Source organism: Dipodomys spectabilis, unplaced genomic scaffold (assembly GCF_019054845.1).
Source record: "Dipodomys spectabilis isolate Male_0828 unplaced genomic scaffold, ASM1905484v1 ptg000018l, whole genome shotgun sequence".
NCBI lineage: Eukaryota > Metazoa > Chordata > Mammalia > Rodentia > Heteromyidae > Dipodomys > Dipodomys spectabilis.
The window spans coordinates 15,639,617-15,708,607 of NW_024870695.1; the positions used below are offsets into that span (position 1 = coordinate 15,639,617).

The 68,991-nt window shown below is 49.0% G+C and overlaps 3 protein-coding genes across 18 annotated transcripts; 1 reads left to right on the top strand and 2 right to left on the bottom strand.

The window, feature by feature from the left end:
* Positions 1-1,511: 1,511 nt before the first annotated feature.
* Positions 1,512-4,972, bottom strand: Gngt2 (G protein subunit gamma transducin 2). Of its 8 annotated transcripts, none has more exons than XM_042672740.1 (5): positions 4,843-4,972; positions 3,470-3,559; positions 3,098-3,223; positions 2,172-2,276; positions 1,512-1,752 (listed from the first exon to the last, which is right to left on the bottom strand). In XM_042672740.1, the coding sequence occupies exons 4-5, from the start codon at positions 2,253-2,255 to the stop codon at positions 1,627-1,629; spliced, it is 210 nt and encodes a 69-aa protein (XP_042528674.1). In that variant the 5' UTR covers positions 2,256-2,276; positions 3,098-3,223; positions 3,470-3,559; positions 4,843-4,972; the 3' UTR covers positions 1,512-1,626. The 8 variants fall into 8 exon arrangements, with proteins under 8 accessions (XP_042528674.1, XP_042528644.1, XP_042528629.1 ...); XM_042672710.1 differs by having other exon boundaries at positions 2,172-2,271; positions 3,103-3,223; positions 4,799-4,972; XM_042672695.1 differs by having other exon boundaries at positions 4,799-4,972.
* Positions 4,973-5,122: 150 nt separating this feature from the next.
* Positions 5,123-28,946, top strand: Abi3 (ABI family member 3). 5 transcript variants are annotated; one of them, XR_006146455.1, is made up of 10 exons: positions 5,123-5,239; positions 10,958-11,125; positions 12,445-12,621; positions 14,149-14,234; positions 14,442-14,537; positions 14,707-14,831; positions 15,531-15,683; positions 16,030-16,278; positions 21,714-21,719; positions 28,932-28,946. XR_006146455.1 is itself a non-coding variant. In XM_042672627.1 (8 exons), the coding sequence occupies exons 1-8, from the start codon at positions 5,123-5,125 to the stop codon at positions 16,191-16,193; spliced, it is 1,086 nt and encodes a 361-aa protein (XP_042528561.1). In that variant the 3' UTR covers positions 16,194-16,499. The 5 variants fall into 5 exon arrangements, 4 of the variants coding, with proteins under 4 accessions (XP_042528561.1, XP_042528570.1, XP_042528574.1 ...); XM_042672627.1 differs by lacking the exons at positions 21,714-21,719; positions 28,932-28,946 and having other exon boundaries at positions 16,030-16,499; XM_042672636.1 differs by lacking the exons at positions 21,714-21,719; positions 28,932-28,946 and having other exon boundaries at positions 14,710-14,831; positions 16,030-16,499.
* Phospho1 (phosphoethanolamine/phosphocholine phosphatase 1) lies at positions 17,564-24,907 on the bottom strand. 5 transcript variants are annotated; one of them, XM_042672683.1, is made up of 4 exons: positions 24,875-24,907; positions 22,474-22,541; positions 20,125-20,236; positions 17,564-18,481 (listed from the first exon to the last, which is right to left on the bottom strand). In XM_042672683.1, the coding sequence occupies exons 3-4, from the start codon at positions 20,167-20,169 to the stop codon at positions 17,723-17,725; spliced, it is 804 nt and encodes a 267-aa protein (XP_042528617.1). In that variant the 5' UTR covers positions 20,170-20,236; positions 22,474-22,541; positions 24,875-24,907; the 3' UTR covers positions 17,564-17,722. The 5 variants fall into 5 exon arrangements, with proteins under 5 accessions (XP_042528617.1, XP_042528592.1, XP_042528587.1 ...); XM_042672658.1 differs by lacking the exon at positions 24,875-24,907 and adding an exon at positions 24,035-24,173; XM_042672653.1 differs by lacking the exon at positions 24,875-24,907 and adding an exon at positions 23,925-24,173.
* Positions 28,947-68,991: the final 40,045 nt, after the last annotated feature.

The window sequence follows — 68,991 nt, forward strand, 5'->3', positions numbered from 1 at the left end:
TCAGCCAGGAAGTGTAGCTCAGGTGGTAGAGCACCAGCCAAACAAGCAAGCTGAGTCAGTCTGAGTTCAAAGTCCCTGAGTTCAAACCCCTGTACTGGAGAGAAAAGAAACCACCTTGGATTTTTATTCTCCAAAGAATTCTTGTTTGTTTGTTTGTGTCAGTTGTGGGGCTTGAACTCTGGGCCTGGGCACTGTCCCTCAGCTGTTCAGCTCAAGGCGAGTGCTCTACCACTTGAGCTACAGTGCCACTTCCTCCCCAAAGAATTCTTTAATCTATCTCTTCCTTGACCCCACTCACAGCCAATCCTTTCCCCCTTCCCTTCCTTTCCTTTCCCTTTCCATCCTTTCCCTTCCCTTTCCTTTTTTTTCTTGGCAGTAATGATATTTTGAGTTTAGGGGCTTGAGCTTACTGAGCAAATGCTCTATCATTTGAACTATCTCTAGTCCTTCACACTTTGTAATTTTTCAGAAAGGGTCTCATATTTTTTGTCTTACAGCTTTGTTTTCCTGGGCTGGCTTCAAGCAGTACAATCCTCAGTTCTCAGCCTCGTGAACAGCTAGGATTACAGGTGTGAGCCACCACACCCAGCTCCATTTTTGTGTGTGTGTATTTATTGGTCCTGGTGCTTGAACTCAGGGCCTGGACCCTGTCTCTCAGATTCTTTTGCTCAAGACTAGCACTCTTCCACTTAAGCCATAGCACCATTTCAGGCCTTTTCTGCTTATGTAGTACTGGGGAATAGAACCCAGGGCTTCATGCATGCTAGGCAAGCACTCTACCACTAAGCCACATTCCCAGCCCCCCAGCTACATTTTACTGACTTAATTGAAAATAGTTTCATCTCCACCAAGTAGTCCTGCTGACTCCTGCATTCTAGTGCCAAGCACATAATAGACATTCATCAATATTAAATAAACTATTAAATCATGACTTTACAAACTAATTTTTTGTCATCAGACCATCTGGGGTGATATAATGGCTAAGAAGAAGATAGCTAGCACATGAAGTGGGGGAGGCAACCCTCTAGCCCCATTTCCCTGCTGTGGAAATTCTTCCCTTCTGGCAAGGGAGCAGAGAACAAAGATGGAGATCTAGAAAGAAAGAATACTTTGTTGTTGTTATTGGTTTGGGGGCTTGAACTAAGAGCTTGGGTGCAGTCCCTGAGCTCTTTCACTCAAGGCTATTGTCACTATTGTACCACTTCCAGGTTTCTGTGGTACATTAGAGAAAAGAGTCTCGTGGACTTTCTTGCCTGGCATTGATTGAACTGTGATCCTCAGATCTCAGCCTCCTGAGTAGCTAGGATTATAGGCATGAACCATCAGTGCCCAGTCAAGAGAATACTTCTTAGGCTTGTCCGCTAGGTATTTCAGGCTCTTCCCTCCCTGCAACCCATATGCCACCTGGTAAGCTTTCAAAGCTCCCCTGGAGTGTTTCAAGTGGGGTCTGTGGTGATCCCGCAGATGGGGAGATGGATGGAGGAAAGAACTTAAAGTGGATTGTGAATAGATACACAGGCTTTCATTGGCATCTTTACTCATTGCAATAAGAGAAGATCCTGGGTATCCCAGGATTTGATCCTGGCTGATGAAGGACCGATATTCAGGGCTAAGGGCTCTGGGCCATCAGCTAATCCGACAGGTGCCTTTCTCCTTGAAAGGATTCTTGTCCTCCGGGATGCCTTTGAGAAGAGGGTCATTCCCTGCTTGGGCCTCCACATAATCCTTGATTTCCTTTCCTGTCTTGGAAATCTGCAAGAACACAAAAATCTGTTCACAGCCTTTGTTTATTTCTCAGAATCTATGATTTGGCCAGTTGCAGGAAAATGAGATTCTGGGCAGAGTAGGAATGAAAGCTAAAGAAGCAGGAGAGGAAGGGGACACGCAGGCATGAGAGCTGAGACCGTTAGCCTGACACCTCAGACATGAGCTCTGACCTTTATGGGACGCTTGGCCAGCCTAGTTTGGAGATGAGTCAGAATCCACAGGGCTCTCTCTGGCTCCAAAGGTCTTTCCTGCCTCTGGGTAGGTAGAGGGGACCCCAGCGTCTTTCTGCATCTCATCCCCCTCCTAGAGGCACTGCTTGCTGCTCTAGAAAGAGCCCACCACCCCCTCCTTGCAGGATGGAAGACATGGAGAACAGGAGACAGGGGAAGGAAGAGGAGGCTTACCGGAGCTCGGGGGCTCTTCACCTCCTTCTTCAATTGTTCCACCTCCATCTTCAGTAGCTCTTTCTCCCTGAGATCCTGGGCCATTCTGCCCTGGAAACACCTGGTCCCAGAAGGACCCCAAACCATCAGCTCTTCCCGCTCCTACCACACTACCATCCTTCTGTCCCTCCCTTCCTTCCTCCCTCCCTCCCTCCCTCCCTTCCTCCCTTTCTTTCCTTCCTTCCTTCCTGGTCCTGGGGCTTGAACTGTGGGCCTGGGCATTGTCCCTTAGCATTTTTGCTCAAGGCTGGCACTCTACCGTTTGAGCCACAGCTCCACTTTCAGCTTTTTAGTGGTGAATTGGAGTTAAGAGTCTCATGGACTTTTCTGCCAGGTTGGCTTTCAACTATGACCATCAAATCTCAGCCTCCTGCGTTGCTCAGATTCCAGGCTTGAGCCACCAGCCTTGGGCCATATCCTTACTTACATCGTCTTCCCTGCTACATCTGTCATTTCAGGTCCCCTGTCTTCGCTCTATCTCTACCTTGTGCTCTAGGCTCAGGAGGAGAGGAGGTGCCCTGGTGTGATGGGGTAGGCACCATCTTTGCCAAGGTTTAGGGACTTCTCTAAGGAGGAAACAGGAAGAAACAAAAAGGGGAAGGGTTGCTTGCTTTTTTTTTTTTTTATTTCCCAGTCCTGGGGCTTACACTCAGGGCCTGGGCACTGTCCCAGAGATTCTTTTGCTCAAGGTTAGCATTCTGAGCCATAGTGCCACTTCCAGCTTTTTCTATTTGTGTGGTACTGAGGAATCAAACCCAGGGCTTAATGCATGCTAGGCAAGCATTCTACCACTCAGCCACATTCCCAGCCAAGGCTTGCTTTCTTGGAAGGCAATTCCGCATAATGACCCAGATAGACATTTTCTTTGTTGTATGGTAGAGGAGAATGTCACCTGGTCTACCCTCAGGGGCTCTGGAACTGGCCAGACTCTAGCTCTGACCCCAACTCTCTTACTTCCTGGCTGGGTTGTACTGGACAAGTCATTCACCCTTCTTGAGGCTTAGTTTCCCCATCTGCAAAATGAGAATAACAGTGGTATCTACCTCACACAATTATTATGAAAATTAAGAAAGTGATGCATATGAAATAGTCTAAAATACTGCCCTTCACATATAATGAACCCAGCACATTTTTTGTTATTATTGCTGAGAGTAATATTGTTATTATTGTCTTTTGGGGGTAACCAGGAAGGCCTGGCTAACCTCAGTAATACTAAGACTAGTCTAGGTCCCCACCCAGGGCACCCTCAACCCTCTCACCTGCCAAGGAAGAGCACGCAGTCCAACTCGCTTGCCTAGGACCCAGGCAAGATGGTGTGTGAGCCTCCTAGCTCCTTGTCAGCTGGAAATCTTCGGATAAAGCAGATGGTCTGTAAACCCCAATCTCTGAAGCTAAGCTGATCACAGGCTCATGATTGTAAGCCCAGCTACCTCCTGAGCCTTGGAGCCCTTGCCACCTCCAACAAAGACCCACACTCTCCCCCAAAGACAGAAAGAAGGAAATGGACCTCCCCCTCACCCCCCCCCATCCCTGCCCTGCAGCAGTCCCTCCCTTTAGTGACCCACCTCCAGATTGCTATTTCCCCAGGTCCCCCTGCAGCCCCCACACTCCCCTCAACTGTCTTCCTCCACCTCTGAGCCTGCCCCAGGCTGTTCTTTCCCAGGAACAAGTTTCAGATGGGCATCTAATTGCCCTTTCTGAGTCTTTGGCCTCTCCCATTGGATCCCCACAATTTTGCCTTACAAGAATCTCTTGGCTCACTCTCCAAGCACTCATAAACTAATGTTCTGGCTGACACTGGCCCAATAACCCAGGGTCCTCTCAAGGAGCCGGTGCTGAGAGACCACTGCGGTCAGCGCGGGCCTCTCTTGGGATCATGAGACTGGAGGCAGGGCAGGAGGAGGCCTTAAGCTCATCCCTTGCTTCAGGACTAAGTCCCATTCTCAGCTGTGAGCTGGAAGAATTGGAAATCAAGACAAGATCCCACAAATCCTCAACTTCAACCCTCCTGTTCATTTATGAACTTTGAAGCCCAGGCCACTTTAGCTGGGTTCTGTGTTCTGTTCACCACTGCTGCCTAAAAACAGCCATTGAGCCTGGAATTTGAACCTGGTAACATCCCAAATCCAAGTCCTTCCTACTGTTCCATCTCAGTCCTCACATTAATTGGCTCAGTTTCATTTTGTCCTGCCTCTGCCAGACACAGGCTCTGTAGAACAGCCCTGCATCACACCTGATGCTTCACAGGCTTGCTAAGAACCTTTCTAGGGAATCTCTGGAAACTATCTCTGGACACTACCTTCCTAGTTTTTAACCCTGATTCTTCTTGCTGCTGGCCGGGCTGTTTTTCACTGTTGCTTTGCTAATCCTTAGTGCTCTCAGAATGACTGATCTCTATATCCTACCCACTCTCCACTCCCCTCTCCCGCCCCCCCCTCCCGTGACTCATCCCCGAGCTTCCCAAGGAAGCCCCCACCCTCTGTCCTTTCCTCCCCTCTTCCATGAGTGGAAAATCTACACCCCCCCCCACCACCACCATAGCAGGCCAACCCCTTCCTCCCAGTCTCTCCCCCCACCCCCCTACCAACCAGTTTCCTCTCCAGGATCAGGGAGCAATCACAGCCGCCCCGACCTTGGCTTCCTCTGCTGGGTGGGATTGGGGGCTGGGCCCCCAAACAGGCCACTGGCTTCCCCCTTCCTCTAGGCAGAGGACAGAGAGGCACAGGCCCAGGGAGCAGGGACTTCCTCCTGTCTCAGAATGAGCATGCTTGCCCTTTGCAAGCAGGTTTGGGTCTCTCACGAAGAGGAAACCAAAAGCAGTAAGAGGGAGGGGAGGCAGGGCAACCAATCAAGGGCAGGGTGAGGCTCAAAACCAGAGGCTCCCCTGGGGGAGCCCAACGCGGCTGGGGGCCATGGCGGAGCTACAGCAGTTGCAAGAGTTTGAGATTCCCACGGGCCGGGAGGCTCTGCTGGGCAACCACAGGGCCTTGCTGAGGGTGGCTGACTACTGTGAAGACAACTATGCAAAAGTAAGTGGAGAGGGCACAGGCCAGGACATGATGGGGGGTGGGGAGAGGGGTGCTGGACCCTTGTGCTGCTGAGCCTTAGGCAGGGCCAGGGAGGCCACCTGACAGGTGCTTAGCTGAAAAACCCTCCCACTCCAGGCTTTGATTTCATCCTGGTCCCCCAAACTTAGCCCGGATCCCATATTACCCAAGTGCTGGCAAAGCCCATTCTCCACCGGAGTCTCAGAGGACCCAGCCAGGCAGCATCCTCTATCCAGCCTGGTCTCTAGCGTCAGCCAGGCTCATCTCTCACAGAGCATTTCACTCCAGAGACTCAAAGTGCCTGGACACCATTACATTTTCAGGCTGGATTTAGGAGAGATTTCAGAAGAACTTCCCATGGTTGTAAACTCAAGACAGGAAAAGGAAAGGAGTTTGTTGGTTGGTACTTAAGGATGGATAGAGAGAAGTCACAGCCTATCGGACTACAGAGAAAGGGTCTGGCGGAGGGGCAGGGGATTTATGACATGATTCCTGGGAGCAGGTGGCTGGGAAAAGAAAAGGAGAGTGGCATTGGAGAACAGTTGTTGTTGTTGTTATTGTTGCGTGTGATTTAAACTTTGTGTTTGTCCCAGAACTGTCCCAGAATCTGTCTGTCCTGGGACAGATTCCTGAATCAGGGCCTGGGAGCAGGGAAGTAAATGACCAGAGACCCCTGTGCTTTCATGAATCCCACAACTGCCTCATGAAACAACTATTGTGTCTCCTATTTTGTGGATATGAAAACCATAGCTCAGATGGTGAAGGGACTTGTCCAGGCTCACTCAGCTGAGAGCAGCCTGCCTCACTGCTTCCAGACCTCCTGAGATCTTTCCTCTCCTTTCTGTCTCCCAGATGTGCGATTTAAAGACACTATCTGCACTCTTTGTCTTCTTTCCTCCTCTTCCTTTCTCTCTCTTTCTCTCTCTGTCTCTGTCTGTCTGTCTGTCTGTTTTTCTCTCATGCTGGTCCTAAAGCCTGAACTCAGGGTCTTATGCTTTTGCTTTGCGTTCCTCCCACCCCCCACCCCCCGCCCCAGGCTGGCACTCTACCACTTGAGCCACAGATCCATTTTTTTTTTCCTCTCTTAAAGTGACAAACTATGCTGGGTATGGTACTTTACACTAGTAACCCTCAGCACTCAGAGGCTGAAGTAAGAGGATCATGAATTTGAGGCCATTTGACTACATAGTGAGACTCTCTCTCTAAAAGCTACAGAGAGAGAGAGAGAGAGAGACTTGAGCCAAACTTCACTTAAATTTTATTTTTGAGATAGGGTCTCACTAACTTTGCCTGGGCTGGCCTTGAACTTCTTGCCTGAACTGGCTTTGAACCGTAATACGCAGATCTCAGCTTCTTGAGTAACTAGGATTACAGCCATGAGCCACTGGCACCCAGCTCCAGCTTTCTAAAACTTCATTTTTCTTTTCTTTTCTTTTTTTTTGGGGGGGGGGGGGGTCCGGTCGTGGGGCCTGAACTCTGGGCCTGGGCACTGTCCCTCAGCTCTTCAGCTCAAGGCTAGCGCTCTACCACTTAAGCCACAGCGCCACTTCCGGCTTTTTTTTTCTTTTTGCTTATGTGGTGCTGAGGAATTGAACCCAGGGCCGCATGCATGCAAGGCAAGCGCTCTACCACTGAGCCTCCTTCCCAGCCCAAAACTTCATTTTTCTAACCAAACTAAAGACACCAGGGACCTTCTAGCATAAGAGTGTTGGGGAAAAGCGTAGCAAGTACCTTTGAGATATGGCAGATTAAAGAGCATCGATGACAACAATAATAATAATAACAAAGTGCTCTGTATTCTTGCATGGCTCCTTCCTTCCTGGCCCAGCCCTGTGAGGCCAGTGCTATTCCTACCACAGAATAAAGCTGATGTTTGGTAAAGGTAACTCACCTTACCAAGATGGTGGCAGAGCCTAGATTCAAGCCAAAATTCAGACTCCATAGCACACTTTCTAAACCTGTAGCTAGACTGAGTGTAGCTTTGGTCTGTGCGGACGCTGAATGAGCAGCCTGTAGGGGAGCTGGTGGGCTGTCTGCATGCCTGCATAGTTGGCCTACCGCTGAGAGGCATGCTCCCATGATCATGGATGGAAGCAGGCCCTTCTGTTCCTTCAAGTTTCCATACATCTCAAAGGGCTTGTGGAGGGGTCATTTCTCGTTGGCATATACAAGGTGTGTGGTCATGAAGACCTGAGTTCCATTTTCAGTTCTGCCACCTACCAACTACAAGCAAGTTTCATCTCTGATTTTTTTTGTGTGTGTGTGCTGGTACTTGGGGCTTGAACGTAGGGCTTCTCTCTCTTGTTTGACTTTTCTACTCCAGGCTTATATTCTACCACTTGAGCCACAACCCCACTTCCAGCCTTTTTTTTTTTTCTTGGCTGGTTATGGGGCTTGAATTTGGGGCCTGGGCACTGTCCCTGAGCTCTTTTTGTTCAAGGCTAGCACCTTATTACTTTGAGCCACAGCACCACTTTCTGGTAGTTAATTGGAGATAAGAGTCTCATGGACTTTGCTGCCCAGGCTGGCTTTAAACCACCAGCCTCACATCTCGGAGTCCTGAGTAGCTAGGATTACAGGCGTGAGCCACCAGTGCCTGGCTACTTCTGGCTTTTTGTTGGTTAATTGGAGATTAAAGTCTCATGGACTTTCCTGCCTGGGCTATCTTAGAACCACAATCCTCAGATCTCAGCCTCCTAAGCAGCTAGGATTATAGGCAGGAGCCACTGGCCTCTTACAACCTCTTTGATTCTTACACCTTTTCCAGAGTAGACAGGAGTTAAATGTGATAGTGTAATAAGCAGTCTGGGTCCTGGTCCTTAAGAAGGCATCCTTAAGTTAGCATCATTGGTGCTTTGTTCATCAGAGGGAGGCAGGTCTCATGAAGACAATAAAATTCTACTTTAGCCAAGTGACAAAACCACACAGGTCAGAATCCCAGGATTCCTGCTTCTTCTTGACAGAAGAAGCAACCAGACCACATAACCAGCTACCTGGCCTTACTGAGGGTCTTCTGGTCTTACCTCTCCCTCCTATCTCAACCAGGTGTCAGGAAAGGGAGAAGAAGGCAGCCTGGTGTACTACAGGGTTCTCAGTCAAGCTTGGTTGGGTTTGCAGACAGTCATTTGCATAATGAACAAGCCATCAGCCCAGATGAAGGATCCCAGATCCTCTGTTCCTCCAGACCTAACCTTGATCCAAGACCAAATCCAGAATCAGAAAACATCCAGGCATCCAGGACTGGGCCTAAGCATACACTTTTCTGGTCCAGAAGATGAGACTATTCCTTTACTTACTAAAGGAAGATCTTGAACTAGAACAAGATCTACTGTTTTTTTTCTTACTTAATCTCCTAAATTGATTTTTTTCTCCCATTCAAGGTTCTTGGTGACATATACTGATGATATGCAAAAATGGTTGGGTATATAGAAAGAGATATAACCCAACATGCAAATGAACATCTCTTTCCTGGAACAGAAAGTCAGGAAAGTCAGAGCCATGACATGGCTTTTCCAGAAGGTTCTGGCAGGCTAGGTTGGAGGCCTCCAGGTATTGCTCAGGACACCTGACAGATCCTGAGGGACACCTGAAGGCCCAGGCAAGCAGATCCCAGAGTGCAGTCTTGTCCGTAACTACACTGGTCCTGGCCTGAGTTGTCCTGGCTCTCCTCTATCCCCCCCCCCCCCCCCCCCAAAGGTACAGCCTAGAGTGCAGCAAGCTCAAGTGGGAGGAGGAAGTTGCCTGGGGAACAAAGACACCAGAGAAGTTTTGCCCCAGCCCCCACATTCTGATCTGGAACTGACAAAAATCCTCTTTTGTCTTCAGCCACTCCTTACCCACTGCTCCTTTACTAACCAGTAGTGTGACGCAGCCAGCGTCAGGAATGCAGTAGCATGATGCCCAGCAAAGATTTCAGTTTCTATTCAATCTGTTAACCAATCCTCAAACGCATATTTATTAAATGTCTTCTACATGTGGGGAGCACTGCTCTGGGCTAGGATACACAGTGAAACAGACAAACTTCCTACTCTCACAGCATTTACTTTTTTTTTTTTTTTTTTGTGAAGAGGCTAAGAATAGATGACATAGAGAAGTTAAACAGAAGCTGAATATAGTAGCTCACATCTGTAATCCGAGCTGCTCGGGAGGTGGAGGTAGGAAAATCCCAATTCAAGTCCAGCCTTGACAAATGTATGCAATTATTATTATTTTTTTTTTGTCATGGGGCTTGAACTCTGGGTCTGGGCACTGTCCCTGAGCTCTTCAGTTCAAAGCCAGCGCTCTACCACTTGAGCCACAGCACCACTTCTGGTTTTTTGGTAGTTAAGAGTCACACGGACTTTCCTGCTCGGGCTGGCTGGCTTTGATTGTCAGATCTCAGCCTCCTGAATAGCTAGGATTATAGGCGTGAGCAAATAGGCTGGGAACCTAGCAAATGGTAGAGCTTTAACCTAGTATGGGTCCCTAAGTTTAAGCACCTGTATCCTCCCCTCACCCCCACTAAAACAAGTAAATAGATAAATGTGTGATAGTGCTAAAGATTGTGAAGAAAAAAGAAATCAGGGTAATTATGATAGCAACAGAGAGGTGGGCCAGGGGGAAGCTTAGGTTAGAGAAAGGAAGACCTCGCTGAGAAGCTGAAACTTACTAGGGAAAAGGATTCTAGGAACTACCGTTAAATACAAAGGCTGGGAGGTAGAAATCATCTAGTTTGTACAGGAAGAGAACAGCTGAAGGGGGTTAAGTAAAGGGAGTGGGGGCAGGGAATGAGTGAAGAGAAAGTTAGAAGGCAGACTTGAATGGTCTGTATGTGAGGCTGCCATGTTCAGAAGCTTGGATTTTATTCTCAGCACATTGAGAATTGGACAGAATGAGTGAGGGAAGTAACCCCATTCTGGGCCACAGTTCCCTTAGGTGAATGTCCAAACACCAACCTGCAGATGAGGTTAAACGAAGCGCAGAGACTTCCGAGAACCATCCAGGATGGACTTCTTGTATTACTCTAGGAGACACCAATTTGAAGGTCTGGGGTATATTAGTTTTTAGTGTTTCCTTTTTCTGAGTATGTATGTGCTAGACCTGGGGCTTGAACTCGGGGCTTTTATGCTCAAGTATAGTGCTCTACCACTTGAACTACAACTCTACCTCTAGCTTTTTGGTAGTTTATTGAAGATAAAGTCTTACAGACTTTCCTGTCCAGGCTAGCTTTTAACCTTGATCCTCAGATTAACTAGGATTACAGATGTGAGCCACTGGCACCTGGTTGTTTTTTTATTTTTTGTTTTATTATAAGGTAATGCAAAGAGGGATTACATAAATCAGGTAGTGTGTATACTTTTTCTTGGACAATGTCACTCTGCTTTTAGCTTTTAAGAATGTTTGCAACTAGCAATACCTTCCTCTTTCCTTTCTACTGTGCATTCTATAACCCCCAAATAGCTCCTTGTTGCTCAAGTCCTCAGGAAGGCAGTAAGGGTTTTATTGGAGGAGTGGTGGCTTTGCCTTCGAGGCTACAAACTCGCTTTTCTAATGGCCCGAGTCTTCTGACTATATCATTTTTCTAGAAACCTCCTCTAAGAGGGACTGCTGCTTCCTCCCACTTCAGCTCCTGCCATTTCTAGGTCCTTTCCCATTCCACCCCAGTCAGCCAAGGCCCCAGTGGAATGTGCTGGCCTCTAACCAGGCCTGTGTGTATTTCAGGCCACAGACAAGCGGAAGGCATTGGAGGAGACCATGGCCTTCACCACCCAGGCTCTGGCCAGTGTGGCCTACCAGGTGGGCAACCTGGCTGGGCACACTCTGCGCATGTTGGACCTACAGGGGGCTGCCCTGCGGCAGGTGGAAGCCCGTGTGAGCACTCTGGGCCAGGTAAGGGGGTGGGAAGGTGTGTTGTGTTGACCCCCAACTATTTGGGCTCACTCAGTCATTTTCTGCAGCAAAATCCCCTTCATGCTATTCTCCATGTCTGCTTGCCCAACTTCACTTAAGCTCTGTGTGTATGTGTGTGTGTGTGAGAGAGAGAGAGAGAGAGACAGAGACAGAGACAGAGACACAGACACAGAGAGAGAGAGACAGAGACAGAGACAGAGAGAGAGACAGAGCGCACTGGTACTGGAGTTTGAACTCCAGACCTGGAACTGTTTCTTAGATTTTTTTTTCTCAAGGCTGGTGCTCTACCATTTGAGCCACAACTCTCTACTTCTGGCTTTTTCCTGGTCCATTAGAGATAAGAGACACAGATTTGTTTGTCTGGGAGGGCTTCAAACTATGATCCTCAGATTTCAGCCTCCAGAGTAGCTAGTAATGCTTGCTCCACTTAAACTTTTGGGGTCTTCCTGTCTCTGTGTCTTAGACAGGGGACTTGCTGCCCCATTCCATTAAGAGTTCCCTGAAGGCAGTTTAAATATATATATATATATTTTTTTTTTTCCTCTGAATGCCTCCCTGGACATATGAAAATTTTATCTGTGATTTATGATTCTTTACTAATACAGAGGATATGCAAAATGATCCTGCTTACATAGAAATAGAAACGAGGTCTTAATGAATTTCCTTCACTTAGGGTATTTGCTTGGCAGGTTACGAAGAGCCCCTTCCTTCTCATATACACACCCTCTGCCTTCCTTCCTGGATCCTTGACCGAGGGATTGCCTCTTAAAGCACACGCACAGGTCCAACTATCCACTTAGTATAATCATGCATCATCACCTGTGTGGGGGGTGTCTTTTCCTCTTACTTCATAGCACTGTAGGCTTCTCTATAGAACATTCCAAGAGGAAGTTCATTTCACTTATTTGTACCCTGAAGGGGAGAGCTGATCCAGCTATATTCAATGCCACTGCCCTGTGACCCCCACCTCTGCTCCAGAGCCTGCCACAGGTCCTTCAATCCTTTCCCAGCATCCCCAGGGACATTGTGATTTTTTTTTCCTTCTTCCTGTTCCTGCTCAGCTAATAATAACCATCATTCTCTTGCACTAGGAAGTTGCTCCAAAGTGGTTCCATCCTCCCTGCTACTCTTTCCCAATTGCTAGGTACCCAAAGGGACAAAACTCACTCTCAGGACATCTTTGCCTCCGACAGCCCCATCCTCACCCCAAAGCCTTTGTCTTCTTCCTCTCTTAAAGGGAAGGTGTTGGACACAGACTCCACCACCTCCCCACTGTCATCTCAAACCCTGTCACACAGATGGTAAACATGCATATGGAGAAGGTGGCCAGACGGGAGATTGGTACCTTAGCCACCGTCCAGCGGCTGCCTCCTGGCCAGAAGGTCATTGCTCCTGAGACTCTCCCTCCACTCACACCCTACTACAGGAGACCCCTCAACTTTGGCTGCCTGGATGACATTGGCCATGGGATCAAGGTACAGGGTGCCCCTCTTCCCCACTACTCACCTACTCTCCTGACTCAAAGGATCTGTTCTTCATATTTGCATTCTACCCTGCAACCCTTCTTTCCTCATTCCCAGAAGCCATCATCTTGAACCCTTCCCCCCTCCACCCTCAGATCTCATCCTTCTGTGATGCCCTCCCCCAAAGTTGGTCTTTACCCTATATTCAGATGATGTGATGAGTGAGATTCTGAGCACCCGTGGGTGTATGTGTGAAAGGGAAGAGAGGACGTCAGGGTGGGTATGGGAATGGTTCCCCAGCCACATGAGAACAGCAACTTCCTCTGTCTGGTGGTTTGAGGTCACTACATTGAGAGTTACCCGAGAGCTGCTGGTGGCAGGAAGGGGCAGGTTGCAGGCACACAAGAGGGATATGGTGAAGCGCATGACTCTGGCACTTTCTTCTCAGCCTGTCTCCTGGGAGATAGGCACCCCCAACTCATGTCAGTTCCCTTCTCCATACTTATACCTCCCAGATTAGATCAGTATCTATATGACCCCTTTGATGTTCTTAACGTATAGCCCCCACACTCACCAGGAAATTAGACTTCTTTCTTCAGTTACCAAGTCTCCAAACCAGTAAATTCTTTTTTTGCCGGTCGTGGGGCCTGAACTCTGGGCCTGGGCACTGTGTCCCTCAGCTCTTCAGTTCAAGGCTAGCACTCTACCACTTGAGCCACAGTGCCACTTCTGGCTTTTTCTGCTTATGTGGTGCTAAGGAATCAAACCCAGGGCCTCATGCATGCAAGGCAAGCACTCTACCACTGAGCCACCTTCCCAGCCCCAAACCAGTAAATTCTTTTGCCCAACTTACTTTGTGGGTGTGTGGTGCTATGGATGGAATTTAGGACCCTGTATTTGGTAAGCACGCAGGGTTTACCACAAAGCTACCTACCAAACCCCCAACTTAATTCTGTATGCTTCAGTTCAAGTCCTCTTGGGCTTGTCTTGACTCACATAGAACATCAGTTACAGAGGGGCCTCTTGAACATGGGGTTCGACCTATCATTCGTACAGTTCCCCCTTAAGATCCTGGGCCCTGCTTCTCTCTACCCTCAGCTGGGGGGGGGGCGGAGTCAGTTCCCTGAGGTCTCTGAAAATGACAGGTGGGGTTTCTGGAAGTCATGCTTCTCCTCCCCACTTCCCTCAGCTCAGGCTTGGGTTGAGGATTAATGAAAGTTAAGCCCCATCCAGCCATGCAAACTCTGGGGGTCTGAGCCGGTTTGGGGGAGGGGCGGGGCCGAGGGGCTCACTCAGACGCTGTGGTTGTGCAGCGGAAGTGGCCCTCAGACTGTGAGTGGGTTGTGCCCGCAGCATCTCGCCACGACACGGCTGGCTGGGAGGGGGCGGGGAGGGAGGAGAGGCGGCGGGGGCTGGGAAGTGGGAACTTGCTTTGCCCCTGTCCCCCCCTCCACCCCCCCCCCGCTAGTTCCTCTCTGGATGGGGTGGGGGACTGTCCTCCCCCACTCCAGATGCCGGCCCTCCCACCCCTCCCTCCAGGACCTGAGCACACAGCTGTCCCGGACTGGGACCCTGTCTCGCAAGAGCATCAAGGCGCCTGCCACACCTACGTCCGCCACGCTGGGGTACGGCCCCGTGGGTCACCCAAACCGCCCTTCCTGGGACTGTCCCCATCCGTCCCCGGCCTGCAGCTCTCGGTGCCCCAGCCAAGCTGGGGGCCTGGCCCCAAAGATGCCCCTCCACCAGCCGCCCCGCCTCGCCGAACCTGAGCCCTGCCCCCCGAACCGTCCCGCTCCCTCACCCCACCTCCTCCCTCCGCCCCGAACCCCCAGGAGACCACCCCGGATCCCCGAGCCCGTGCAGCTCCCCGTGGTGCCCGACGGCAAACTCTCGTCCGCCTCGTCCGCCTCTTCCCTGACCTCGGCCGGGTGAGCGCTGCAGGCCCAAGTGGCTGGGCAGCGGGGGGCAGGGGGGGGGTGGAGATGGGGGTCCCCTGGCCTGCGACCACGGACACCACTGGGGGCGGGGCGCCGCGTGTGCGGGCGGGGTCCCCGGGACACGCCGTGCCCCTCAACTTGGTTTTGCCCTGGCCTTCAGCAGCGCCGAAGGGGTCCCCCAACCCAAGGGGCAAGCCGCACCCCCAGCCCCGCCTCCGCCGCCCGTGGCCGCCGAAGTCTTCCTGCCTCCTCCACCTCTGGAAGTGCTGTCTGCGCCCCCGCCAGGTAAGGGGCGCCCCCCCCCCCGCCCCTGCGCAGGCGCGGTCGCTTTCCACCTGCGACGCCCCGCCCCCCGCCGCCCTCCTCGGGGCTCAGCTCCGCCCACCCTGGAGGGGGCGGTCCTGGGAGCCACCAAAGGTGAACTAAAGACTTGGTACCTATTCCAGCCCAGGCTGGTGCTGGCAACGTCTCAAACAACTTTTTGGGTTTTTTTTTTTTTTTTCTGGCACTGAGGCTTGAACTCTGGGCCTAGGCGCGGTCCTTGAGCTTTTTTTTTTCCCCTCAAGACTAGTGCTCTACCCCTGGAGCCTCACCTCACCTCTTCTTTTTGCTGGTTGAGTCTCAGGGGACTTTCTTGCCCCGGACTGGCTTCCAACTGTGATCCTCAGATCTCAGCCTCCCGAGTAGCTTGAATTACAGGTGTGAGCCACCCGGGCCAGGCTAACCTTCAGATCATCTTCCTGCTTAGTTAAGCAGCTGAGGCTCCGACCTTGCAGCTAATCAGCTGCCCCTCCAAGGTTTCTGAGCAGCTGCCACAGGATGGAGGTCTTGTGGGAGGACCCGGATGGGTGTGTCCTAGGGACACTGCCTGAAATCGCCCGATCCTGGGGTCTCCTCCAGCCGAGCAGGGTCCCGACCGTTATGTGGGCGTGGCCAGTGCCACAGGGGCAGACTTTTTGCATTCCTCCTACCCCCCTCCCGCAGAGCTGCCCCCGCCCCTGGACCTGCCCCCGCCCCTGGACCTGCCCCCGCCTCCGGCCCTGGAAGATGACAGCGAACTGAGTCAGCTGCCCCCGCCCCCGCCAGGCTTTGGAAGCGACGAGCCCAGCTGGGTCCCTGCTGCATACCTGGAGAAAGGTACCCGGACTTGTGGGACTAAAAGGGCACCAGATCTTGTTGCCAGGGTTCTAGACTCTGTTGTCCCTCCCCCCAACTTTTCTACCTCCCTCAGATGTATTTTCTCTTCCTGCTGCCAAGGTGAACATAGACGCCCCACTTTTTCCGGATGGAGTTCTGACTTAAGCTGACACAATATTGAATATTACCTGAGCTGGGGAGGGCCTCCAGGTTTGAAAGAAGCTTCTTCCCTGTGGCCTTCACCCTCAGAGGTTCCCTAGAGTTCAGGACTCTGGCCCCTGCATCCTGTCTGGATAAGGACAGGAGGCACACCTTACAAGGGGCACCCTTTCCTCTTGCCCCGCAGTGGTGACACTGTATCCATACACCGGTCAGAAGGACAACGAGCTCTCCTTCTCTGCGGGCACCACCATCTGTGTCACCCGCCGCTACTCGGATGGCTGGTGTGAGGGGGTCAGCTCGGAGGGCACCGGATTCTTTCCAGGAAACTATGTGGAGCCCAGCTGCTAACTGCCTTGACCGCCCAGGGCTCTCCCTGCATGAACTCAGGAACTGTCCCCACAGAGCCTTGAACCCCAGACCAAAGCCAGCTCCAGTCAAGTCTAGATGAGACCTGTCTACCTCTAGGCTTAGAGCTCAGTTCCTTCCCCTATTGCCATGGGAAGGAGGCCCTAGTGGAGACAGAAGAGGCCCAGCTACAGGTGAGAAAGAACTGAAGACCAAGGAGTTTGGTCACCTTGTCCAGAGGTCCCTACAGCATGCATGGTGGGGCTCTCTACCTGCAAGTGCCTGCTGGCAATAAAACGCTGATAATCTCCAAATGACTGTCCTGCAAGACTAAAAGGGCAGAGTGGGGGTGGGGTGTGGGGGTGGCAAGTCATCTGGTTTCTAAGGCTCTTGCTAAGTAGAGCCCTATGGAGGGTTCCAGATCTCACCATCACCACCCGTTTGCAACTATCCCCATTTGGAGCAGCCGTTGGCTGTTCCTTATCCTTCAGCCCTTTGCTTGCATTCAGTCTTGGCTCCTCAAGCTGAAGATCTCCCCCCCCCCCTACTTAAATGGAGTTTCGAAAAACAGTTATCTCACTCAGAACACGGCGCGAGAGAGCTCAGTCACTTCGTCCCTCTTCACCTCCTTTTATAGGTTTAAAAACACCAGAGGGAAGAGGACCTTGGGCTTCCCTGGCTCTGCTTAAAAACATCATGGCTTTCGGTTCCATAGGGGAGGAGAGGGGCGTGGAGGACGACTTTGGTGAAATCCCTGGTCTCTTGCTGCATAGACGAGGCTGGGGTGCGAGGGACACACTCTCACGCTCAGAGGTCCCTGGTTGGCCTTAAACGTGAGGTGGATAGTGTGCTACCTCGTCCGGATACCAGGAAACGATGGTTCCTCCTGGCTCAGGGGTATTGGTGGGATGGGCTGGGGGCCGAGGGTGAGGCAAGAACAGCAATAGGGTGGAGTTGCAGTGGCGGAAGCAAGATCTAGGAGGCCTGGAGCTGTCATCTGTCAGCCGCCGGGGAGTCTGGTGTGCGGCTTTGCAAATGTGGGGGGGAATCCTGGGTCTCTTGGAGAGAAGGCTGGGGGAGGGGAGGTTACACAGGCCAAGGCAACAGTTAAAAGCAGTGGGAGCTGTTCCTTCTCGCACCTTCCAGCAAGCCCCTTCCTCCAAGTTGGGAAGACAGGATATTTGGGAAACACTGCTACCTTTCTAGAGGCCTGCACGCCACTCCCTCGCTGGGCCAGACTCCTGGATTGATCGTTTGCAGTGGAAACGGGGAGGCGGCAGCCGAGCTGGGGTAACTGCATAGATAGGGACCGCTCCGAACCCCGCTCCCAGCCCCTTCCCCCCCCTGCCCAGCCTCCCCCGCCCCTTCCCATGGACAAAACTCCAGAAATTCCCGGAGGGACGTAGCAAAGCGAAAGGGAAGAGGGAATGGTAAAACTAGGTTTGTCTTTCCCACTCCCCCACCCCTCCCGCTGGGCCCGGGCCCTTCTCCGCGCCGGCGCCTCGAGCGCCCCCTGCAGGCGGCGGCGGTCCTTAGCACGTCTTCAGCACCTGTTGCAGATGGAGGCGCACGTCGGCGGCGGTTTCCCAGGGCACCACGCCTGCGCGGAAGGAGCTGGGCTCGGCTTTCTGCGCCTCCTGGATGAGGCGGTGCATCGGGTAGCCGCGGCGCGGGAAGGCCACGTCCCCGCCCGCCAGCAGCCCCATGGGACAGAAGTCGTTGGCGCCGTCGCCCACGTAGAAGAGGCGCTCGAAGTGCACGCCGTCGCGAGCCCGCTCGCGCAGGTAGTCGCTGAGCACCTTGTGCTTGCACATGTTGGCCGGGCAGCGCGTGCAGCTGTGGGTGTGGAAGGGCCGCAGGACCAGCTGTCCCCGGGAGTCGGGCCCCGACGGGTTGCTCAGGATGCGGCGGAAGAGGCCGTGGTGGCCGGCGGCACGCAGCGCACTCTCGACACCGAAGGTGTTGGCGTCGGAGATGAGAATCACCTCGAAGCAGGAACCCTGCTTGGCTATAAACTGCAGCAAGTCGCCCATGCCCGGCGACAGGGGGATGGCCTCATAGACGGCGCGCAGGTCCCGGGGCCGCACGCCCTGCTCACCCAGGTACTTGAACACGCGCTGCATGTACTCGTTGTAGAAGCCCTCGCGGTAGGTGGCGCGCAGGCTCTCGGGCAGCCTCTGGCCCGGAGCGGCGCGCACGATCGAGTCGTCGCTGTTTTCATCCACTATGGTCTCATCGAAGTCGAAAGTCAGGAGGAAGCGAGGCGCGCCCTGCGCCGCCATCCCGCCGTCCTGGGAGCAGGGGGGAGAGAAGCAGCAGGAGGAGGGGGCAAGCGAGAGGCGGCGCGGCAGGAGCCGGCCGAGGAGAGGCTGGTTAGCGGGCCTCGGCCAGGGGTGCTGGCCCGTCGAAGACCTGAGGAGGACCCAAGGGCTGGTTACGCTGGAGGAGCAAGCAGTTCTCCGCCCCCTCCCCAGTCCCTCCCACCCCCCCCACCCCCCGTGCTGTCCCTACCGGACCCTTCTTGCTATCTCTCAGTTAACCACACTGGGATTGATGTCCAGGGGCGGGGGACCATGCTAGGCCTAAAGCCAGGCCTCTGGGAGGTTCCTGGACTAGACAGAAGGGGAGACTTCCGGTGGCCTGTGTGCTTGGTGAGCACAAAGGGTGTCGGGAACACTCCACTCACTCTAACAGGCAGATAGAGGGAACCAGTTAGCTTATTCTCCTTTTGGTCTTTGCTGGACTAATGGCCTATCAGGCTGCAGTAGTCAACACAGACCCAGGCTCCAGCAAAGGCTCCTAGCACCATCCAAAGCTTGTGGACAGCAAATGCCAAGCCTTCTGGGTATGCCAACCACACAAAACCCAGAGAAGCCTCTTTAGGGGAGCTGTTGCCAGACAAAGTGGTTGGTACCGTGCAGAGGACCAGGGACAGGACACAGGTAACATCTGCAGGGACTTTTCCAGTCCTGTGCTGACAGCTAGTCACTAATCACTTGCCAGTTCCCTGGGAGGAACGAGTCAGCAGTTGGGATTTCTGCCATGGTTTCTGCCAGAGTCCGAAGCAAGCAAGCAGCAGGAGAAGCAGTGGGGCTTGGGGAGGTAGAAGCCCCCACCAGGCCACGGCAAACCTGGGAGACAGGTAAGGGAGAGGAGAGACAGCAGCGGTGGCTGAAAAAGCAGAGATAGAGGGAGGAAGGGAGTGGGGAAAGGAGAGGATGCTGGGAAGTCTTCATGTTAGGGGAGAGTGGAATCAGACTGTCAGATAGGAAGAAAGGGGAGGAGGGGTCCAGGAAATGAGACCCTGAGCCAGGGTCTCATGTTCAGAAGGGAATGGTGCAGGAGGGCAGCATGGGAGAGGATGGGGGACAACAGGGAAGTATCAGGGGACAAAAAAGGCAAGCATATGGAGACAGCAGGAGCCCATAGCTGCACGTCCCTGCCACCTATGCTTGTCAATGGCTGTATAGGAGGGCAGACACATCTGTGCGGATGCAGAAATATCCGTTGCTGCCATTCTCCCCTCTGCCCTAGCTGTATGCCCCAGTTCGTGAGATGGATGCTAGACCTGGACTCACTCACTCAACACTTTTTAATATTCTTAGGCCAAGCAACCTTGCGAAACGGAAGAAGTCCAAGCTCCTCATTTTTGAGCTGGGGTTTGAACCTGGCTTCCTGTCTCCCTAACTGAACTGTCCCTTCCCTCTCATATCTAGAGTCATCCTGTGGTTTCACCAACAACCCACTGGGAGTCTCAGGGGTTGGGACTTGAGGCTGTAAAGCATCTAGACCTCACCCCTGAGATGGGCGCTTCCAGGGATTGGTGGAGCTCCAGTGGAGGGGAGGACAAACCTGCAAGGGGGCTGGATGGGCTCTTTCCACCCCATGTTGGAAAAGTGGGGGCACAGGCCTCATCCTAGAGGGACCCACTTACCCTAGACAGGCATCGGAGGCCAGCAACTGGAAAACACCCGCTCATTGTCAGTACATCACCCTGAGCACCACGTCTAGGGACTCTGTTGGCCTCCAGCTGTTGTCCAGAGCACCTAACAACCATAAAAGTGTATGTAAAGGTGTCCAGTCTGGTGGCTTTGCTTCTACCATCCAGGCCCACCTGGTCTTATTTCTTCTGCTAAACCACAGGTTCCATCCCAGGGTCTCAGCAATAGTGGGAAGCTAGTGGCTTATGTCTCTTGTAATATCTACTCAGGGGGCTGAGATCTGAGCCAATCTGGGCAGAAAAATCCATGAGACTCTTCTCTCCATTTAACCAGCAAAAAGCCAGAAGCAAAGGTGTGACTCAAGTTGATACAGACCCCATTTCAGGTGAAAAAAATCCAAGTGAGGGCGTGGGACTGAATTCAAGCCCCAGTGACAGCACAAAAACAAAAGCAAAACAACAAAAACCCTATAACCAGGGTCTCAGAAAAATCAAGTTCTTGATTTGAAACAGACCAGGAAGCACTACGCATCAGCATATGGTCCCCAAGCATGCTGGAGAGGTTACAGATGGCACCACTGGAGTCTGAGATGGGCTCAAACACTTTCCCACAGTAATTCAGACCAGATCTAAGAGGTCCAGTCCCCAGGCTTTTTCCTCCAGTATCATCAGTACCCTTGTATGTATAGGCTCCATCATTGTGTACCGGCTCCCTATACTAGTATTCTCTCTCTGCTCATCACTCTTATAAGATCAGCAGAGAATTTAACTCTCTTCTTGGCCTAGGCCATGTGTTTACAATTGATCTAGGACTGGTCCTCCCCAGTGCTTTCCAGGGTCCCGCCGAACTGAGCTTCATATTGAAATCTGCCAGATTTTGCTGTATGACTTTGGGGACCAGGTTTCACTGCTTGGGGCCATTGTCAGTGCAGCTACAAAGGGTATTATCTACAGCTTTCCATGCTTCTGAACTCTTCCACCTCTCCATCCAAAGGCCTTTGAGCCATCAGAGACGGCTGGGAAAGAAAGGGAGAAACTGAGAGGCAAGAGATCAAGTAGCAAAGAGCTGGTTGTCTGCTGCCCTCTGGTGGTGAAGATGGGTGACACTTTAAACCCCTCTGACTTTGTCAAGGTGAGTCTCGCTGGGACATAGCTTGGTTCATCCCAGGAACAGGACACTAGCTCTGGAAACCTTCCAGAGGTGTCTCCGTTCTCCCTGCTCCCTGATTGCACACAAATAATTGTCCATAGAGATGAAATATGGGTCTTTTCCCCAAGAACATTAAGTCAGGAGAGGAAAGGGCAAAACTCAAGGGGGCAGTGAACAAAAAATAGGGGCTCTGAGAGAGGAAACACAGATTAAAAGGAGGATGAAAGAGAGAGAGAGAGAGAGATGATGATGATGATGATGATGATGAAGGAGATTTAGAAGCTTTAGAATGACATATACTGGGGGAATGAGGCAGGTCAGACCCCAGTCAATCCAGGCTGATATGAATGTTCTAGGGCCTGGCAGTCAGAGGAGAAAGGTCAGAAGATACCACTCCCATTGTAAAAGCAAATGGAGACAGGCATGTGTCAAGCAGGCAGTGAAACCAAAAGCAGATAGAAAGATACTAAAGGTTCACCACCAGCCACACAGAAACTAAATTTCTTTCTTTCTTTCATCCTTTCCCTTCCTTCCTTTTTTTTTTTTTTTTACACCAGTCCTGGGGCTTCAGGGCCTGGGCACTGTCCCTGAGCTTTTTTTTTTTTTTTTGCTCAAGGCTAGCACTCTACTACTTGAGCCACAGTGCAACTTCTGGCTTTTTTCTGTTGATGTGGTACTGAGGAATTGAACTCAGGGCTTCATGTATGCTAGGAAAACACTCTACCACTGAGCCACATTCCCAGCCCCTAAATTTCTTTTCCCTAAGGCCCAGGTTGGTCTTGAATTGCTCCTACCGTCACTGCCCCAGTGCTGGAATTACAGGCACGAACTAGGTTGAGGCCAGTTTTAATCTCATAGGAAAGGTTATCAGTACTTTGATCCCCATCCCCTCGCCCCACCCTCCAGCCTGTTTTTTGACCATTTTACTGATCTTTAATTATGCTCGAAACTTGTCATTTCCCATAGTAAAAAAACAGTCTTATTTCCTCTAATAATGGTATTTAGGGGAATCATTTTAAGCACTTACTGTTTGCAAGTTGCTCTTGTTTCTTTTCATTTCCAGAGCAGAAAGCCAAGCAACCTGGAGTTCCTTCCCTCCAACTGAGAAAGCCATGCACTGACATCCCACCCCTACACCAAGCAGACCAGGGACCTGTCCCTAGCTTGCTCCTGTAACATGAAAGGTTACTCACCTCCAGCAGCTTTGTCCTGAGTGATCAGAGTCCCTCTTAGAGAAGGGAGTAGGATCTCCTCTTGAAGGCTGGAGCAGGGAGAGAAGAAAGTCTTCCTAGAGATGGCAGGGAGTCTGTTTCCAGTCCCACTACCATTAGTGTCTGCTGGCCTTGGCTCTACCTGGGATCACAGATTCCTGTATACTCCTCCCAACCGTTTTGTTGTTGTTGGTGGTGATCCTGGGGCTTGAACACTGGGCTGGGCACTGTCCCTGAGCTCTTCAGCTCAAGGCTAGTCTCATGGACTTTCCTACCTGGGCTGGCTTTGAAAGGAGATCCTCAGATCTCAGCCTCCTGAGTAGTTAGGATTACAGGCAGGAACCACTGGCTCCTGGCTCTCCCAGTTTTGACACAAATGCTCTTACATCTGGTTTCACCTGGAATCACAGTTTCCCACCTACCTATCCCTCCAGTCTCTGACTCCTAGGTGGAACCACAAATTCCTGCCCATCCCTCCCGGCAGGGCCACAAATGCTCTTAGTTTAAATCCTGGGGATGGGGGAGGGAAAGAGGTTCCTCTTCGGCATAAGCCGTAAAGCTTGAAAATCCTCCCTGAATGGGTGGGCGGAGGCCCTACAAAGGTTTTGGGACAATTTTCCACAGGAAACAAGCAGGATGAGAATGAGGAGTGAGGAGGACTCAGGAACTTCACAATAACAAGCCCTGTCTGCCTAAGAGCAAGTCTCCTACTATAAATCATTAGAAATCAGACCCAACAATTAAGCCAAATTTCCCCCCAGATAACAACCCCCCACCCCCAATCCATCATTTTCCAAGCACATGGAAAATAGCAGATAGGAAAAAAAAGCTCAGAGAGGTGAAGCTAACTTGGGAATCCCACAGCATCAGTCGGAATTAGAACTGTGGGGGTCTCTGGGAAAGCCAGCTGGAGTTCCTCTGTTGCCCGGGAGGATTCCTTGGGATGTGAGCTCTCTTAAGTGGTAAGGATCTGTGCCTTTGTGTCAACAAAGAATCTGGGACCAGGAGTCACCTCGGGGCTCTCCCTGCCTGGGTGGCTAAGTTGAGCCGGGATCCTCACCGGGTAGGGGCAGAGAGGTGGCAGCTGCCGGTGGGGGGGGGGGGGGGAGATATTTTTAGAGGTGACTGGAAAGCAGGCACTTTGGCACACCCCCAGCTGGCGGGCGCTTCGCCCTAATGCGGGCGGGGGGTGCGCAGCTCGGGAGACGGGAGGACTTGTGGGTGGCAGAGACCAAGGGGACTTTGTCAGGGATGGAGGGTACCTGGGCACCACATTTCTGGGGTAGGAGGAAGGGGCTCATACCTCTGCTCCAGGGAACCCCCCCTCCCCGGCCTGCCACCCTTGTGAAGAAGCGTCCTCAAACTCCACACGGTCCCCCCCACCCCAACACTGGGACCCCAGCTTTCCCTAGCTCCCAGAACCCAGGACTCACGTGGGGGCGGCGGTGGCAGAGGTCTGTCCCGGCTGAGTTTGAGTGTAAAGATTGGGGAGGGGGGGTCTAGCTAAGGTATTAGGGTGCAGGGTAGAGCTCGGGGTGCTTACGGAATGGGGGGGGCGCGGTGTTTTATCCACCCCCGGATTCCTGGGCTCCGGCTCACGAGTCCCTCCAGTCCCGAAGGACCGTGGATGACGTGCGTCTAGATGGCTCCCCCCACCTGCCCCCCATTCCCCCGGGCTGCTGCCGCCGCCGCCGCCGCCGCTGCCGCCGCCGCCGCGTCCCCTTTAAGTGCCCGGGAGCCGGAGCCGGAGCCGGAGCCGCGGCCGGCGCTGCGGCTGCCGCAGCACTGGGGTCCACCGCAGTCTCGGTACGTCACAAGAGACTGACCAATCACAGAGGTGCCGGTGCACATCAAAGGGGCGGGCTTCCCGCGGGCCACGCCTCCGTGTTGCCCCGGCGGCTCCGCGAGCCGGAGCGAAGGTGGGACTGACTGGGAGCAGGGGGGTGGGGAGGGGGGCGGGATGGACGCGGCGCCCGTCCGCGGAGCTGGAGGGCACCGTCATCGGCGTGGCCGTGGACAGCGACGTAAGTCCTGCTGACACTCCCACCGATGCCAGGGCTCTGCAGAACTCACCTCCACCGCCCGCTCGTCCGGCGGTCCGTCCCCTCAGCCGGGTGGGAGGCTCCGGCTCACCCGCTAGGAAAAGCCGTCGCTTCCACGTGCGCCGAGCTCGGTGCCCTCTGCCCTCCTGGCGGAGTCCCCGCGTCCAGCCCGGCCCTCAGAACCCTTTACCCAGGTCACAGGTTACGGGGTACTGGGGATTGCGGGTGGAGGGGCGTGGGGGGGGCTCCCACCGGGGCGCCAAACGGTTTGCCCCTTTGCAAATGAGGGGGTAAATTAAACACAAAAACAACCTTTCTGTCCCTTCGCTGGTGCCTCATGCCTGTAATCCTAGCTGAGATCTTGGAGGATGAGGTTCGAAGCCAGTCAGTAGAAAACGCCCTGAGACTCCATCTCCAATTAACCAGCAAAAAGCCCAACGGGAGGAACGGCTCAAGTGGTTGAGCGCTGGCCAGCGAAGTGAGGTCCTCAGTTCCATCCAGCCTACCAGCGGGGATGGGTGGGGGGACACTCCCCTCTGTGTCCTTAGTCAGTGCCAGTCACAGTCCTGCTCCCCCTCTTCACAGAGCCTCCCAGCCCGCAGGAGGAGGATAGATGACTTGTGTCTTCTAAGAATGTACTATGAACCAAGCACTCAGCTAGATGACCCCATTACTGGTTGGATGTTCACAACACCGGGAGAAATAGTTTGCCCAGGAGTTCAAACACAGGAATGCAGCTGACCCATTTGGGTTCAAAGCAGTTGTGTGAACGCCCCCAGGCCTGGCTCTAACTTTAGCCCTAAATCCTGCCCCTACTGGAAGACAGCCAGGTGTAGCAGCAGGTGGGGCTGCAAGTCAGAGGTGAGAGTTAAGAAGCCATCACTCTTGTTTTTAGTGCTGAGGCCTCATTACTGAGACAGCCAGGTGCTACTGGCTCAAGCCTGCTACTCAGGAGGCTGAGATCTTAGGTTTGTGGTTTGAAGCCAGACAAAAATTAGAGACTCTTATCTCTGATTAACAAGCAAAGTGCTGGAAATGGATCTGTGACTCAAGCAATAGAGGGCCACCCCTGAGCAAAAATGCTGAGTTCAAGTTCTAGTACACACACACACATACACACACACACACACACACACACACACACACACACACACACACACACGCCTGAGAAACATTTAGCTTGATTGTGGCTCCCTACTTAACCCTAGCCCCATAAACTGGCTTGCATCCCTTCATTGCTCACACCCTGCCTCCACTCCTCACTCCTTCAAGCTCCCAACACATCGGCTCTACCTCTCCTAAGGCTTTCCTCCTTTGGGAGCAGCTCAGCATCATCAACCTCCAGTCTCATCATCTCCGCGCTCTGCTTAGCACACCTCCTGCTTCTGTTTTCATCGTATTGGTCTCATTTGTGCTGTCTGAGCACTTAGTAGGTACTGGAAATTGCTGTGCATGTGTTGTGATCTTCACCATACTACAAGCAGGTACTGTCCAGGCTCATTTACTGAAGGGGAATCAAGGCACAGAGAGTTAAGCTTGCTCAGGGTCACCCACCAGTATTATAGTTTACCCCATCTTAGAATAAGGTAGTAGAGAGGCAAAGAGATACAGCCACTTGCCCAGGGCCATACAAGTACATTCCAATGCTCAGTCCCTGATGCAATTTCAACCTGGTTTCCAAATTCACAGATGGAGTCAGGGGTTGGACGGGCAGATGATGATGATGATGATTTTCTTTTTTGTCATTCTGGGACTGAGGCTTGAACTCAGGGTATGGTGGTTGTCACTTTTTCACTCAGGGATGGTACTCTACTACTTGAGCCATAACTCTACTTCCAATTTTTCGGTGGTAGTTGGAGAAGAGTCTCACAGACTTTCCTGCCTAGGCTGGCTTTGAACTGCCATTCTCAGATCTCAGCCTCCTGTGTTACACAGATTATTTCTTCACAGGTATTATCTGCAAAGTGCCTTTGTGAAGAAGTATAGAAATTCCTGCTTTTTCTTGGACTGAAAACTCCAGGACTCAGTCCTACTTCTCTCAGCTGTCTTTACTTTCCCCTCCTATAGCCAGAGAGTAAGCAAGTTGGAAGCCGTTTGCCTAAAAATTGGGTCAGAAATAGAATGGGAAGCCCTCCAGCCCCCTAGTTTGTGGAGGCTATGCAGTGCCGGGAGGCAGATCTTGCTCTTCTGGGTGAGTTTCATGTTAATGACTAAGTCACTTGATCTGGCTTGTGGGAAAGGGAGTCAGTCATCAGAGGTGACACTGCTTGCTCAAGTCCCTGTGAGCCCTGGCTCAGGGACCAGCTCTCCTACTGATCTTCACAAAGAGTGTGAGTCACTCACTTGTCCAAGCTTCCAGCTTTAGAGCCCATGAGGCCAGGTATCAGAACTTAGGCTTCCAGCTCTGTAGAGGCATCCTGGTGGGAGGAGTCAGGTGAGGGGGCGTGGCAAGGCTCCAGGGAGTGAGGCTGGCTGCAGAAGACTTCCCAGCCTTATCTCCCTGAGGGGTTTAGGATTTTCATTTTTACCAGTGAGAAAGCAGAAATATAGGGACATTAAGAGAGGGCCCTTGCCAGGCACCAGTGGTCACTCCTGTAATCCTAGTTGCTCAGGAGACTGAGATTGGAGGATCCTGGTTCAAAGCCAGCTCAGGCAGAAAAGTCTGTGAGACTTATCTCCAGTAAACTCCTCAGAAAAAGCCAAAGCCAGAAGTGGCACTGTGGCTCAAGTGGTAGAGCAAAAAGAAGCTCAGAGATGGAGCCTAGGCCCAGAGTTCAATCCCCAGGACTGGCAAAAAAAAAAAAAAAAAAATGGTGAGGGGACAGGGGAGGTATCAGTGCTCACGCCTGTAATTCTAGCTACTCAGGAGGCTGAGATCTGAGGATTGTGGTTTGAAACCAGCCTGAGCAGGAAAGTTTGTGAGACTTTTCTTCAATTAACCAGTAAAAAGCCAGAAATGGAGCTGTGGCTCAAGTGGTAGAGCATCAGCCTTGAGTTCAAGTGCTAGCACAGAAAGCAAGCAAGCAAACATCCTTGCATCTTTTGTCCAAGGATGCTGTGTCTCAAGTGGTGGTCAGGTGCTGGTCTGCTTTTCTTTTCTTTCTTTTTTTTTTGGTCGGTTGTGGGGCTTGAACTCTGGGCCTGGGCGCTGTCCCTCAGCTCTTCAGCTCAAGGCGAGTGCTCTACCACTTGAGCCACAGTGCCATTTCCGGCTTTTTCTGCTTATGTGGTGCTGAGGATTTGAACCCAGGACCTCATGCATGCAAGGCAAGCGCTCTACCACTGAGCCACCTTCCCAGCCCCTGGTCTGATTTTCTTGACATGACCTAAAAAAGGCAAATTTGGGCCCCTGGGTGAACTAGAGACAGGTGAGGGTGGGCTGCGTTGGGAAAAGCCCACCAAGAGTATCCCCATTCAGGCACTTCTGCAAGATGTGTTGCAAATCATTTGCTGGGGAGTTGGAACCAGGGTTGAACAAACCCCTCTCCCACTCTTCTTCCTAGATCACAATAGCTAGCTTTAGCAGAGTGCTTCCTATGTGCCCAGCAATGTTCTAAAAAGGCTCCCTACCATCTCTTCAATGTACACACAGAATGGTGTGTAACTTGTCCAGGTCGCAGGGCTGAGAAAGAACTAAGCTTTGAACCCAAGCAGGCAGTTTCGGTTTTACTGCTCCCTCTCCTTCTTTCCCCCTATCCCTTTAGATTTTGTTGTTATTGTTGGTCATGGGGCTTGAACTCTGGGCCTGGGCGCTGTCCCTCAGCTCTTCAGCTCAAGGCTAGTGCTCTACCACTTGAGCCACAGAGCTACTTCTGTTTTTCTGAGTGGTTTATTGAAGGTAAGAGTCTCATGGACTTTCCTGCCCGGGCTGGCTTTGAATCACGATCCTCAGATCTCAGCCTTCTGAGTAGCTAGGATTACAGATGTGAGCCATTGGCCCCGGACTTCTCTTTAGATCTTTTTAATCTTCCTCTCCCTACTACCTGAGAGCTGGAATTACAGTAGTGATCGCTACATTTGGCCAGAATTGCATTTTTAGCCAAAAGCAAGGGTCCCCTCTAGCAAAAGGAAAAGGTTTCTCCCCCCTGGAGGGGAAAGAAGGTGGCGGAGACTTGGGGCCTGCAGAATCTTTTGTGCTGTGGTTTCTATAACAGTCTGAACACAGAGACCACTTGCATTTAAACATGATGACTTCAGGCCTTGTTTTTCTACTTGAGCAGAAAATTGTCAAGATCTCACCAAGGATTGTTATTGAACAGAGGCCAAAGAGGGAGATTTAGGGGTTTCTTCCTCAACTTCCTAGAAGCCATACAGCACCCCCAAAACTCTCATTTCCCAAACCACAGCCTGCAGCAGTGGAAGTCCTAAGGCAGGACCAGAGCAGGGACTGGGCTAGAGGCTCTGGGCTAGCCCAGGAGAGGTCTGCGCAGAAACATCTCCATCTCTTCCTGTGCACAGGCCACAGCCTGCCCAGCCATCTGGGTCCATCGTCCCAGGAGGGCATGGCAAAACAAAAAAACAAAAAAAAACATATTTTAAATATTCTGGCCTGAATCCCTGGGCTCACCTAAACACGTACAAGCCTGTCTGCTTTCCCCACTGTGTTTGAGATGCTCAAGTCTGTCTCCTACCCTGCCCATTTATGTGGAGTTTCTGTATTTTCATTTTCTTTCTTTCTTTCTCCCTTTCTTCCCTCCTCCTCCTTCTTCTTCTTCTGTCAGTTGTGGGGCTTGAACTCTGGGCCTGGGCGCTGTCCCAGGCTCTATTGATTGAGCCACAGCGCCACTTCTGGCTTTTTCTGCTTATGTGTTGCTAAGGAATTGAACCCAGGGCCTTATGCGTGCGAGGCAAGCTCTCTACCACTGAACCACCTTCCCAGCCCTCTCCTCCTCCTTCTCCTCCCCCTCCCCCTCCCTCCTCCTCTTCTTCCTCCTCCTACCTCTCCTTTTCTCCCCCCCTCCTCCTTGTTGTCAGTGGTCTTCTTCTTCTGCCAGCCGAAGGGCTAGAACTCCAGGCCTAGGTGCTGTCCCTGAACTTTTGTGCTCAAGACTATTATTTGTCCACTTTAAGCACAGCTCTACTGGCTTTTTGGTAGTTAATTGGAGATAAGAGTTTCATGGACTTTCCTGCCCAGGCTGGCTTTGAACCATAATCCTCAGATCTCAGCCTTCTGAGTAGCTGGGATTACAGACATGAACCATCAGGTCCCAGTTGTATTTTTGTTTTCTACCCCTTGGCTGTGAACTGACCCTCCAGGCTCCAGTGCTGGCTCACAGGCTGTGTGGTTCTGTGATGTCTGTCTGAGTTTTCAGTGGACCTTCTGCAAATTCCAATAGGTTTCTCTGCTCAAGAGACAAATGGCACGTGTTTTCTCTTCATATGTGGGAGTTAAATCTAAATTATTAACATATATTAAAATGAATACTGGGCCATCATATACATTTATACAGACACAAACTGACTAAAGTATGGTATACTCGGGAGGATTCCAATGGCATAACTCCTTCGAATAACAAGTGAAAATCAAGAAGCAGAGCTGGGTGCCGGTAGCTCAAGCCTGTAATCCTAGCTACTCAGAAGGCTGAGATCTGAGGATCATGGTTCAAAGCCAGCCCAGGAAGGAAAGTCCATGAAACTCTTATCTCAAGTAAGCCACCAGAAAATCAGAAGTGGTGCTGTGGCTCAAATAGTAGAGCGCATGCCTTGAGCTGGAGGGCTGAGACACAGAAAGAAAATCAAGAAGCAGCAGCTTTGTGCTGATCAAGGGGGCTCCATAAGGAAGTTTGTCCATGCTGGCTTCATACACAGGCCTGCACATTTCAGTCTACCCACAGTCAGAAAAGTGGGAAGAAGGAGGGAATCTGGGGGAGGGAATCCCTGGTGGAGGTGGCTCCAAGAAAGCTGGATGCTTTAAGACTCTTCAGGAAAGGAGCTATGATGATGGCTGTTAAATCCTCATGAGAGCTGATAAACAAGCTATGTGTTATGTGTGATCACTCATGCCTTCATTCTGTTATTCCATGATATTGTGTGTGTGTGTGTGTGTGTGTGTGTGTGTGTATACACGTGCGTGCACACTGGTACTGGGGCTTGGACTTAGGTTCTCATACTCTCCATTAGCTTTTTCACTCAAGGGCACCCACTTGGTTAATTGTAGATAAGAGCCCTGGGTTTTTCTGCCTGGGCTGGTTTTGAACCTTGATTCCGAGATGTTATTCTCTTGTGTAGCTAGGATTATAGTGTGAGCCCCTAGTGCCTGGCACCACCACTTTTTGGGATAAGGTTGGGGTGTGCAGCCCTGGCTGGCCTGACTTGTGATCCTTTAGCACCAGCCCTAGACTGCTCTTGTACTTTCTTCCTAGTGAGCCTGAGCTCTAGGCCTTGGTGTTGGGACTCCATTCCTAGGCCTCATGCTCTGTGGAGGTGGGCAGCTGTATTGACCACAGTGTCCCAGTCCACAATTGGAGTAGGTCAGTGTACCCATAGGATTATAGGATGGAGTGCTGGAGGCCAGGCACTTTGGGAGTAGAAGTACTGGATTTCACAGGGCCTTTCATGATCCTTGGGGACTGCAGGTAGGATAATCACATTGGCCTAGTGCCTGTCCTCGTTCTTTGATATTTCCCTTTTAAAATTTGTAACCACTTTGGGGCTTGAACTCAGAACATAGGCACTGTCCCTGAGGTTTTTTGTTCAAAGCTAGTACTCTGGGGCTGGGAATGTGGCTTCGTGGTAGAGTGCTTGCCTAGCATGCATTAAGCCCTGAGTTCAATTTCTCATTTCTACATAAACAGAAAAAGCTGGAAGTGATGCTGTGGATCAAGTGGTAGAATGTGGGCCTTGAGCTGAAGAGCTGAGGGATAGCACCCAGGCCCAGAGTTCAAGCCCCATGACCAACCAAAACAAACAAAAAACCCCAAAAAGCTGGGTGCCAGTGGCTCACGCCTGTAATCCTAGCTACATAGGAGGCTGAGATCTGAGGATCATGGTTCAAAGCCAGCCCAGGCAGGAAAGTCCGAGAGACTCTTATCTCCAATAAACCACTAGAAAACCGGAAGTGGCGCTGTGGCTCAAGCAGTAGAGCGCTCACCTGGAGCTGAATAGCTGAGGGATAGCGCCCAAGCCCAGAGTTCAAGCCCCACAACCGATTAAAAAAAAAAAAAACCCAAAAAGCTAGCACTCTACTACTTGAACCAGAGGTCAAGCTAATCAAGTTAATTGCTGGTTAATTGAGATCAGAATCTCATGAGACTTTCTTGCCTGTGCTGTCTTTGAACTACAACCCTCAGATCTCAGCTAGGATTACCATGAGTGAGCCCCAGGCGCCTGGCCAGTGGAGGCAAGCAATATACAAAGTGTGTCTCCTTACTATGGCTGAAGAGGCAAAATGGGACCCTGTCTTGCCTGATTAGTGTGCATTCAGTCTCCCCTTCCAGTAACAGGTTTATAGCTTGTGACTCAGCCTGAGACCAGTCACCCCTCCTTCCTCCTCCCTCTCAGCCCAAGGATGTCTGCCTGTGTCACAGCACGTCCTCAGAGCTCCTGGGGTTCCCCCTCCACGCATGCGCGCACACACACACACACACACACACACACACACACACACACTGCAGGCCAGGGGCAGGCACACACACATACACACACACACACTGCAGGCCAGGGGCAGGCACACACGCACACACACACACACACACACACACACACACACACACTGCAGGCCAGGGGCAGGCACACACGCACACACACACATACACACACACTGCAGGCCAGGGGCAGGCACACACACATACACACACACACACACACACACACTGCAGGCCAGGGGCAGGCACACACGCACACACACACATACTGCAGGCCAGGGGCAGGCACACACACACACACACACACACACACACACACACACACACACATACACACTGCAGGCCAGGGGCAGGCCAGCTCCTTTTCTTAGCTTAGAATGGACAAAGCAGCAAGTCTGTGGTTACTCTTAGAGGACAAAAGAATAGAACATTGCAGCCTGAACTTTCCTGGAAAAAAGAGGGCACAAAGTTACCAAATCCCCCCTCCCAGAGACCCCAAAGTCCTGGAGGGGTGACGAACCATTTGTGTATTCATTTGTACACTTTTGACATTTTTTTTTGCATGTAAGTGCGCATAAGCATGTGTATGCGCGTGTGTATGCACGCACACACACACATGTGCGTGCCAGTACTGGGGCTTGAACTCAAGGCCTGAGTTATCCCTTAGCTTTTTTTTATGGCACTCTACCACTTGAGACACAGCTCCACATTGGAGATAAATCTCATAGGCTTTCCTCTGTAATCCTAGCTAGCTATTTAGGTGTCTGAGATCCAGGATCACAGTTCAATGCCAGCCCAGGCAAGAAAAGCTGTGGAATTTTTTTTTTTTTTTTTTTGTCAATTGTGGGGCTTGAACTCTGGGCCTGGGCGCTGTCCCTAAGCACTTCTGCTCAAGGTTAGCACTCTACCACTTGAGCCACAGCACCACTTCCAGCTTTTTCTGTTTATGTGATGTTGAGGAATCAAACCCAGGGCCTCATGCATTAGGGGCAAACACTCTACCACTGAGCAACCTTCCCAGCCAAAGCTGTGAAATTCTTTTTTTTTTTGGTCCGGTGGTGGGACCTGAAATCTGGGCCTGTGCGCTATCCCTCAGCTCTTCAGCTCAAGGCTAGCACTCTACCACTTGAGCCACAGCGTCACTTCCAGCTTTTTTTCTTTTTGCTTATGTGGTGCTGAGGAGTCGAACCCAGGGCCTCAGGCATGCAAGGCAAGCACTCTACCACTGAGCCACCTTCCCAGCCCCAAAGCTGTGAAATTCTTATCTCCAATACAGCACCAGAAAATCGGAAGTGGCACTGTGGTTCTAGCCTTGAACTGAAGAGCTGAGAGACAGTGCTCAGGCCCAGAGTTCAAGCCCTATGATCAACCACCACCACCACCACCAAAATCCCTACCATTTTTAGATCTCAGATTCCTAAGTAGCTAGGACTACAAGCATGCCTATAATTCCACCAGTGCTTGGATCTTTTCAACATTTCCTGAAGACCTGTTGTGATCCAGGACTGGGCTAGGTACTAGGGACACAGTAGTGAGGAAGACTAAGATACCACACTGGGAATAGACAATAGGCACTGGGTGCTGCTCGGAAGGGAGACAGGGCACAGACAAGGCTACCCAGCAGGACGCCACCCCCACCCCCAGGAGGACCAGAGAGGCGGTATATATGTTGTGATGTCAGGAAAGGGGTTCCATGAGAAATGTCTTCTGAGACAAGCAAGAGAATTAGGAGCTAGATGAAGAGAACAGTGTGGGGAGGCAGAGTTCATGCAAAGGGAGATAAGGCAGAGAGGAGGTCTGTTGGGACTTCAAGCCTAAGGGTCATGAAGAACCATTGAAAGTTGGGAAGTACAATCACATTTGCATTTTAGAAACATTCCTACACATACGCGTGCGCGTACACACACACACACACATATACACATTTCATGGCCTGTGGCTGAGCGTGTCAGGCCTCTGAGAAGAACACAGTTAAACTGACCCAGTTGCCAAGGTGTTGAGGGCCACACCTCTTCTGTGCATTCCATTTAGTCCAGCAAGCCTTGGGGTGCATTCTGAGGCTGCTATAACTGGGCTGTTGTGGGCAAGGGCTCCATCCCACCCCTGTCCTCACTGAGCAGGCTTCTGTCTGGGATGCATAGGCCATTTGTATCTCCAGGGTGGGAGGGCCTCCTCCCTAGCCACGGTACCCAAGATAACAGGGCAGTCTGTTTATGAAAGGCTGCTAGTGGGGTGGCAGGGCCTTTGGGAGCAGTAACTGCTGCCGCAGATAGCAACTAGGGTGGGGACGACCATCTGAATTACAGCTCCCAGAATAGAAGGCCCCACAGGGAGTGGCAGGGCATCTACCAAAGGAGCCCTGGCAGCCTGCCTGGCATGTCAGGTTTCTGGCCTGCCACAGGCAGAGGCAGGGTGACTACATGACAGGCGAGGCCGCAGGCAGCGTCCAGGTGAAGCTAGGCAGGGCCAGGGGGACTCCTGGGGCCAGGGAGAGAGCAGCCCGGTGAGACCTTCTAGGAGTAAGGATGATAGGAAAGAGAATGGCTAGGAGATGAGGGCAAGACCACATTCAGCCTACACCTAGAGAAGATGTCTACTAGGCACTGGTGACTTGCCTGTAATCCTAGCTACTCAGGAGGCTGAGATCAGAAGATTATGTTTTGAAGTCAGCAGAAAAGGCCATAAGACTTTTTTTTTTTGGGGGGGGGGGGGTAAGGGAGTAGTTGTAGGGCTTGAACTCAGGGCCTAGCTGCTGCTGTCCCTAATGCTCAAGGTTAGCTCTCTCCCACGTTGAGCCACAGTGCCAATTCTGGTTTTCTGGTGGTTAGATGGAGATGAGCCTCACAGATTTTCCTGCTAGGGCTGGCTTTGAACTGTGATCCTCACATCTCAGCCTCCTGAGTAGTTAGGATCACAGGTGATCATGAGACTCTTAATTTTGGAGCTGTGGCTCAAAGTGGTAGAGCGCTAGCCTTGAGCAAAAAACTCTCTGGGGTAGTGCACAGGCCCTGAGTATGAGCCCCATGACTGGTCAAAAAAAAAAGAAAGAAAGAAAAAGAGCCTGTCCACTTTAATCCCTGTGCGGATTGCATGTGAAAGTGTGAGATACTCTAAGACTAATGAAATGACAGGACAGACTAATACCAGCTGTACATCAGTCTGCTCTAAGCCCCTACCCATAGCACATCAGATGCCTGCCCCATAGCTCCCAGGACATTGGTTTCATCCTCATTTTACTAACTTGGAAACTGAGGCTGGAAAGGTCAGGAGCCAGCCCAGTAGAGATAGGGTGTAGTAACAAGAGCCTGGCTCTGTTGGACTGCAGTTCCTGAGCTGTATTTGGAATGCTTCACCTCCCTTCAGTTTTCTATTTGTGACAGGAAACCAAAGTCACTCATCCTCATCCTGGCCTTCTTGAAGTCACAGTCATGGGGGACAGTGGGGTGTGAAGGGAAGAGCTTGGAGTCTACAGGTCTTACTCAAGCCATCCAGGTCCCTAGTAGATCAGGTGGAGGTCACTGTGGGCCCTCAGAGTCTGAAGGGATTCTGCTCACGTGCAGAATCATGTGCTCATGTGTGTTTGAAGGTAGTTTATCTACCAGCAAGTGCCAGGTTTCAAGTTCTAGGAAGGCTGCCTTTGTAGAAAGGCAATCATTTCCAGTTGACATGGGGAGCTCCTGTGGTCCTAAGGAGCACTCTTTAGTATTTATTTTATTCTAAAGAGCTTTCTTCTCTTTCTTTCTTTCTTTTCTTTCTTCTCCTTTCTCTTTCTCTCTCTTTCTTTCTCTCTCTTGCTTTCTCTCTCTTGCTTTCTCTTTCTTTCTTTCTTTCTTTCTTTCTTTCTTTCTTTCTTTCTTTCTTTCTTTCTTTCTTTCTTTCTTTCTTTCTTTCTTTCTTTCTTTCTTTCTTTCTTTCTTTTCATAGGGCTTGAACTCTGGGCCTGGGCGCTGTCCCTCAGTTCTTCAGCTCAAGACTGGGAGTCTACCACTTGGGCCACTTCTGGTTTTCTGGTAGTTTATTTGGGATAAAGAGTCTCATGGACTTTCCTGCCTGAGCTGGCTTTGAACCATGATCCTCAGATCTCAGCCTCCTGAGTAGCTAGGATTACAGGCATGAGCCACTGGCACTTGGCTTTATTTTATTTTTTAAGTTTGGTGTGTGTCGGGGGTCTGAATTCAGGGCCTAGGCGCTGTCCCTGAGCTTTTGCTCAAGGCTAATGCTCTACCACTTGAAGCCACAGCTCTACTTCCAGCTTTTTTGCTTGTTTGTGTTTTTGTAGTTAATTGGAGATAAGAATCTCATAGACTGGGCTGGGAAGGTGGCTCAGTGGTAGAGCGCTTGCATGCCTGAGGCCCTGGGTCCGATTCCTCAGCACCTCATAAGGAAAAAAAAAAAGCCGGAAGTGGCGCTGTGGCTCAAATGGTAGAGCACTAGCCTTGAGCTGAAGAGCTGAGGGACAATGCCCAGGCCCAGAGTTCAGGCCTCATGACCAGAACCCCCAAAAAAGGATCTCGTAGACTCTCCTACCTGGGTTGGCTTTGAACTGTGATCCTCAGATCTCAGCCTCCTGAGTAGCTAGGATTTCAGGCATGAACCACCAGTGCCTGACAAGAGTGCCTTCTTTAAAGTGAAAAATCTCTCAGGTGGAGTAGCTCAAGCCTGTCATTCTAGCTACTCAGGAGGCTGAGATCTGAGGATTAAAGGTTTGAAGCCAGCCCAGGTAGACAAATCCAAGACGTATCTCTAATTAACCAGCAAGAAGCCAGAAGTGGAGGTTTTACTCATGTGGTAGAAGAACACTAGCCTTGAGCAAAAACTCTAAGGGAGAATGCAAGGTCCAGTGTGTAAGCCCCAGAGCCAGCACAAAACAAGCAGACATAAATAAACGTCACGAGGAATCCCACTCCTCTTTCACTTTTGGCAGACATTGGATTATCCTAAGTGGATGGCTGTCGGCAAGGCTCACCTACGTTCACTCCTTGGAGGATTTTCTGTCTTCAAACTCCGTGTTTTGCAGCTTCTTGGAGCCAGGCTGCTGGTGGTCACTGGGGCCAGAGGAGCTGAGCCATGTGGGTTCCCAGCTCTGCTCACAGACACTGGCTGTGACCCTGGGTGACCCCTACCCCAGGCTGCTGCTGGTTTCCAGGCCTCCTGCCCTCCCTCATGTATTACTTAATGTCATGCCTGATCCTCTAATCTTCCCCAGGGGAACGTGCTGCAAGGAACCCCTGGGACTGGAACTTGCTGATTCATCTGGGAAGCCAAGGACAGGTTAAGGGCACCAAGCCCAGGGGTGGGAGGGGACACCTGGCTGGCTGCCTCACTCATACTGGGTCCCGATAGACTGCCTCTCTCTTTTCTCTCTCTATCCTGGGCTTGGCATCTACAGTGACTACACATCACATAGGGAGCAGAGAACTACACTTTCCACCTGTACTGCCCAAGCTCTATGGTACTTCCCAGTTTTCCCCTCAGTCACTGTGACAGACCGTTCCAAACTGGCACCTGCTTGCAGCAGCCAGATACAGTGGCTCATGCCTGTAATCCTAGCTACTCAAGAGGCTGAGTTCTGAGGATCACATTTCAAAGCCACCCTAGGCAGAAAAGTCCCTGAGATTTTTATCTCCAATTAACCACGCAAAAAGCCAGAAGTGGAGCTATGTGTCTCAATTGGTAAAGTACCAGCCTTGAGAGAAAAAGCCAAGCGAGAGCATGACTCTCTGGCTTCAAGCCCTAGTTACTGCACCCAAAACAAACCCCAAATACTACAGTTGTACCGGGCTGACTGGCTTCTCCTCATGGGAGGAGTCCCATGAATACTTGGTGTAAGCTGCTGGTGTCTGGTGATGCTCTGGGTGCCAGGAAGCTCCCATCCAATGGGAACGGCCAGAAACAAGGAAGTGCACAAATGCAAGGGCATTGGGTGTTACTTATCTACTAAAAGCCAATGGAGGAAGACCTCACTGGTCAGGTGTTGAGCACAGGGAGGGAAGAACTGAGGGAGCCTGCAGATATCTGGGGAGAAGAGGCTTCCAGGTATCTGAAGCAGGGAGCCTGATGAGTGATCTCCCTCTCTGTGTCCCAAGACTAGTCAGGGCCCAGTTTGTGGCCAGAGCAGAGCAAGCAGTAGGGTACACTGAGAGGCACATAAATAGGAGTGTAGATGCTATGTTCCAGCCTTGCCCCCATGACAGACAGTCATTCTTGGGCTTACAAATGACAGTTCATACAAAGTCTAGCCAGAACTTCCCATTCCTCATTTCTAGCCTTTGACTTTTAAATATCATATTCCATCATCTCCAAGACATGGCCTAAGATGACAGTATAGTCTCCCCATGCTTGGTAGGCTTCCAAGGAAATGTCACAGGGGTTGTAATAAGTAGAGTAGGGACCATCGCCCACCCCACTGCAATCATAGGAGCTCTGCCTTTACTGATTTCACATTGTATTTCTAGGTCCCACCTCATTTGGAGGAAAAAAAGATTTATTACCAAAGATCCACGTATGCATACATGTGTTTACAATGCTGGTGTAGCCCAAAGTGTTGGAAAACCTGGTTCTAGACCTAGCATGAATTCTACTGGGTTCTGCATTTGTCTCCTCATGTAGAAATAGGAGCATCTGATGCCTAGCGCTGGTGGCTCATGCCTGTAATCCTACCTATTCAGGAGGCTGAGATCTGGAGAATCATGGTTCAAAACCAGCCTGGGAAGAAGAGTCTTTGGGATGCCATCTCCAATGAACCAGCAACATGCTGGACTGGAGGTGTGGCTCCAATGGTTGAGTGCTAGTCATGAGCAAGAAAGGTGAGCAAGTGTGCAAGGCCGAGTTCAAGCCCTGGTATTGGCATGAGAGAAAAACAAAAGAAGCAGGGGCTGGGAATGTGGTTTATTGTACAGTGCTTGCCTAGAATGCGCAAAGCCCTGGGCTCGATTCCTCAGCACCATATAAACAGAAAAGGCTGACGTTGCGCTGTGGATCAAGTGGTAGAATACTAGCCTTGAGCAAAAAGAAGCTCAGGGACAACGCCCGGGCGGGCCCTGAGTTCAAGCCCCAGGACTGGCAAAAAAAAAAAAAAAAGTACCAAAAATGCCAGTTTTAGACCTTTGTTATTTGGTACATCCTCTCCCTTGCATAATTTCAGATTATCAGCTGATGTCAGACCACCACACTCAATCTTTGCCTTATCTCCTTCTATACTATAGGCCCTCTCTCAGCCTCATTTCCTCAGCTGGAAGATAATCTGAGTCACAGAGTGTTTTCATACAAGGAGCTCTTCTTTTGGGGGAACTTGTTTTGGTGGGAATATATGGAGTTAAACACTGGATTGTTTAGACACACCTGTTCTGGCAGTTTCTAGTTCCTATCAACACAGTCCTGCCTGGGGAGAAGGCTGAAGATTCCTGGGTGAGCAGCTTGTTCAGGGGAATGGGTGAAAAAGCTGTGGCCAAGCCTCTCCTTGGTCCATGGTATAATCACAGTGAGATGGCTGGGTTACATCAGGACTGAGGCTGGGCCAGCTTGCTCTGGTGTCATTCCAGAGGTCAGACAGCAGCACCCTGTACAAAAGGACTAGCCTGCAAATCCAGATTGAACTCAGGGCCTTGCATACCAGGTAAGCACTGTACCATTTGAGCCATGCCTCCAGCTATTTATTTTGAGATAAAGATTCATTAACCTTTGCCTAGGTTGGCTTGAACTTTTGATCTTCCTGTCACTGCCTCCTGAGTAGAGGGATATAACATTGGTGTATGCTAGTTTTGGAAAACCTGATTCTAGAGCTAGCACGAACCATTCTAGGTTCAGTCTCTGTCTTCTGCTGTAGATATGGGGTTGTCTGATGCCAGACATTGGTGGTTTACTGTAATCTTAGCTCTTCAGGAGGCTGAGATCTGGACAGTTATGGCTTAAAGACATTCCAGGTAGAAAAGTCTATAAAGACTCTCTAATGAAGCAGTATAAAGCTGGCCTCCTGTTGTAGCTCCAGTGTTAGAGTGCCAGCCAAGAACAAGCAGTAAGCTCTGAGTTTACAAAAAAAGAAAGGTAAGAAAGAAAAGGAAATGGAGGGTTAGGAAGGTAGCTCAGTGGTAGAGTGCTTGTCTTGCATGCATGAGGCCCTGGGTTCGATTCCTCAATACCACATAAGCAGAAAAAGCCGGAAGTGGTGCAATGGCTCAAGTGGTAGAGCACTAGCCTTGAGCTGAAGAGCTCAGGGATAGCGCCTAGACCCAGAGTTCAGGGCCCACTACCGACAAAAAAAAAGAAAAGAAACGGAAGAAAGATAAGGAAATGGAGAGGGGGGAAAAAAGAAACAGGAAAAGATATAGATCATCTGGAAATATCTTTCCATCTTATAGGGGGCATAGCAAATTCTTCAAAACACTTTCTCCATCTTTAATACTTGTGATCTGGTCCTGACTGAAATGGTCTACAGACAACATCTACGTTACAAAATCTTTGAAAGAGAATATTTGATTCTGGATGGACTTATAAGAAACGAGTAAAGCTGGGCATCGGGGGCTCACGCCTGTAATCCTAGCTACTCAGGAAGCTGAGGTTCAAAGCCAGCCCAGACAGGGAAGTCTGTGAGACTCTTATCTCCAATAAACTACAAGAAGACTGGAAGTGGTGCTGTGGCTCAAGCAGTAGAGTGTTCACTTTGAGCTGAAGAGCTGAGGGACAGCGCCCAGGCCCAGAGTTCAAGCCCCACGACTGACCAAAAAAAAAAGTAAGAGTGGCTATGTTTGGGAAGGGAAGACTTACTTTTCACTGCATTCATTCTGTGTATCTTTGGAATGTTGTATCACATGCCTATAAACATGTATAAATGTGAATTGCTTTCAAAAGTAAATTTAAGGAGCTGAGACATGACTCAAATGATAGAGAACCTGCGTAGCAAGCATAAAGCTCTGAGTTTAAACCCCGGTTATCCCCACCCCACCCCCATTAAGTCAGCTGAATGTGGTATATGGTTTGGTTTTTTGTCTGTCGTGAGGCTTGAACTCTGGGCCTGGGCACTGTCCCTGAGCTCTTCAGCTCAAGGCTAGCACTCTACCACATGAGCCATAGAGCCACTTCTGGTTTTCTGGGGTTTTATTGGAGATAAGAATCCCAGACTTTTCTGCCTGGGCTGGCCTTGAACCACGATCCTCAGATCTCAGCCTCCTGAGTAGGTAGGATTACAGGCATGAGCCACCAGCGCCCAGCTTGGTATGTGGTAGTTTATACCTGTAATCTCATTACGAATAGGCATAGGGCAGGAGGCTAGCCTGGTGTACATAATGGATGGACCCTGTCTCAAGGCAGAAGGGAGGAAGGAAGGAAGGAAGGAAGGAAGGAAGGAAGGAAGGAGGGAAGGAAGGAGGGAAGGAAGGAATAGGAGGAGCTGAGGGAGGAAAGAAGGAAGGGAAGGAGGAAGGAATGGAGAGAGGGAGGCACTGAGGGAAGAAGGGAGGGAGGAAAGAAGAGAGTGAGGGAGCGAAATGTTCAGCGCAATTTTCGAGGCAAGGTTAACCCTCTATGGACCCCACCCCACCCCCACTCCAAGTGCTGTGCCTCCAAGTCCTGTGAAAAGTACATCCACAGCCACTTGGCCCAAATCATGCAAGGTCATTCTGAGATCCAAGAAGAGGCAGCTTAGGAGTTGTCTAATCAACCTCTCAGATGCGGCACCCAAGCTGGGGAAAGGAAGACAGGTCCTGAGTGGTTGCCCTTGAGAATAGCAAAGATGGTGACGTTCAAATGAAATAAACACGTAAACCAGCCCCGAATACTTGGCCATCCACCTCTCAGACACGCCTGGAGGGATATTCTGCCTCCTCTCCTGGAGTGACAATTCCTCCAAATATAGAATAGACCGGATCTGTGTCTTGTTCATCCTTAAGTCTAAGGCCTGCACCCAGCCCCACTTAGGATCTAGATGCAAATGAGTAAGGCAAGGCGCGAGTCCCCAGCCCTGGACCAGGGGTCAGGATTGTTCCTCTTGAATGAGAAAAGAATCAGGATTTCCTAAGCCTATAATCTTAGCTACTCAAGAGGCTGAGATCTGAGGATTGCAGTTGGAAGCCAGCCTGCACAGGATAATCCATGAGAATCTTATTTCCAGTTAACCACCAAAAAGTTGGAAGTAAGGCTGTGGCTCACGGTGGTGCTCAAGCACCAACCTTTAGTGAAAAAGCTGAAGGACAGTGCTCAAGCCCTCAGTTCAGGCCCTTCGTACCAACATGCATGCGTGCCTGCGTGCATGTGTGTGTGTGTGTGTGTGTGTGTGTGTGCACGCGCGTGCATACCCACAGAGTTCAAGAAGATACATGGCCATTGTCTTGAGAAAATTAAAACCTAGCTCCTGGATAGTGATATTTCTGCTGCTTTACCAATCTTAGGAGGTGGAAGTCAACTTTCCATTCTCCTGGTGACCTACAGATTCTTTCACATGGGCTCATAAACCTCTCTTTCTCATATGTGCCAGTCCTGGGCTTCAACTCAGGGCCTGGGTATTCTCCCTGAGCATTTTTGCTCAAGGTTAGCACTCTACCATTTGAGCCACAGATCCACTTCCAGCTTTTTGGTGGTTAATTGGAAGTAAGAGTCTCATAGACTTTCCTGTTCAGGCTGGCTTCAAACCACAATCCTCAGATCTCAGCCTCCTGAGTGGGACTACAGGCATGAGCTACCAGTATCCAGCTATTTTTCTCTTCTCATCCTTGGTGATCATTAGGAATTTGTTGGCAGAGAAGGGACCAGCAAAGGTGCTCCTATATTGTATTAACCTTTATTGATCTACTAACTGCACAGCTGCTAGAGAGGCAAGTATTATACAGCAAGAAGGGGGAAAAACTTTATTTCAGACCATGGCCTTACAGCGAACATATGCAAATGAGAATACAGAATATCAGCACTTGAAAGCATTTAGGGAGTTACTCTAGTTCTTAAATAATGGGGGCTGGACGCCGGTGGCTCACGCTGGTAATCCTTCCTACTCAGGAGGCTGAGATCTGAGGATTGCGGTTCAAAGCCAGCCCGGGCAGGAAAGTCCGTAAGACTCTTATCTCCAATAAACCACTAGAAAACCACCGGAAGTGGCCCTGTGGCTCAAGTGGTAAAGCGCTTGCCTTGAGCTGAAGAGCCCAGGGACAGCACCCAAGCCCAGAGTTCAAGCCCCATGACTGACAAAAAAAAAGGGGGGGGGGACTGAGGCCCACAATAGAGAAAGGGCTTCTCAAGTTACACTGGAACATTCGTTTTTTTCTTTTTTTTTGCCAGTTAGGACTGACATGAACTAAGGGCCTGGGCACTGTCCCTGATCTTCTTTGGCTCAAGGCTAGCACTCAACCACTTGAGCCACAGCACCACTTCCAGCTTTTTCTGTTTATGTGATACTGAGGAATTGAAACAAGGGCTTCATGCATGCTAAGCAATAGGGAAGCATTCTACCTCTAAGCAACATTCTCAGCCCTGGAACACTCATTCTGTATCTTCCAGGTTAGGGGAGTTTTTGTCTAGCAAGTTCAAGGTCCTAACTATGGCTTTGACATCACATCATGGGGGAGACAAAAGGGGAGCTATTTATTTGCTATAGTGGGTCTTGAACTCAGGGCTTTTGAGCCTACCACTTGAGCTTGATTGCTGGGGTCACACCCTAAGCATTCTCCCCATTTTTGCTTTCAGTTTGTTTTTTCAGATAGGCTTTCATACTAAACTCTGCTCAGGTTGACCTGAACCATGATCCTTCTATCTCCAACTCCTGAGTAGATGGGCTTATAGGAGTACTCCACCATGCCAACCCTCAAGTGGCTTTAAACAAAATATACTCGTTATATAAAAGTCTCAATTCCAGACTTCAGGTTATGAGTCCAATGCATCTTGATCAATGTCATCCCTTCCATCACTCTCCATCTTTCCCACGTGGCTTTTATTGTGATTCTAAGTGTCAGTCCTTAGCCTCCAGTGCAGTTGGAGTGGATCAGGGAAACTCAGGCTCAGGCTCCACTGTAGGCTTGGCCTAGCAAGGACTGGAGCCAATGTGCTTGTTTTTGTGTTGTGAAGCCAGGGGGTAAGAGGGCAAAAGGAAGTCCTGGAGCCCAGAAGAGGATCCAAGATTCCAGTCATCCCTGTGTGATTATCTACAGCCTGCCTTCCTCTTACCAGAGGCTGCAGCCAGACAGTGAGCCAGGTTTGTCAACGTGTGAACCCAAGCAGGGTGCCTGTGGCTTGTAATCCTAGCTACTGGGAGGTGGAGGGCAACAAGGATGAAGGACAACCAGGTAAAAAAGGTCAGGAGAGGGCTGGGAAGGTGGCTCAGTGGTAGAGTGCCTGCCTTGCATGCATGAGGCCCTGGGTTCGATTCCTCAGCACCACATAAACAAAAAGTGGTGTCGTGGCTCAAGTAGTAGAGCGCTAGCCTTGAGCTGAAGAGCTCAGGGACAGCGCCCAGGCCCAGAGTTCAAGCCCTAAGACCGACAAAAAGAAGAAAAAAGCTCAGGAGACCCTAAAAAATAACCAGCAAGGGCTGGGAAGGTGGCTCAGTGGTAGAGCGCTTGCCTTGCATGCCTGAGGCCCTGGGTTCGATTCCTCAGCACCACATAAGCAAAAAGAAAAAAGCTGGAAGTGGCGCTGTGGCTCAAGTGGTAGAGTGCTAGCCTTGAACTGAAGAGCTGAGGGACAGCACCCAGGCCCAGAGTTCAGTCCCCACGACCAGACCCCACCCCCACCCCCCAAAAAAAAAAATAACCAGCAAGGCCGGCACCAGTGGCTCCTGCTTGTAATCCTAGCTACTCAGGAGGCTGAGATCTGAGGATTGAGGTTCAAAGCCAAGCCTGGCTGAAATGTCTCCCAGGCCTGGCTGAAATGTCTGTGAGCCTCTTTCCTCCAAAACAATTAGCTAAATACACACACACACACACACACACACACACACACACACACACACACACACACACACACACACAGAGCGCTGGAGGTTTGGCCCAAGTGGTAGAGTGCCAGCCTAGGCCTTAAACGCAATCTCTGTACTGTTTCCCCTCCTCCCCCCGAGAAGGTCTGAATTCCCAGGCAGGTGGGAGTTCCCCAATCCTTGCCTCTCTCAGCCCTCAGTTTTGCCACTTGTGAAATGGGGCATGGCCGCTGTCTGCTGGCACCGGGAGGCGCGGTTCCTGTGCTCGGCTTTTCCTCTCCACCTCCCCCAGGACCACAGAGGCGTCTGGAAGTTCAGCAGAGCCAGCCAGTCTCGAGTCTGAACAATCGGCAGCCCCGACTCCGGGGATCCGCCGCCAGACAGCAGCGCAGAGGGGACCCGGGGGCGTTGCGGCGGGGCCCGGCGGTGCGGCACGCGCGGCGTCCCGTTGCCAGGGCGACCGCTCCCGCGCGCCGCGCCCACGCGGGGCCCCGGCGCCCGCCGCGCTCGCTGCCCAGGTCTCCAGCTCCGCGAGCCAGCGGTCGCCCAGCTAGCGGGGACCCGGCGTCCCGGGGCAGCCCCCCCTCCCTCCCGGCCCAGCCCAGCCCGGGCCACGCCTCGGCAGGCGCCACGTCCCGGCCCCGCCTTCCGCCCTCCCTCCGGGCTGGACGCGTTCCCAAGGGCGCGGGCCACGCGCGCGGCGGGGTGGGGCCCGGAGTCCCGCGCCCCCTCCGCGGCCCCCACCCCCAGCCGGGCCGCGGACGTGGCACTGCCCAGAGCGCCAAGTTGGAGGCGCATTGGCTCCCGTCCTGACCACTCCAGACTTGCTCAAATGAAAGTTGGCGACTTGGGGACCCCAAAAGCCACCGGGGAAAGGGACTGTGACTTCAGTAGTGTCCCTCATTCCCTCCACTCCCCCAGCTCCTGCCCCTCAAGTGCCAGTCACGGAGCCGTAGAAGCTGCCATTCCGTCCTGAGGGTACCCTGAACCTAGGACTCAGCCAGGCTCTGCTTTCTTTCCCTCATCCCTTTCACAGATGAGGCCCAGCGTGGGGAGCCCCACGTTTTTATTTTTAGTCTCCCCCAGTGTAAGTGACCATCCAGCTGCCACTGCTCAGCCCTGTGCCCCTATCCCCTATTACCCTTCTCAAACTAAATCAAATCCACCCTGAGGCTAAGAACACCCAGATCATTTACCAAGAGTGGTTTGTCTAAATTAGGGACATGTCAGAAAAATGAAAGGTTTCTAATAAAAGCCCTCACCCACCTTCACACATCACCTGTAGTGTTTGCAGCCTGGCAGCTCAGACCCTTTATGACTGCCCTCCATACCCACACTGCTACTTGGTTTGGCATTTAGAAGGGGCAGAAATGCTGAGAGACCTGACATGGCCCTGTTTCTTTTGGACCTTTCTTTATCCCTGTCTCCAGAATTACTTTGCTGTGCTAGTGCTTGGGAAGGCTCTTGTGTGATCTGAAGATTTAGTGTCTCTGCCATGACACAGATCTGAGGGTCACCCATCGGCCTCCATTTATGAGGGTCATTTCAGTGTTCTGTGCTGTTAGGACACAGGGCCCATCAGTAAAATGGCATTCTCTCCACTGTCCTCCATAGTAGAGGACAGTGTCTCCACCCCAGCCCATAGGAATAGGCATCCCACAAATATCGACTTCCGTTTTGTAGATGAATTAGCTGAGGCCAGACACACATCTCTAGGCCCGGAGTAGTGATACATGCTTGTAGTTTCAGCACTTTAGGAGATGGAGGCAGGAGATTGTGAATTCAAGGTTAGCTGGGCTACAAAGTGAGTTCAGCACCAGCCTGGGCTACATAGAGACACTGGGTCTCAACCAAAACCAAAACAGAACATCAGAACACAACATACTCTCAGACTAAACAAAAAACAAACCCATTAAAAAGACCTCTCTCTGCTGAGGTCAACAAGCATAAGTCCACACAACTTATCATTCCCTCCCCCCCCCCCCTTAAAAACAAAACAAAGCAACAACAAAACTCCCAGAGCTGGAAAGTGGGATTATAAGGTGGATATTTGGCCTTTCTTCTTTTTTTCTTTTTTTTGGGTCCAATCATGGGGCCTGAACTCTGGGCCTGGGCGCTGTCCCTCAGCTCTTCAGCTCAAGGCTAGCGGTCCACCACTTGAGCCACAGCGCCACTTCTGGCTTTTTTCTTTTTGCTTATGTGGTGCTGAGGAATCGAACCCAGGGCCTACCACTGAGCCACCTTCCCAGCCCCCATTTCTTTTTCTTAAATAAATTTTTTTATTGTGAAAATACTATACAGAGGGGTTACAATTACATGAGCAAGGTAATGAGTACATTTCTCATCAGGCATTGTTGCCTCCACCTTTGTTTTTCCCCTACCATCCCTGCCCTCCCATCTCCATGACTACAATCCCCTCCCCTTTTTCTTTTTCTTTTTTAATTTACTTCTTTTCTACTAGTACTAGAACTTGAACTCAGGGCCCCATGCTCTTGTTGGCTTTTGTGCTTCAGGCCACTTGAGTCACAGCACCACTTCCAGGTTTTTTTCTAGTTAACTGGAGCTAGGGGTCTCGCAGACTTTTCTGTCCAGGCTGGTTTTGAATCACAATTCTCAGATCTCAGCCTCCTGAGTAACTTGGATTATAGGTGTGAACCACCAGCTCCTCGTGAATTTGTCTTATACCTCTAGACAAGTTTTTTGTTTTTGTGTTTTTTTATTTATCCACAGACAGTTCTTAGTTCTGTCCCACAGGTTAATTATTTCTTAGAACATGAAGTTGTTGCAATCTACTGTGCGTAGTGCAGGCTGAAGGCACAGCCCCTTCCCCGTGTACATCACCCTCTTCCTCCTTATTAGAAGTGCTCTCAAATACAAATCGTTTTTGCAAAGCAGGGTGTGACTGCTGTGTTTTCTTTGGCAAAAAAAAAAAGTCCATTCTGCCTGTCTGGAATCGCCATCTTGCTCCTTTCTCCACCGAATGCATTCCCTGGCGTTATATTTAGACATCACTTCATTTCCAGTCTTTATAGAGGGCTAATTTAGCCATTATCCAAACACACCATAGCATTATTTCAAACCACGCCAAGGAGGATCCTTTGCTGAAAGTCCCACATCAAAAGTAGTTCTTCCTTGATCCATGCTCTACCCCCAACCCACCATGCCAACAAGAAATAGCCTGTTGCCTATGCTGTCTGTGGTAGATGGCAAACCCTGTACTGATGTAACCACCGAGAGAAATCTCAAATCCCAATGGAGGAGAAGCTGGATCCCTCACTGTCCCCCACTGTGGGTCTGAGGGAGTCAATCACAGATCCTCCCTCTACTTACCATCCAAAGACATACCAGCTCACTGCCATTGTGTGACTGACCTCAAAATGCCTTCAGGCCACTGATCTGCACTCAGCGAAGAAAAAGAAGTGCACTTAACCCCAATCCTTTCTGCCCAACAGTCACTCACATACCCAAGTCCAGAATGTCTATGCATACTTTCTGATTCCGGAGACTCTGATGAGCACTTGGATGAAGCTTGTTTAGTTTGAAGGTTTAGGAATCCTAGGGTTTTCACATGTCTGTGTCTCTAAGTTGGAGTCATCACTGACTCTGACAGAAGGAAGTGTTTTTTCAGATCAGCCAGCTGCACGGGGTGCAGTGACTCACACCTGTAATCCTAGCTAGTAGGTAGGCAAAGATTGCCAGCCCAAGCAAAAAGTTTGCAAGGTCCCATTTCAACCAATAAAAGCTGAGTGTGGTATGCAGAAATAGGAGGACAGAAATCCAGGCTGGTCTAGGCATAAACATGAGTTTGTTTTTTAATTTGGGGCCTGGGCGCTGTCCCTGAGCTTTTGCACTCAAGCCTAATGCTGTACCACTTTAAGCCACAGCACCGCTTGTGGTTTTCTGATGATTAATTGAAGATAAATCTCACTGACTTTCTCTCTCTCTCTCTTTCTTTCTTTCTTTCTGTCTTTCTTCCTTTCTGTCAGTCATGGGGCCTGAACTCTGGGCCTGGGCATCATCCCTCCACTCTTCAGCTCAAGGCAGTGCTCTACCACTTGAGCATAGCTCCACTCCTGGCTTTTCTACTTATGTGGTGTTGAGGAATCCAACCTAGGGCCTCATGCAAGCGAGGCAAGCATTCTACCACTGAGCTACCTTCCCAGCCCCTCACTGACTTTTTTGTCCCAGCTGGCTTTGAACCACAGTCCTCAAATCTCAACCTTCAGAGTCCATTCTGCCTGCTAGGATTACAGGTGTGAGCCACAACGTGGCCACATGAGATCTTTTTAAAAATTTATTTTTTACTTTTGTCAGTCATGGGGCTTGAACTCTGGGCTTGAGTGCTGTCCCTCCACTCTTCAGCTCAAGGTGAATCCTCTACCACCTGAGCCACAGTGCCACTTCCATTTTTCTAGTGGTTATTGGAGATAAGAGCCTCACAAAGCCAGGTGCTGGTGGCTCACACCTGTAATCCTAGCTACTCAGGAGGCTGAGATCTGAGGATCATGGTTTGAAGCCAGCCCAGGCAGGAAAGTCTGTGAGACTCTTATCTCCAATAAACCACTAGAAAACCGGAAGTAGCACTGTGGCTCAAGCGGTAGAGCACTCGCCTTGAGCTGAAGAGCTGAGGGACAGCGCACAGGCCCAGAGTTCAAGCCCATGACCAAAAAAAAAAAAAAAAAAAAAAGAGTCTCATGGACTTTCCTGCCCAGGCTGGCTTTGAACCATGATCCTCAGATCTCAGCCTCGTGAGTAGCTAGGATTACAAGCATGAGCCACCGGCACCTGGTCACATGAGATCTTATTAGAAAAGAAAGCAAGAGTAGGGAGAATGATCGTATGATATCGATCAAGACACATTGTACTCATGAACTGACACTGAATAACTACCAAAAGATAATAAACACTTCTATACAAAAAATATAAAAAAGAGGCTAGGAGTGTGGCTCAAGTAATAGAGCATCTGCTTGTATGCATAAGGTCCTTAGATCAAATCTCAGTACCACAACCACCACTGCTCCCCATCCCCGCCCCAAAAAAAAAAAGGCCACTGGGCTTTGTCCTCCTGTTTTTGAGAGCTGATCCCATAATTGTTATTTTGCATATTGAATGACTCTGTTACCTCTAGGAAGAGATGATTCTTTTCTCATGAGGAGATCACAGGACTGAAAAAAATTGAAGCCAGGGCACTGGTGGCTCACACCTGTAATCCTAGCTACTCAGGAAACTGAGATCTGAAGATCAAGGTGCAAAGCCAGCCCAGGCAGGAAAGTCTGTGAGACTCTTATCTCCAATAAACCACTAGAAAACCTGAAGTAGCACTGTGGCTCAAGTGGTAGAGCACTCGCCTTGAGCTGAAGAGCGCAGGGACAGTGCCCAGGCCCAGAGTTCAAGCCCCACAACTGACAAACAAAACAAAACAAAAAATCATTCACAGAAGATGGAGGTGGATGTTGAAGGATAAATGGTTGGCTCAGGAAGATGCGCTGGGATACAGGACCAGAGCCCCCTTTTCTTAGTCTGCTGCTTTTTCTGTACCTTGAGATGATGTGCTGGGGAGCTGGCATTCTGAATTCTCAGCTGCCTGAAGGAGCAAGAGATTTGAGTTGGGCATTAACATCAGAGCCTGGGAAAGGCCATTATATTCTTCGAGGCTTGTTCCCATAGCCATCCTCAGGACCAGGCTTGCTTTGGGATGGGAGAATGCAAGCAGAGGTAGGGGAGGAAATGAGAGACAACTTCCCAGGGGATAGGACATGGTAAACAGCAGCAGGAAGATGGGAATTTTTTCAGTGTTGGCATAGGCTGATGGGAAACCAAGTCTAGGCAGTTTCATTATTCCATTTCTCCTGGGTGAAGGGGAGGAGAGGTAGTTTCCATTTCCCTTTGCATTTCCATGTACCCCGCAGTAGAGCCTGGTGAATATGAACAATCGCTTCTTGACTGTGTGTGGCTCGCCCCCGGGTGCAGAAAGAGCTTACCAGACTCCTTGGTCTCTGCCATCTGGCATAGGTGCTCAGCAAAAGCAAATGCCTAGCACAAGACAAACTCAACTTGGGAGGGAAGCTGGCAGAGTTCAAAATGCAATTATAAGACAAGTAGCCAGGCGCCAGTGGCTCATACCTGTAATCCTAACCACTCAGGTGGCTGAGATCTGAGGATCACGGTTCAAAGCCAGCCCATGCAGGAAGTCCTTGAAACTCTTATCTCCAATAAACCACTAGAAAACTGGAAAGTGGAGCTGCGGCTCAAGTGGTAGAGCATTTGCCTTGAGCTGAAGAGCTCAGGGACAGTGCCCAAGCCCAGAGTTCAAGTCCTATGACTGACCAAAAAAAAAAAAAAAAAAAAAAAGACAAGTAGCCATGCCTGTAATCCTAGCAACTCAGAAGGCTGAGCTATGGGGCTCATGGTTCAAAGCCAGCCCTGGCAGGAAAGTCTGTGAGACTCTTATCTTCAATAAATTACAAAACAAAAAAAGCCAGAAGCGGAGCTGCCACTCAAGCAGTAGCATGCTAGCCCTGAGCACAAAAGCTCAGCGATAGCACCCAAGTACTGTCAGTACCCTGAGTTCAAATCCCAGTACACAAAAAATATATTTGGCTGAGAATGTGGCTTCGTGGTACAATGCTTGCCTAGCATGCATGAAGCCTAGGTTCCATTCCTGAGTGCCACACACTCAGAAAAAGCCAGAAGTGGCTGGCGCATTGGCTTAAGTGGTAGAGTGCTAGCCTTGAGCAAAAAAAGAAGCTCAGGGACAGTGCCCAGGCCTTCAGTGCAAGCCCCAGGACTAGGAGAAAAAAAAAAAAAAGATACCAACATGAAAGAGCAAGCATGGAGCAAGAGTGTGGCTTCAGCTCTGCCTTGAACTTGAACTTGCAGTGTGGCTGTGGTGGTCATTTCTCTCCAGGGATGAGGAGGAAGAAATGACCTACCAAAGTAGATGCAACATGGCGTTTGGACTCGGGTTCTGTCTGCTGGTTCTAGGCTGCATATTAGTATAGAGCACACAAGTAAAAGGCCCAGGCTGGGCCCAGGACTGGCTGAACACACAGGGAGATGCTTGAGGGCGGGGTGGGGGAAGGGGGGGGCTTGGGCCATTGGTGAGGCAGGGCTGGTTGGGGCAGGCAGAGGAGACAGAAGATGCCGTGGATGGTTCGGAACAGTTGATGAGGCTCATTTTTTTCTGTCTGTGTCTGTCTGTTTCTATCTCCCTCTCCTTTCTCCCTCTCTCTCTTCCTCCCTCTCTCCCTCCCTGTCCCCCTCTCCCTCCCTCCTTCTCCTTCTCTCTTCCTTCCTCCCTCTTTCTCCCTCCCTTCCTCTTCCCCTCCCTCCCCCCATTTTCACTCCCCCCCTCACTTCCCCTACCTCTTTCTCCCCCCCCACCATGGGTATGTTGGTACCGGGACTTGAACTCAGAGCCCAGGCACTGTCCCTTAGCTTTTTCTGCTTCAGATTGGTTCTCTACTATCTGACTATTTGAGCCACACCTCTACTTCTAGCTTTTTGATAAGAATCTTACAAACTTTCCTGTGCAGGCTGGCTTTGAACCATGATCCTCAGATATCAGCCTCCCGAGTAGCTAAGATTTCCTTTGTCCACTTGTGGTTCAACTCAGCCCACCCATATGGTGGAGCTTTTTGACTAGAAGCATCTGACTACCTGAGCTCAAGTCCTCAGTTTTTCCCTTGACCTTCGCTTGAATCACAAGGGGGTGGAAAAAGCCGCTTCTATTGAAAAGGCCTCTGTTTTCTCACTCAGGACAGTGGGTGTGAATCTCCACAGACCCAACCCAAACATGTCACACGCATACTTCTATTCATTCTCTTTGCCTTGGCGACCCTTGCAGAGAGAGGAGGTAGTCCCGGCTGTGGGTGAGGAAAGTAAATAGTGGAGTCCTAATTTGTAACTAACTGATGTTTGAAGTTCTAATTTTGTAGCTTTCCAGTCTGAGCACTATTTTGTGGTCTGAGATCGTCTGGGATGTTATTTGCTTACCCAAGCCACATGGCTCACCCAGCTTGCCTCCAGTCCCGCTCTGGAAAAGCCCCACTGCTCCAAGTCCTCATTCTTCCAAGCCATAGCTGGCCTTTCATCCGTGCGGGGCGGATGGGCACTAATGAACGCGCTCTCACCTGTGTCCAGTGCGAGGGGAAGAAGAACCCCAGCTGTGGAATCAGTGCATCCAGCAAAACAGCTCAGTGGCTTCCTAAAATGATTTTTTAAACAAACTCACAATCAAAAAGGCAGAGAAGAAAGGTGGGGGGGGGGGGGAGGAGAGGCAGAGAAGTCATTTCTACCTGCTGAACGCTGACCATTCCTAGTTTTGTTCAGTATTCTCAACCCCAAGGAACCATTCCTCGTTCCTCTGATGACTTGCTCTAGCATTTCTTGGCTTCTGATCCCTTTCACGTCATTTCACACATGTGAGGCTGCCGGGGACAGGGAACATGGACCCCCCCACCCTAAACGTCATGAGTCCATGTATTCACCAGGGAGACTTTGCAGGCAATGTCTTTGGATTCACCTGTGGTATCTGTCCTGTCTACCCCTCCCACACCCCCAGTGCTGCCCACATTTTATGGTTACTACTCCTCTCATCAGCTGACACATGGTGAGATGTGATTTGCCACCATCTGTGGCAACTAACTCTCACTGGGCATCAAGGGGGCAGTGCTGCTCTCCTGCCCTGAGAATTCAGATCCCCAGATACACTTTCTGCTTTTGGAGTTTTGTCCAGATGAATGAGTGCTACCTTGTGGGATCCCAGTCCTGAGGTCAGTCCCCAGGAAACAGGTGATTTGGGAGTGGGGTTTGCTGGCTACTGTCCCAAGAAGTCTTCAGTAGTGCCTCAGTCCATTTAGTTGTTGTAACAAAATACTTTAGACTGGATATTTTATAAAGAAAAGTCATGCCAGCCGCCGGTGGCTCACAACTGCAACCCTAGCTACACAGGAGGCTGAGATCTGAGGATTGTGGTTCAAAGCCAGCCCTGGCAAGAAAGTCCGTGAGACTCTTATCTCCAGTAAACCACCAGAAAACTGGAAGTGGCACTGTGGCTCAAAGTGGTAGAGCCACTCACCTTAAATGCTCATAGGAAAGAAAGTAATAAATCAATGCATTTAAAAGATACACAGATAGGATCATCAAGGCAGGGGGGTTAGGGCAAGTTGGGGAAACCTATAGGGTTTAGATGTCTTTATCAAGTTCTTCTTTAGGAGCATCAAAATTAGTATACATTCCAGAATTTTTTTGTTGTTATTGTCGGTCACGGGGCTTGAACTCTGGGCCTGTGCCCTGTCCCTCAGCAATTCCGCTCAAGGCTAGCACTCTACCACTTGAGCCACAGCACCACTTCCAGCTTTTTTTTCTGCTTATGTGGCGCTGAGGAATCGAACCCAGGGCCTCATTCATATGAGGCAAGCACTCTACCACTGAGCCACCTTCCCAGCCCTCCAGGAATTTTATCTAAAGGTTTTATCTTAATGTTTGGTCAGATACAGACATAGATAGGAAATGGCTATTAAAAAGGGTTAAAGATAGCCCAAAATAAAATTTTAGCTCTTGACCAACATTTCATCTCCATAATCAGAATGTTCTTAGTCAAGTCTTTAGGATCTTGGCTTTCCCCACTCAAAGCTGGTCCTCTACTACTGAGTCACTGCTCCACCTCTGGCTTTTTGCTGGTTAATTAGACTTTGAGTCTCTCAGATTTTTCTGCCTGGGGCTGTCTTCCAACTACCATTCTCAGATGTCAGCTTCATGAGTAGTTAGAATTACAGGTATGAGCCTCTTTCATATCGATGCAGCTTCTTCAGAGGATTTGTTCACTACCTTTCAGTGTTCCTTGATCTCACAGGAGTGTTGGAACCTTATCTGGGTGGTAGCTTTTGTTCTCCATTGCCAGCCACTGGTTGGCAGTAGCAAGATGAGTCTTAGTGAGACAGTTCATGCTGATGGGCCCAGTTAAAGCTTTCATTCCCTAACTCTGCTGATATCCATTCACCTACTCTGTGGCTAATAACACAAAAAACACATACGGGGGCTGGGAATGTGACTTAGTGATAGAGTGCTTGCCTTGCATGCATGAAGCCCTGGGTTCGATTCCCCAGTACTACATAAACAGAAAAAGCCAAAAGTGGTGCTGTGGTTCAAGTGATAAGAGCAGTAGCAAAAGTGCCCAGGCCCTGAGTTCAAGCCCCAGGACTGGCCAAAAAAAAAGAAAAGAAAGCACAGACTGTAAGTTCTAAAGAAAAAAAAAATCTATTTTGGCACATGATTCTTGAGATCCTACATCAGGTGGCTGCAACTGGTGATAGCCTTTTTGCTGGCGGAGTCCCAAGTCAGAGCAAGGTATTGCATATCAAGAGACAGGAAACGTGTGTGTGTGTGTGTGTGTGTGTGTGTGTGTGTGTGTGCGCATGCACGCGCGTGCTCTGGTCTCTTTTCTAATGTAGCCAACAGTATTCAATCTTGGGGCTCAATTTTAATGACTACATCTAATCTCCCAAAGGAGGCCCCCTCCATGTCAGATTAAATTCCAATTTATTTATTTATTTATTTTTTACTGTGCTAGGGCTTGAACTAAGAGCCTCATGTATCCTGTTTGGCTCTTTTGTTCACAGCTAGCACTCTACCACTTGAGACACAGTGCCACTTCTGGCTTTTTCTGAGTAGTTTATTGGAGATAAGAGTCTCAGACTTTTCTGCCTGGGCTGTCTCCGGCCCCTCTAGTCGTGGGGCTTGGGAACTCTGGGCCTGGACACTGTCCCTCAGCTCTTCAGCTCAAGGCTAGAACTCTACCACTTGAGCCACAGTGCCACTACCGGTTTTCTGGTGGTTAATTGGAGATAAAAGTCTCATAGACTTTCCTGCCTGGGCTGGCTTTGAACCATGATCCTCAGGTCTCAGCCTCCTGAGTAGTTAGGATTATAGGTGTGAGCCACTGGTGCCCTGCTCTGATTCCCACCTTTTTTTTTTTTTTTTGCTAGTCCTGGGGCTTCAACGCAGGGTCTGGGCACTGTCCCTGAGCTTCTTTTGCTTAAGGCTAGCACTCTACCACTTGAACCACAGTGCCAGTTCCAGCTATATATGTGGTACTGAACCCAGGGCTTCATGCATGGGGGGAGAGGGGTGAGTAGGTCATGGGACTCAAACTCTGGGCCTGGGTGCTGTCCTTGAGCTCTTCACATCAAGGCTAGTGCTCTACTACTTGAGCCACAGCATCACTTTGGGTTTTCTGGTAGTTAATTGGAGATAAGAGTCTCATGAACTTTCCTGCCTGGGCTGGGTTTTGAACCACAATCTTCCAATCTCAGCCTCCAGAGTAGCTAGGATTATAGGTGTGAGCCACCGGGGCCAGCTCACCTTCTTAATGTTGGTTAAATTTTAACATGAATTTCAGAGGCTGCAACCATAGTCACACCATAGCATGCATGACTTAGGAGCAAGAGGCAGAAAAGTAGTGAGTTTGAGGCTAGACTTGGTCTGTATAGTAACTTCAGGACTAGGCTGTGGTAAACAGAAACCCTGTCTCTAAACAAAAGAAAGCACCACACCAGTGGCTCATGCCTATAATCCCAGTTTATGACATTTCATTATGGTGGTCTTAGGAAACTGATACAGACAGCCCTTACTTTCTTATGATGGACACTTTGATGTTTTCCTGAGATTTCAGCAAGTTTATACTTGCCACACTCAGAATCTTCCCTGTGCCAGTTTTGGCCATCCATTACAAATAAACGAGGCTGAGAATTTCCCAGGTCATCAAGTCCTGCATATCTTTTGTTTAACAGAGAAAGCCTCAGTTTCTCTCCCATATACCATATTATGAATAATGAAGAGACCAGGGTTTCCCTAAGCACTTTTTGCCTTAGTTATTTTTCTAATAGGGTCTTCTATTTTTGTCTGAGTTAGCCTAAACTGCAATCCTACTTTTTTTTTTTTAATAAGGCTGGCATCAAACTGAAATCTTCCTATTTTGCACCTCTCAAGTAGCTAGGATTGCATGTGTGAGGTACCACACCCAGCTCTGTAAGTTCTGTTTTCCACAGAGCAGCTAGACAATTCTGCTAGGCTGGCTGCCAACACCTAACAAGGATCTCCTTTCTTTCAGCTTCCATTAGTCTCTTCCTTAATCCTGAGCTCCTACCGAAGGTGTTAATGCTGGCTTCGACTAACTAGTCTCTTTGTGGAGATTAACGTTTTCTCTAAGGCAATTTATAATTTCAACAAACTTTACAGCGATTGTAAATCTTCTGACCAGCAGTGTCTTACCCAGGGCCCTCCTCATTCCAGGCAGGCACTCTCCCATTGGGTTCTAGTCCTCGTATCTGTATTTTCATGAAAGGTTTGTTCAAGTCAATCTAGGGTTTTTCCTATCAAGCGTCTCAAGTTTTCCAGCCCTCCGCCCACCTGCCCAATACCAAAGCCATTCCCACGCTCTTAGCTATGTTGGGTGCCCACTTCCATGCTCTCACATCTGTTTTGTTTTGTTTCAGACACCACAAGGCTTTGAAAACAACCCCAAACCCTGTGATTTGCACACATGCCTTCAGTTGGTAGCTAAACACAGCCTTTCATTGTCTTCTTCTCCTGGATCAATGATGACCACCCAGAGCTTACAGGTGCTGTTGTCTTCAGAATTCCTATTTCCCAGCTCTCAAAATCCTGTGATCATGCACTTCCAGGGCAGTTCTTCCTGCAAGCTCCCCACCAGTGTGCCACGTTAGTACCCTAAGGCTATCATCAGTTTAGTTCCCACTAGTGATGAGGTCCTCATTACGAGTTGGCCAGCAAGTGAGCCAGGTCTAGAATCTCACTTTAGAGCCACACCCAGTACCAATCAATCACTCCTGACAGCCCTAAGCACTGATTCCAGCACTAACTCCAGCCCTGGGAATCAAAACCTGGGGAGTGAGGGAAGTAGGCCTGGACAGAGGATTCAGGGCCGAGCTGTGAAGGTCACAACAAACCAGTTCAGAAGGTGGGGGGCTCTTCAAAGCAGTCCCATCCCATAATCAGATGTGGGCTGGCCTTGGGGTGGGGGGAGAGGCTTCTCTCTGGCTGAAAGCAATTCCTAGGAGGAACAAGGCAGAGAGCTGCTGGTGTCGACAATGGGTGGTATCTTCATTGCATTCTAGGGCATCACTACTACGCCTGTTGTATAGTAAGCACTTACAATATAATGCAGTATATACAGTACAAAGGATCACCTCCTGGTGGCTGTGTTCTTCTTTTCTACAGCTGAACAATTAAATTATTACCCAAACAGAGTCAAGTTCTGTAGATTCTGTTGGTTGCCAATTGAGCTCAGCTTAGCTAAGTGTTTAGCTTTGGGGTTCTCATCAAGGTCCTGGCCCAGAAAGAAGCACCTTAAGGCTGGAAAACCCACTTCTAGCCTTGCTCATGGGACTGCTGGCAGGCCCCAGCATATGGTCTTCCAAGTTCATTCACGTGCCTGCTGGCAGCCTTCAGTTCCCCGACATGTCAGTTCCTGGGCACGTCTGCCATACGCGTTCCTCCGGCTCCTCCTAAATGTCCTTGTGATATGGCAGCTGGTGATTGGTGAATGAGGCATGCAAATTTTATTTTTAAATTTGAGATAGGGTTCCCCACCCACCTCTGATCCTGGGGCTTGAACTCAGGGCCTGGCCTCTGTCCCTGAGCCTCTCTGTGCTCAAGGCTAGTGCTTTACCAGTTGAGTCACAGCACCACTTCCAGCTTTTTCTGAGTAGTTTATTGGAGATAATAGTCTCATTGATTTTTCTTCTGGGCTGGCTTTGAACTGTGACGCTCAGATCTCAGCCTCCTAAATATCTAGGATTACAGGCATGAGCCACTGGCACCTGGCTGAGATAGGGTTTTTTAATATATACTCCAGGCTGTCCTTGAATTTTTTTATTTTTTATTTTTTTGTCGGTTGTGGGGCTGAACTCTGGTCCTGGGCGCTGTCCCTTAGCTTTTCAGCTCAAGGCTAGCACTCTACCACTTGAGCCACAGTGCCACTTCCGGCATTTTCTGCTTATGTGGTGCTGAGGAATCGAACCCAGGGCCTCATGCATGCAAGGCAAGCACTCTACCACTGAGCCATCTTCCCAGCCCTGTCCTTGAATTTAAGATCTTCCTGACTCACCCTCTAAGTGCTAAGAATTATAGACATTTACCAAGAGTATTTTTGCAACTTAACATTGCAAGTGATGTCTTGTTCTTTCTGCCATTGTATCTGTCAGAAGCAAGTCACTGAGTTCAGCTCACAGGGTGTGAATACCAGGAGATGAGGACCACTGGGAAGATTGAGTCCATCATAATGGAAGCTGTCTGTCCCAAGTCTCACCTGCCGTGCACTAAGTGGAACCTTTTAACTGCATTATTTGATCCGAATAATGACTTTAGGGTAGGTGTTATTATCTTTTGTAGACATGGCGTTTAAATTTTCTAAGTGTTTAAGATTGCTTGCAGCCACATAAATTACTCTGCAGGAGGGAAAAGGTTTAGGCCAGGTTTGTCTATGCATGTGCTTGAAGATTTTGGATTATTTTTTAAACAATTTTTTCATTGAGATTGTGATTACATAAATTTCACAGTATTGTAGGATAGCGATACTTAAAGTCACAAACACATTTTAACCTTCACAAGGCAAATTGTCATTATCTTGGTCTATGTAAAGTTTGTGAATTTTATAAGCTTTAACAATACAACAATTTCTTCCACGCTGGGTGATAAATACATTTCTTTCCTTTTGCTTAGTGTTAGGTGTTCTCTCTTTCCCTCTCATTCCCTCCCCCTCGATTTTGGATTTATTTTGCTGAACTATCTCCTTCAATCCTATCTTGGGAAAGATTATTTGAATAGAAAAGCTAAGATAAATTGGTGAAATGTACTGGACAGTGCTGTAATGCCAGGCATTTCCTAACCCAAGAATTCAAGAACAAAGTTAGGAACACAGAAGAACAGGCCTGAAAGGAAACCTGAAATAGTGTGTTGCCTGTGAAATCTGTTGTGGCCATGTGGAAGCCCTAATTTCTTTCCAGTCCACAACTGCTACCTATGGACAGAAAATAGAGAAAGTGGCAACCCAGAAACAAATGAACAACGATTAGTAAGGCCAAAATGTTAAGTTTCTTGTACAAGGGACTGAGTAAAGGTATAATAAGCTTTTAGCAACTGTTAGACCTAAATGTGAGGGCTATTTCAAGTTATCTATTGTTGTGTAACAAATTGTCCCATTTTTGGTGGCTTAAAATATGAGTGGATTTCTCATGATCCTGTGAGTGAGCTGGGTGATTATTCTGTTCATCTGGATTCCTAAGCATGCAATTAGTTGTTGGGTCAGCTGAACTGGAGGGTCTGAGATGTTCTCACATGGGTCTGAGGCTTGACAGGGACAGCTGGAAACTCTCTCCACATAGCTCCTCTCCTTGAGTGGTCTAGCCTGGGCTTCTTGGCATGTTCCAGGGGAATAAAAATGGAAGTTTCTGGGTGTCTTGGCAGACAGGCTCCAACATTCTATTAGTCAAAGCAGTTAAAGGCTAGTCTGGTAAAGGGAGGAAAGAATGACCACCTGTCTTACTAGGAACTTGATAGAAAGGACAAGAATACACTACAAAATGGTGTGGGCACAAGGAAATCATCACTATCATGACTTGTCATGGAAACCTGGAAAAGAGAGGTTTACGTTTGAATTGCAAACAAGTAGGTGCCGTTGTCTTCTGTGATGCTAGCAGCACGCTGGGTACTGGGCTAAGCAACAGCTATCTGTACAGGAGCCTTGGAGTTTGGATGCATTCAGAAATAAGGTATTGAGACTTAAAATATTGGAAAATCCAGGCCTGGTGCTGGTGGCACTCACCAGTAACACAGGGTACTTGTGAGGCAAAGAACAAGAGGACTGCGGTTCAAGGTCACCTGGGCAGAGAAGTTTACAAGGGCTCTTGTTACCCCTTAACTGGGTTCAGCAGGGAGTGCCTGTCATCCTAGGCACGTGGGAGGCTTAAGATAGGTAGGATCACAGTTTCAAGCCGAAGCTAGTCATAGTAGCATGTGCTTGTCATCCCAGTTACGTGAAGCCCAAAGTAGCTGAAAATAGCCAGACTTGAAGTTCAGGTATGTTCCTAGGCAGGGAGTGATACCTTGACCCCTTCTCCACCAGTAAGTACATGCCTCCAACACCTTTGTTGGAGGCATGACTCGGTGGTAGAACTCTTGTCCAGCAAGTACAAGGCCCTGAGTTCAAATTCCAGAACATCCATGAAAGCTTTCTATTTAGTGTATCCTGGCGGAAGAGTAGGAATGCACTTTGTATCAATGAAGAAAAAATATGCTAACATCTATCTCTAGTTAGAGAAACAAGATGATCAAGAATAAAAATGGCAATACTATGACCTGGTCAGTTTGTCTCAATCTAAGAGGCTTTGAACAAAGAGAAGCTTGAACAATAAGGCTTCCTTCCTCTAAGCTAAACTCCCTAATTGGAATCCTTAGCAGGAACAAACCAGGGTGGATGTGAGCTGGAAAGGCTTGTGAAAGAAACAAGTTTATCTTCCAGTTGGCACAGCTCTGTCTCAGAGGCCAAGCTTCACATTACAAGGGACCACGGCACCCGATACAGTTAGATAATTACTGCCTTGTCTCTTACTTAGTTTCCTCCACTGGCAAGCATGCTGTATGAGAGGAGGGGCGCTGTCTCATTCACTGCAGAAATCCCCAGTTGTTAGATCAGTATTAGCTACTTTATAAAGACGTGTGGAATAACTGAATGAAGGACGAGGTGAGGTGGGTGGGGGTGGGAGTGGGGGCCCCCTCCCCCATATTCACAATCATTGCCACTCACTGCTGCACTATTACATCTGTGTTTATTTTTCTTCAAACCAGTTCAGAACCCAACTCTGATGCTTTCCCCTCAAGGCTATTTTCCGGTCATCACTCAGCTGGGTTGAACAGTGTAACTTGCAAGCAATCAGTGGAGCAGCACAGTCTAACTGCAGTATTCATAAAGGATCAAGCAAGGCTTTGGGGGTTCAAGTAGCCTGTTATCATTATAAGAGACCCCAACCAATAATCCTGGTGATGTTTTCCCAATTGTTCATTTTTACATAAAAAGGGCACTTCATGAAGCAAAGGGGCCTTAAAACATCAACGCAATGAGAGAAATAAAGGAAGACACACAAGAATATGGCTCCTTTTTTTGTTTTGTTTTTACTTTGAACATTAGCATTAAGTTGGTTACCGTACACATCCAAAGGCCCAGCATCTCAGGAAAAAAAAAAAAATCATTAAGCGGCACACCTTGTACCAGAGTCTCACAAGAATAAAATATACAATGCTACATTGCATGGTTAAAAATACACAAAAAATAGTTTTAACAATCTATAAATTTTTCATACTTAAAATCATGATTGAGTTGAAATAAAAAAGTGCATTTCAATTGCTAAAAAAAAATGTAATATTGTTATCGTTAACACAGGGGGAAATCAGTACATGGAGGGATCTGACAGGATGCAGGAAAAGGTGACTCAGGGAAGCCAGGCATTGTGGGCTCACGCAGAGCCCATGTCTGCTCAGTTCCACCTCGTGCAGTTCCCTGGGGCCAAGTAGCCCTCTCTCCTCGGTCTTTCCTACTTACCTACCTACCTGTCACCTCTCCAACCAAAACTCCTCTAAATGTCTTTGCAGCATGACAGATACCTGCTCTACACTGAATCCAACTTGACCTTCGCTTGCGTCTCCGCAGAGAGGTAGGAGAGAAATGCTGCCCCATTCTTGACTTGAGATAAATTGCCCCACCACCTGGCCTTAATCCTTATGACCTAGCAGGCAGAACAGGGACCAAGCAGCTTCTATTTTGTCAAACTCCTTTGGACAAATATTCAACATTCAACGACAAGCTTTGTAAACCTAATGCTAAACAAGCAGACTGGATCTTCTTTTAAGAAATGAGGAAAAGTGCAAGTGATCTCAGTACTGTTGGGGAAAACAAAAAATAAGAACAAACAAGTTGCACCTGACCACCTGTTACCTGAAGTGGACACAGCTTCCTTTTTCTGTTGAGTGTTGGAGTTACACCACTGGATGTGTCTGGTATTGCTTGGGGTAACTCTTGGCTAGAGGGAATGGGGCTGGGCAGGAACCAGTTGGGAAGGACCTTCCAGTTATAAGTGCCCCTGGGGTTTTGCATGCTCCTACTTGCTGTTTTCCTTTTGTTGATGACTGACCTGTACACTATACTGCAATAAAACAAAAGGCAGTGTCACAGAGCTGCTGGAGGCTAGGAGGCTGAAGACAAGAAACTGGTGGAAAGGGAGCACCCTGGTATCTGTTCTTCCTAGCCTAGGAGTGCCACAGGACCTCTCTGGCCAGATTGGAAGGACTTGCTCCCCGGTGACTTCTGCACAGGAAGCAGACAGAGTGAGATCAGTTCCTCACCCCTGTCCCCACCCTCAGGTCTTCCCTTGCTCCAGTCAGAGGTGGGGTGGTACCAGCGCAGCAGGGGGATTTGGACAAGGAAATAAGGAGGAGTCTGCATTTAGCTCTGCATTTAGCACACAAAGCATCCCTCATGGCAAGGTCCTGGCTTTTAGTCTTAGTCACCAATATTAAAAAAAAAGGCTAGTTAATTAAGTTGCCTGACCCTTAAGGACATCAGGCTTTCATGTCAATTTTTGCTTAAGTCACCACAGACTGAACAACCCCAAGACTTAGATGAGAAAATGCCTTAGGTCATCAAGACACACAAATACACATTGAGTAATGGTAGAGATGCAGAAGAGATTTAAAAAGCAGATCTTTCTTCACCAAGCAATGGCTTCTGAGGTTACTGACTGCAAAATGAACTAGAAGGAAAAAAATAAAGTATGAGTGACCTTGGTAAAGACATCAGGGCTGGAAACCTGGATCAGGCTATGTGAGTTTAAGTTCTGAGATTGAAGGAATTCTCTGAGATTTAGAAGAGAGAAATACAGGGCTAGGGGCTTAGCTCAAGTGGTAGAACATTTGCCTAGCAAGTATCAGTACAAAAAAGGAAAAAAAACTAAAAAAAAGAAACAAAGAATGAAAGGAAGACAAAGAAAGAAAAGAAGGAAGAAAGGAAGACAAGAAAGAAATAGAGCCAATATTAAGCTCCAGGGGCTGCTGGGTAGAAAGGAAGAGGGATTGGAGGAATCATGGAAGGTGTGATTAGTTGGAAGCTACTGTGGAGAAACACAGCAGGAAAAGAACTTAGGAGAAAAAAAAAGAAAGAGTATAAACAGGGTGCCGGTGACTCGTGCCTGTAATCCTAGCTACTCAGGAGGCTGAGATCTGTGAGAATCACAGTTGAAAGGCAGCCTGGGCAGGAAAGTCTATTAGACTCTTATCTCCAGTTAAATATCAGAAAACCGGAAGTGGTGCTGTAGCTCAAATGGTAGAGTGCCTGTTTTGAGCTGAAGAACTCAAGACAATGCCAAAGCCCAGAGTTCAAGCCCCACAACAGACAAAATAAATAAATTAAAGAAAAATTAAAAGTCTAGGGCTTGGAGGAATGGCTTAAGTGGTACAGTGTTTGCCTTAAGCAAGCATGAGCTCCTAAGTTCAGTACCCAGTACAGCCAAGGGAAAAAAATATATTGAGCCTACCGGAATGGTAGAAACAAAATGATAAGAAATTAGCATCAGGAGAAGCTATGTTTTTGTGTATTATAAATAAACTATTAAAGAGAAATAGATAACAGCAAAGGAACAACCTAGAAGTCTTGGGAGAATGATTACAGAGGATGAGAATATTTTTCTCATCCAAAGTCAGATGAGGCTCAAAAATATAAAGGGAATCAGAAGGGAGTTTTCTGAAAATTGTCTTACTAAAATAGGATTCAGCTGCATGCTGGTGGCTCACGTCTATAATCCTAGCTATTCAGGGGGCTGAGATCTGAGATTACAGTTTGAAGCCTGCCTAGGTAAGAACTAAAAGCTGGAAGTGGAAGTGTGGCTCAAGTGGTAGAGCATCAGCCTTGAGTGAAAAAGCAAAGGGACTGCGTCCAGGCCCTGAGTTCAGCCCCAGTGCTGACACATACACATGCGCGCGCGCGCGCACACACACACACACACACACACAGACAGACAGACAGACACACACACACACACACACACACACACAGACAGACACACACACACACACACACACACACACACACAGACAGACACACACACACACACACACACGGCACTCTTAAAGAATTTTTTTTTTTACTGGTATTTAAAGACCTTCTATTTTTTATTTTTGCCAGAAATGGAGGTTTGAACTCAGGACCCTGAACTTGCCAGGATGGCACTATACTACTTGCTTTTTGCTGGTTAAGTTGCGATGCAATCTTGTGGACATTTCTTCCTGGATTGGCTTTTGTTGTTGTTGTTGGTAATGAGGTTTGAACTCTGGGCGCTGTCCCTGAGCTTTCAGCTCAAGGCTAGTACTCCACCACTTAAGCCACAGCACCACTTCTGGTTTTCTAGTGGTTAATTGGAGTTAAGAGTCTCACAGACTTTCTTGCTCAGGCTCGCTTTGAATCCTCAGATCTCAAACTCCTGAGTAGCTAGGATTACAGGTGTTAGCTATCAATGCCTGGCTAAAATTTCTATTTTTGTTTTGCAAGATTGAGACTCAAGCACAGTATGCTCATTGGCTGGCTCTCTACCAACTGAGCCACACCTCCAACCTCTAAAATGACTACTTTTAACAACTAAATTTTGGCAATTTAAATTGCAGAAAATGATAAAAGTATAAGTGAATTTGAGGTGTTCAAGGAAAGTCATAGCCCAGCAGAGTAACACTGGTCTGAAATCATAGCACTTAGGAGGCTCAGATAGGAGGATCACAAGTTTAAAGCCTGTCCGGGCTACCCACCGAGTCTCTGGCTCATTCTCTTCTTTCTTTCCCCTCAAATTAATTACATTTGAAGTCTATTCCTTTTTTGGCCAGTCCTGGGGCTTGAATTCAGGGCCTGGGCACTGTCCTTGAGCTTCTTTTGCTCAAGGATAGCATTCTACCACTTGAGTCAAAACGCCAGCTTTTTCTGCGTATGTGGTACTGAGGAATCGAACCCAGGGCTTCATGCATGTTAGGCAAGCACTCTACCAATAAACCACATTCCCAGGCCCTGAAGTCTATTCTCACTGGTAATAAGTTTATAAAATGCATTTACAAACCTTCCTAAAACATAATAATTTCAGACCTTACAAGGAAAAAAAGAAAGAAGAGTGAATCTTCTTAAAATATTTTCTTTAATTAAAAAAAAAAGTCTAACGATGAAAAAGAACAACTAAATAAACTCTTTGAGTAAAAACAATCTTTGGAATATATCTTAGAAGAAAAATGATGAATTAGAAAAATCATAGCTGGGTAACAGTTCAATATTTCGAATCTTTTCAACTTAATTTATTTAACTGTAATTTTACTAAACCCTAAATACAAATTCATTTTGTGAAAGAAAAAAAAATAACAGGTAATATATTCCTTTACAAGTGAGAATAAAGACCAGAAGTACTTTACTGCTCTCTTGTGGCGATAGAGAGTACTGCAGATGGAATAAAAATACAGCCCATGTCAAATGAATAAAAAGCATGTTAAAACTTTCGGAAGAGCTGGACAAGGTGGCTCATGCCTGTTATCCTAGCTACTTAGGAGGCTGGAATCTGAAAATCACAGTTCAAAGCCAGCCAGAGCAGGAAAGCCTATGAGGGTCTTACCTCTAGTTGACCACCAAAAAGCCAGAAGTGGCTCAAGTGGTAGAGCTAAAAAGCTAAGGTACAGCCCCAGGCCCTGAGTTCAAGCCACAGTACTGGTATTTAAAAGAAAAAAATCCTGTTACTGATTTCTATAACAGAAATCTTCCTCTCACATTTTGGAAACTGTTTTTCACATTCCAGAGAGCCAACGAAGCCTTGAAATGACTTGAATATGCTCATTATCAAACATAACCAGTCTGTTTCACACTGGTCCCATATACTTCCCATATACTATCTGTTGCTAGACAAAAGAATTAAGAATTTATTGACAGATGCCATTTTAGACTCCCACCTTGTGTGTTTTTTTGGTCTGGGTTTTTTTTTTTTTTTTTTTGGTTGGTCGTGGGGCTTGAACTCTGGGCCTGGGTGCTGTCCCTTAGCTCTTCATCTCAAGGTGAGCACCTGAGCTGAAGGCATGAACCTTCAGACATCCAGCTTTGTGTGGTAACTAGTTCTAACAACCTGAGTACTAATATGTTTAAGGGTACAGGCTGAGATTTTAAATTGGAAAGCAAAGCTTTCTGACTAGGGTCAAAATACGTAATTGCATATACTCTGTCTAGAAGATAGAGTCCAATTTCTTCATTTTAAAGCATTCATTTTTTGTTACTTTTGGGGGGACTTAGGAACAGTTTACCTGCACACAGCAGAAACTTTAGTTTTGACTGTAAAAACCTAGTTAATTGCTAAAGTAAACTTTACCAGTTCAGTGCACATGCAAAATACACTTCAACTTCTTTTTATTATATCCTTCATATATTACCTATCAGCCATACTTTAAAAATGAATTAAATGAAAACACTAGAAAAGCAAGCAAACAGAGGTTTCCTTGAGGGTCAGAGGATGGATAGTAGACCAAAAATAAATAAACAGAATTTTGTTAAACCCAGAGGGCATTTAAAAAACTCATTTGGCTAAAATTGTGGGTACAACCTTGAAAAATGTTTCTGGAAGAGGGATGACACACAGCGACAGCAGCATTCAGGATGCTTAATTGAAAAGGGCAGGCAGCCGGAAGACTTCAGATGAGAAAAAGGTGTTCAAAAGACTCACACGATGACTTTTCATTTTTAAAGGAATGTCTAATTCCTGGTAAAGGAAAACAAGTGTAAGAGTAAGATAAGGATGGACTCTCTCAACTCTAGATACAATATGTGAAGAAATACGATATAAATAAAAGTGAAAATGTTATGTAAGAATTACATGGAGGGCCAGGTGCTGGTGGCTCACACCTGTAATCTTAGCTATTCAGGATTGCTGCTTGAAGCCAGCCTGGACAGGAAAGTCCATAAGACTCTTATCTCCAATTAACCACCAAAAAGCTGGAAGTGGAGCTATGGCTCAAATGGTAGTATGCTAGCATTGATCAGAAAAAGGTCAGGGACGGCATCCAGGCCCTGAGTTTAAGCCCCAGGACTGATATATACTGACAATAACACACACACACACACACACACACACACACACACACACACACACACACACACACACACACACACACACACTATTACATGGAGGGACAAAACATGTTTAGAATTCACACACACACACACACACACACACACACACACACACACACACACACACACACACTATTACATGGAGGGACAAAACATGTTTAGAATTCTTGTCCAAGGCTGTAGCTAGTTTGTGGAGTTAAACCAATTGGAATGAGGGTGAATTCCTATATCATGCAGAATAAAGCAGCCAGAGGTAGGATAGAACCCAGGGAAAGAATGTTGTAGGATGCTGGCTTTTTGAAGGCACTCAAGGACAGAGTGAGAGACTGTAGCTGCAGTGAGAAAGCAGAGAATTAGACAAAGGTGATTTCTCACTTCTCTTTCCTAAAGAACTAAAAGTAACTCCAGGAACATTGTGAACAAATGTATCATCAAGTAATACACAGAATCAATATGGTAGAAAGAAACCCATTTGGTTAAGTGATTTCTTACAATAATATAGCTTCTACTAGGAGACAAGGAAAGTTTGCTTTCAGGATATGCAATTCTGTAAAGTAGCTCTGGCTTAAATATAGAATTAGATAAGTGGCGCATTATCTGGTTCTTTAAACGAGTTTGCTGAAGCTAAAGCTTCCAAGTTGAGACAATTAAGGGGTTTAATTCCCCCCTTTGACTCTTGCAAAACCTATCCTCTAAGACAAAAAGATTTGATTAGAAAGTCTATAAAAATTCTAGAGTAAAAAAGTATTGAAGTGTGAAAGTGGATCTATTGAT

What these genes read in the sequence shown, in the direction of transcription:
- Gngt2 (XM_042672748.1), bottom strand. Translation starts at nt 2,255, where the DNA reads ATGGCCCAGGATCTCAGGGAGAAAGAGCTACTGAAGATGGAGGTGGAA. An exon ending in TGAAGAGCCCCCGAGCTCCG is followed by an intron (nt 1,753 to 2,171) that starts GTAAGCCTCCTC and finishes GTGTTCTTGCAG; the next exon opens with ATTTCCAAGACAGGAAAGGA.
- Abi3 (XM_042672627.1), top strand. Translation starts at nt 5,123, where the DNA reads ATGGCGGAGCTACAGCAGTTGCAAGAGTTTGAGATTCCCACGGGCCGG. An exon ending in CCTACGTCCGCCACGCTGGG is followed by an intron (nt 14,235 to 14,441) that starts GTACGGCCCCGT and finishes CCGAACCCCCAG; the next exon opens with GAGACCACCCCGGATCCCCG. An exon ending in TCTTCCCTGACCTCGGCCGG is followed by an intron (nt 14,538 to 14,706) that starts GTGAGCGCTGCA and finishes CCTGGCCTTCAG; the next exon opens with CAGCGCCGAAGGGGTCCCCC.
- Phospho1 (XM_042672683.1), bottom strand. Translation starts at nt 20,169, where the DNA reads ATGAGCGGGTGTTTTCCAGTTGCTGGCCTCCGATGCCTGTCTAGG. An exon ending in GCCTCCGATGCCTGTCTAGG is followed by an intron (nt 18,482 to 20,124) that starts GTAAGTGGGTCC and finishes CCCTGCTCCCAG; the next exon opens with GACGGCGGGATGGCGGCGCA.